At 36.9% G+C, this 72,089-nt stretch overlaps 1 long non-coding RNA gene across 1 annotated transcript; it reads right to left on the bottom strand.

The window, feature by feature from the left end:
* Nucleotides 1–6,738: 6,738 nt before the first annotated feature.
* LOC145801356 (uncharacterized) lies at nt 6,739–37,254 on the bottom strand. The gene is made up of 2 exons (XR_014342710.1): nt 36,886–37,254; nt 6,739–7,136 (listed from the first exon to the last, which is right to left on the bottom strand). It is a non-coding gene; the product is annotated as an uncharacterized LOC145801356 (long non-coding RNA).
* Nucleotides 37,255–72,089: the final 34,835 nt, after the last annotated feature.

Raw genomic sequence — 72,089 nt, forward strand, 5'->3', positions numbered from 1 at the left:
TTTTTTTTTTTTTCATTGTCCCACTGACAAGTAAATTTCCCTCAGAAAATGAGCAAAATGTAAGGTGATGAAAAATTCCATGATATATGCATTGTACCGATATTTGTAATTGTATTTTATTACTTCTTTCCTCTTAATTTGTTGGTTAAGAAAATCTTACTTATTAAAAAGACATACAAATATTATATTTAAATTTAAATTTTAAAATATTTTTTCTATCATTACTCTTTTATTTGAATTTTAAAATGGCTTTACAATAATTTATAGAGGGCAATTTTGGAAATCTAATAGAATTTAGTATCTCAAAATAGAAAATGGATCAACTTTTTAGGATAGACTAAACTGGAAAGGTAGACAAACAAAATGGGACGGAGGAAGTATAGTTTATTGTAATATTAGTTATAATTTGATTACGATTTATTGTAGTGTTAGTTTGATTACACTATATTATAATTACAAATTTATAGTTGTAATTATAAATTTGAAACACACCTATTGAGCGTGCACACTTTCTAATGTGAAAAATAATATATAAGTTCACTTTTAGACTCACAATCTAGACCCAAGATGTGTAAGGGAGATGACCAATTGATAATTAGAAAACATTAGAAAAAGTTGACTTAGATATTATAATAGACTTTCACATTATTGAATTTGAAAAGTATGTCTAATTTTTAGGATAAAACAACACTACTCTTCTAATATGTATGTAGGGATGTAATCGGTCAGCTACGGTAGGTATTTAGGTGAAAATTTTCACTGAACTGATAATATCGGTTTTATTATTTTGAATATTGATACAAACTGCTTCTCCCGTCAAATTGCACTAATTAAAACAATTTGGTTCAGTGCGTTTTATTCAGTCAAAGATTTTTCAAGTTTGAGTAACTTTTAAAAGTTATAGTATAGTCACTAACTTATATAAAAATATTGAATTAGTCATTTGTCCATCACTTTAAATATATTCAATCCATTCATTTAGTAAATGCTTTTTAATTCCTAGATTAACAAAAAAAAAAAAAAAAAAATAATAATAATAATAATAATAATAATAATAATAAAAAATACGAAGACTTCAAGAATAGTGAATTTTTTTTATACTTATTAATATCATTATATTATTAGATTATATATTATAAATATAATATATGTTGAATTGGTAGATTTCAGTTAGTTTGGTTCACAAAGTGTTTGAATTGGCACCAAACTAAAAATTGAAAAAATTCAAACTTAAAAGCTTTACAAACCAATTCTTGTTAAAAAAACAAATCAAATATGAATTTGTTTTTTTTTACATCCCTATATATATCTATCTTCTAAATTTGAATTTTGCAATTGACCAAATATGTCTCATATTTTTTATTTCTTCAAGATATATCTATAATAGTTTTTTAAAACAAACAATTATATTGTGAGGTGAATACGACTTGAACCCATGATCTTAAATAAAAGAAATAACATATTTATCACTTTAACAATACACAGCATATATATTTTTAAATTAAAATTAATTTTTATTATTATTATTTTTATAAATTTAACAATACACACACTTATTATTATATAAACTAGCAGTGGCACACGTGATGCGTATGCAATTCAAATAACTAATAATAAAAACAAATAATAAAGAATTTAATATCATAATATGTATCTTACTTAAGTAATAAGTGTGTTTTTAATGAAACCCAAAATTTTGGATTCAAAACCAACTTACGTTGTGTATAATAATTTTTTTGTTTTAGCATATATAAAATTGTTACGTGACATGAGGAGAAGAAAATTTTACTAAACTAATTTAGGCATTCACTTGATAATAGTATAGATGGATAGATAAAAAAAGAATTAATCTAGGGACCCAAATTAACTCACCTAAAAAATTTTAAATGAATAATTGTGTGGTAGAGATTAGTTTATGTAGTATCATGTCTATGTGAATTAATACGTAGAATAAATTTAAATTATAAAAAGATTATTCTGAATAATTTTTAGATTGAGAAATGTGATAATATTACAGTACAGAGAGAGAGAGACAACTGAGGGCGCACGCCGCCTCATCGGATCCCGTATACGGCCTACTACTTTTTACTGTATGAAATGTGGGTAGGTGAGAGAAAGTATTAGAAGAAGTTGATGAGGGGGCCATGTGAATATGTGATTGTAATAGTCATAGTTTTTGTCATAGTGGGTGGTGCTTTTTTTGACACACCTTTCACGTATACATGTGTTTGTTTAGGGTTTTTTTTGAGTCAGTTTATGACTTTTAATTTTTAAAAAGTTATTTTAAATTGTTTAGTTAAATTTATTTTAAATAATTTTTTATTCTAATAATTTATTTTAAGTAAAAAAATTGATTCTGAAAAGTTGCTCACTCCTTACTTCTGATTATGAGTTTCTGCTGTGAACATGTTAATTTACGATTATACTCTTAAATTTTTTTATTTTTTATTTTTTTAAAAATAGAAAAAGACCCAAATGGACTATATAATAATAATATTATTTTTTATGAGAAATGTAAACAAGTGGTGAATAATAAAAAATAAAAATTAATTGAAAAAACTACTTCACAGCTTATTTAACAAATACTACTCAACAACTTAAATCTATAATCCAACAGCTATACCAAACAGATTAACAGCTTCTGATTAAAGTCATAATCTATAATCTATTAAGCTATAATCTATAATCTGTTTTAACAGTTACACCAGACGGGGCCATAGATATGTAGAATCCATGGATCCGTTTGTACTCAGTAGTATCACCACCATCGCATTGTGTGGTTTAACCATTAAATTACTTAGTGGTGTTTTGAAAAGTTAGTAAAAAATTAAATTTTTAGTTTTTTTAATTTTTTGGTGGCTTTTTTGATTAAAAAAATTAATTTTTTATAACTTTTTTGAGTAAAAAGGTAAAAAAGTAAAAAAATTAACTTTTTATCAAGTTCTCAAATTATTTATTATTTAAGATCTTTGTTTTTTAAGACGTATTGAGTGGTTAAGAGTCACCATCAAACGCTTTCACTCAGATTTGATTTTTCATCGTTTCTCAACGTAACTCTCTTACACGTTGCTTCAAATAATATCTTAGCTTGGGATTGGGGGGATTCACAGAGCCTGCACGGCTCTTTTTTTTGGAAACCAGATAAATAAATAAATATCTTTAAAGTTTTTAAAAAATTTCTTCTTATTATTATTTTTAGATGTAAGAAATCTTAGGTCTCGTTTGGAGAGTAACTATTTAGTCAAAAAATCACTATAAGTTGTCACATCACTCTTTTTATTTTTTTGTACATTTTTTCATAAAAAATTTAAAAGTTATTAAAATAATTTATTCTTAAATGAGGTCTTAATTTATGATAAACATAAAAATTGTTTTGAGAAGTAACTTAACTTTTTGATTATTATAAAATATATATATATAAAATAAAGATATAATTTGATTTAAATAAATTAATAAATTGACTTATAATTGATAAATTTGTTTCTAAAATGGCCATAATTTTTTTTTTTTTTGATATTTAATTTAAAATTTCACAGAATCTTAAAACAGCTACTGCGTTTAGAGTAGCCTAGCATAGGAGGCTGATTGATTGATCAGGTCTGAGGTTGAAAATAATAAATACATGATTGGCTAATTAATGAAGTTGGGGCTCTAGTCATACTGAGGGTGGTGGGTGTGGGTCCCTTCTTTTATTCTCTATCTTTGTCTCATAGAAATTTTTCATTTCCCCTGGGGGCCACATTCTAGTGTTGATTTTTTTATTTTTTTTTATTTAAGGGAAGCTATAGCTTTACTATTTTTATTTTTATTTTTATTTTTATTTTTTTATACTCATTCCGTCTCAAAATAATAATTTTTTTGGTAATAAAATTATTACACTTTAAAAAAAATAATTTTTCAAAATTATCATTTGATAGTGCATTTTTTGAGGAATATCAATGTTATAATTGTATTTTTTATGTTGTTAATGAATTTAAAAGAACAAAATAAAAAAATTTATATTATTTTTATACTTGATTTTTGAAAAATGACTAATATTTTAAGACAATAAAAAATAAAATAAAATACTAATATTTTGAGACTTAAAGAATAATTTACACTCCCTCGCTCGATTTCAACTCACCACCATGGATAGTTACGTTCTCCTAACCCCACAATTTCAACTCATCACCATGGATAGTTACCTTCTCCTAACCCTACAATTACTGATTGCCTGCTACCACACACTTTTTCCATCATCCTTCACCTCCAGCAGTCTCATTTCCCACTCACTCCATCCTTTCATTTCCCTAGTGCCATTGTGACCCCCTAGTTTATCCTCCATATCATAGCAACCTCTCTAACTTTTTTGATCGTTGTAAAATCAATATGCTTTTAAAACATAAAATGAGTATAATTAGAAAGTATGGATATTGTAGGGGAGATTTATCAATAAATCCCAAAATTTGAACTTATGCACCAATTGGTCCCATTTTTATTCTATTAAACCATTTAGTCCCATTTAATTGTGAAGGACATAATTACCCTCATCTAACCGTAAGACACACGCAGGGGCTGGCATGGGCTTTTTCTCCTATCACACAGATACACACATACATTGTGAGGGGCACACACACAGATACACACACACAGATACACACATACATTGTGAGGGGCAGACACACACACACACACAGATACACACATACATTGTGAGGGCAGACACACACACACACAGATACACACAGGGACGCCGTTGCTGACCGATCTAATCTTCCTGAGCCGTCGGTTCGTGCGTCGCCCGCCGAGCCTCCGCGGCAGTCGGAGAATGATGCGCGAGCCGGAGTTGAGGGTAAGAGAGGCGGCGGTGGAGCAGATCGAAGAGAGGCAGAGCGATTGGGCGTACTGGAAGACACAGAAGACACCATTAACGCACACACCCAGCAGCAGCCTCAGCATCTCAGCATCTTTATACTCACACAAGCAGATCAAATACATCGGATCGTTGATTCCACCGCCTCGATCCTTCGAGAATGGAAACCGAGGGTACGAATTGATGACCGCTTGATCGAGCCCTCTTATGGAGACCCATTCTGCAACACATCTCTCTCATGGTGACCCACCGCCTCACTCATCTCTCTCATGGAGACCCATTCTGCAACACACACACTAATACACACACACGCAAATCTCTGAGGGTGTGCCACACCGGAATGAAAGTGGGACCAAATCAGTGAACCAAAAATGACAGTTTGTAAATCAATGAAAGGGCACTCTCGTCCACAGAGTAAAACAAAAAACAAAAAAAAAAAAACAAAAAGGATCAAATCAATACACCAGCAGGACTATTTGGTATAATAGAATAAAAGTGGGACTATTTGGTATAACAGTTTGTAAAATAGGATTTATTGGTAAATTTCCCATATTGTATTCACATAGATTATTGGATTATTTTGCCTATTTTAACCATTATTCCTAAATTACTTTGAAACAATTTGATTGAGATACATTTAATGTGAATTGAAATTCAGATTCTAAGTTAAAAGAAAGCATGATGAAATGAGATGGGAAAGAGTACTTGGGGAATCGAATCCTCCACTAATTATGCAACCAACTTTTTAATTTTAGGTTTCACAAAATAATTATTTGAAAAAACAACTCCACAACTATAAGTTTGAGATCGTTAACAGGGAGGAACATTACGGTAACTAAGGTGTTTGGCTTAGTGATTATGTAACATCCTTTGTGATGTGAGATCAAATTCAACTCTTATAGAGAGAAGTTTGATACTCTTTGTGGTGGTGGTTTGTTTTTCCCCATTATGGGGGCTTTTATGATTAGTGATAGTCGTGTTGGGCTTGGGCTATAGTTAGTTTATTAGTTGTTTGGTTTTGTTGTCTTTCTAATTATTATGAACTAATAGTCTTGATGATGTAAGTATTTATTATATTTCTAATTACTCGTCTAACCAAAGCATAGTTCGTCTCATGTTTTCAATACACAAGCATAGAAGCCTACTGCAAAACATACATTTTGAATCACAGAAATCGAATGCAAAAAATAGATGAAATATTAATACCAAGTATTAATAACCAAACCGTTTTACAAATTGTTTCAAAATACTTTACAGTCATTAAATCCTCATATATAATACGATTGCTTGACTAAGATTTCATTGAAATCTTTGAGTAGGGCGGCACCTAGTTGTTCATGGAGAAAAGACAAGCAGCAAATGTAGAGAGAACCACCATAGAAGAGTTTGTAGAAATCACGTCTCCTAAGCCCTAACCTCTTTTTTTCAACAAAATTTAAAACCATAATCGTCATCCAAGCCTCCTTTTATACTGATGCATCCAAACATGTCATTTTAAGTTTGAGACGCACTTGTCAACTTTCCACTGCACTTGCGAAAAGTAGTTGATTGACGAAAATAAGCAAAAAATAGTAAACATTTTGACTTTAGGATTTTTTGGTTTATTATTTTGGGAAATTTTTTTTTTTTTTAAAAATTACTACTTTTTAAATTCGTCTACACAAGACAGATTGAAAAATGAAAAATTTTAAATTTCATTCTCCTAAAAAGTCATTAAAAAAAAAAAAAAAAAACTATATATAACTTATTTGAAAGTTTCTAAACAAAAAGAACCTGTTCCCATACAAAACCTCAGTGCTAATGGAGGTGCAGTATTAACAATCCTATGCTAATATATAGAATTATTAATTCCCTCACTATTAAACCTTCCAATCAAACATTGCCTATTTGAATAAATAACATAATCCAGAGCATTAATATACATAATATCAGTTACATCAATCTCAAATATGCAAACATTTGTGTTTCTTTCATATTTTAGGTAAATACAGTAAAAGCCTAGTTACTTTGATTCCACTTCTAAATTCATTTATTTAATTATTTTTTTTCCCATATGATTCTGACACAAGGTTTGGTTTAATTTTTGTTTGATTTTCTCTGCCAAACTTCATAATAGGAGCTTGCAACATATGTAAAGTTTTATATCCCATTGCCTTCGAAGGACTTGAGAACAAACATTAACAGTGCACAAAAGAGTGAAAACATGTGCTTCAATCGATTTGGAATTGAGGGCCGGGAGGACACGGGTTGTTTCTTCTCCATACTAACTTTCTTGCATTTTCATCTGTAAAAAACCAGTAAAAAAGAAGAACCGTTTTAAAACCCATGACAATTGCTTGAACATCGTAAACATGAAAAATGAAACATGGACCAAGTCACATTTTTTCGCATACAGAATAAAATCAACCCAATGCCAGTTTGCAAGGGTTAGAATGGGAATTCACTTGTCTCCTACTGTTCAAATCCTCATAAAATTAAAAATAGAACCAAAATTAAAGGAAACAGATTCTAATGTGAATTTGATAACTTCTCTGGATACTATAACACACTTGTCTCCTACTGTTCAAATCCCCATAAAATTAAAAATAGAACCAAAATTAAAGGAAACAGATTCTAATGTGAATTTGATAACTTCTCTGGATACTATAACAACAGGTCAGCACAGAGTTCCACACACACACACACACAAAAAGAGCATGATTAGAAGTGGTTAATAACTGCACTAATTTAGGGTACATAATAGAGTGATTGTGGCATATTCAAGCTAAAATTAGTTGCAGTGCCAGAAATAATAGATTAGAAACCTCAATTGACGAAAACCAGTTGGATAGTGCAGATGGCAAGAATCAAGGCCAGTGGAGGAGAAATTTGCTTTGGAAAGCACGAGACCATCTGTGAGGGAATTGATTTCCATCTTCTTCTTGCCCCATCTCACCAGTATAAACTAGCACACAGAGTCAACATGTTTTTGTTTTTTTGTGTTTTTGTTTTGGTCAGAAACTATACAAAAGTAGGGAAGAAAAAGCAGAACAAAACAAAACAAACAATAAAGCCGAAGCAAAACTATCCTGGGTCTGATCACTGAATTTATCCGAAGCTTTTGCCAAAGAAGCTTCCACAAGCCACCTATCACAACTCTCAATTTATCAAAGCACAACAATCATTAATTTAACTTCTAAGCAAATATTTAACCAAGCGATACCCACCTATCACAGTTATAATAAGAGAAAAACATTTTGGCTGAGCATGGCATTAAATTTAAATTGCCTTAGCCAAAAATCATCATAACATAACAGGTTTTGAATCCTCTCTCTGTGTAAGCTCATTAGCCAATCAGGTTAGGTCATATCTGGTAACAAATCTCTTCTATATGACAATCCACACCACTTCGTATTAATAAGGCAACGAGTCAATGACCCAACAGAAAACTGTTTTACCATAGAATCACATATCTTCAATCGCTGATGCAATACAGTTAGTTCGTGTCTAGCTAGAGCAAAACTATGGTTGAAAGCGGCTACAAAACTCAGTTAGCTGAAACATACTATGCAAGATCATGAATAGCCAGCCCCTCACTCAGAGCATATATGCTTTATGATAAACATTAAGCACCACGCCAAATCAAGCTAATAGGTTTTTTAAAATTTTTTCATGAAGAAACACAAGAATCATCTTGAATTTCAATAGCTTGCATGGAGTTATTTATTTCCCCATAAAGAACAAAATTAAGATTCAAAATTATGCTGTAGAAGTCATACAACCGTCGCCTATACTACATGGATTCCACTTAAATGCATGAAGTACCTATGTTGGACACTCGAGACATTCACCTAGTAAGCATATTTAGTAATTTGAGTTTACTATAACATTATGCATAAAACTCCCACATTATGGCATGAAATGCTCTAACACATTGTGAACACCATCTTATCCTAGGAGAAAAAAAGAAAAGAAAAAAAAAGAACACATATTCAGCATCCTGAACATAGGAATTAGATGAATTGAACATTTAGACACATACCTCCATCCAACACACATACCTGCTCCAGGCCAAGATCATTTAACTTGCAACGGTATTCACCAAGGCACTTGACGTGGACTATTTTCATACCCATTTGTTTCCCTCACATTTTGGACATTGGGAATCTGCATACTCCAAATTGAGTGAAGCCTTAGGCAGTTAGTTCCCCTAGCTATCACTGTTTGCAGCAGCTTCTGATTTTAAGACCTATATCATAGAAGCCTTGCCTAAAGTTGGCTTATTTTGAATGACACTCTCATATGTTTCAGTTCTTTTGCTCATTCCCTTCAGTCCCTAAAATTAAGGCATTCCAACGAATACTTTTTACGCATTCCTGAGTTTATGTTTGATCCACCGGCACTGAATACATAGATAGCTTTAGATGATAACCATATACCAAGTGTAACAGAGAAAGTAGTAACAATAATAACAAATTTGCTCTGGCAAAATCATTATGCCGAGTGCAAACACAGACAATGATCAAATATAAACTTAAAGTAGAATGTTTACAATACGAGCAATTAAAGTAGACTGGTATGTTTATATGCAGCAGAAGTCAAAAAGATCGCAAAGAGGTTGGGCCCAAGTAGTTTGTAAACCCTACCAAAGGTCCAAATTAGGTCAACTCTCTACAACCAGGAGCCTATCTAGCACTGAGTGTATATACTCCCCAACCCACCCTTGCTGGCTCAAAAAAATGGGAAGAAGTCAACTCAAAAATAAGATTCCAGCTCAACCGGACAGAATTCTTGCACCTCACTAGGAGGTCAAGAGTTCAAGACTTGCCATAGACAAGGCTCCCACTCCCCCAGGCCATGGCTATGTTACATGACTCTTCTATTTCTCCAATCGTACCTGACAAGGGTAAGGGTGTGAGATGCATCCAACACCCGTAACAAATTTAGATATTTGAATTTTCTAATTTTATACAATATTTGAAAAGTAATATATATATATATATATATATAGACAGAGAGAGAGACTATAATGAAAGTTAATATCTTGGTAGTTTGGTGAGGGAGAAACTTACTTGCATAATAATTTGGAAACCGAGAATGATATGAAAAATAAGAAGAGATTCTTGACTAAATTTTTGGAGTTCTGATATTTTAAATTAAAAAACATCCATTTATTTTCAATTTGGTTAAGATAAGGGGGCCAACATGCTAATTTAGACAAACATTTCAAAACAGTAAACAAACTATACAAGGATTGCCAAAGGAATTCAAAAAATTTAGGATCATGCCCCCTCCCTAACCCCATTTTCCTTCGCCATTGAATGAGAGATATAAACTCCCTTTTTTTTTAAGGATCCCATATAATTTGAAGTACATTTCTAAATAATTTACACCACCTTATCTAAGCATACTTTTATTAACAGACCTATCTAAGCATATTATACAATATGCAACATAAGTGTTTAATGTGTCTCCATATCCATACCTAACCTTTGGATGCATATCCCAATATATTAAGATTTAGGTTTAGGAAGATTTGACACTTTGACACACATCAAAGAAGAGCATGAAAAGAAGAGCAATAATGATATTGCTAAACTCACTTTCATTACTTCCACGAGTTTTCCACTTCCAGCTATCCCATGGTCTGTTTGAATTTGTAGTGAAAACCACAAAATAGTTTTAGCAATAGCATTTCTCTCCACTTATCTTTGTGATATAGTTATTAAAGGTGAGTTTGCAAGGTTTGCATTTGCATCAATTCAATATTCACACGTTTGCACTTAGAAAGCTAGTCAATTCACACCACACTAGAGAAAGGTCCCTACAGAGTTGTGTTGAATTTATCTTTTTAGATATCGCATACATGTTCACATTTTCCCAAAGTGAATTTAATGTACTTTCCTGGTGTGGATGAGAAAATTTTGAAACACTGCACCTACATAATTATGAGCTAAATGTTACCACTATGTGCTAATTGCAAAATAACTGTTGGAAAGCCTAAAATCCAAATGAATAAAGACCAACAACAAGGGACCCAATTTTTTTGTTTGTGGAATTTAAAAAATAGTAGTCTTGCTAGGATGATTGATGTTCGTTCTTTATTTTGGCATCATGCCAAAAGAGATTTTGAAACTTTTGAATACTTTATTTTGGCATTGCCTTTGAATAATTGTTTGGAAGAAAAAGAAAGAAAAGTGAAAGATGGGGTTAATCAATGAAAGAAACCCCATAACAATCATCTTCATAATTTGTGTTATAAATTAAAGGTAATTTCGTCAATAATATCATCATCCTCATCATCTTGAAGTTGGGACTGATTTTCTAATAATATTGTTGTTTGAACTGAAACTCAGATTTGTTAGTTGATACTGATCATTGTCTAGCATAGCTTAACGTGGTGAGAAAGATAAGGTGCCGGTGAGTGAAAAAGAAGATATGCAAAGATCATATTAAGTTCTCACTATGTTATGTTATGACAAAGATAAGTTGTAATCCAAATTTTCTAACTAGAGAATTTGTTGCAGGAAAATGACATCTAAACCAAAACTACATCCAAAGCTTCCTATACACAACTCAATCTAGCACAAGGAATTTCTTCCCACTATCCTGTGTCTCATCCAAATCTTACAAAATCTCCTTCCTAAATCACTTCCCCTACTCGAATTCTACCCAAAACACCAATTATACCTCCTCTTCAAGCACTAATTAGATGTCCTCTTCAAACACCAAAATTCAACCTCATATTCAAGCACTCTGATGCATCCTCCTTTCGGAAGTCCCCTAGCATACTCCTCTCAAACTTTTGCTTAGGTCACCTTCTCCAACTCTAGCTTCACCTACACCAAATCAAGAAAAAGTTTCTATTTCAAAAACTTCCTTTTTTAAAACCTGATTTCCAAATTATTTTGCCAATAAAAATACCTCTAACTATGCACAAAGTAATTAAAATGATTGCTATGGGTCTCCCTCAATCATTCAAGCAAGACTACCACTTCTTTGATTCTACAAACAAAACATTTGGCTCTATTCTCTGACAAAGTATGCCTAGTTAGAAAGAAAAAGTAGATTTCCCAAGTGTTTGGACAAAGGAATTCTCCAAGTTCTTCATTTAGAGCATGTTTTGCTGGAAATTTGTGTTAATGCATATAATAAGATAGTGGCATGTATATAATATGATAGTGGTTTTGGTGGTAGATAGTGGCATGTATAGAATATGATAGTGGTGTTGGTGGTAGATAGTGGCATGTATAGAATATGATAGTGGTGCTGGTGGTAGATAGTGGCATGTATATAATATGATAGTGGTAGATAGTGGTAATATATAATATGTAAGTGGCATATAATGGGTTATAATGATATTTGTAATATCTCCTATATAAGGAGTGTCATTTGGTCTTGTAAAATAAGAAGTTTTGAATATAACAGAAATATATTCCTTCTTCCTCATATTTTCGGAGTTATTCTTCCTCATATTTTCTAAGTTGGTATCAGAGCAACAAAAAACACAGCAGCCCTAAAACCGCCATAGCCATGTCGGAAGTCACGTCCGAAACCACTTCAACCCCTACCGCTGCCATTCCGGTGAAAACGTCCAACTCTCACTCTGTCCAAATCACCACCATCCGCCTAAATGGTGATAATTTTCTCCGCTGGTCACAATCTGTCCGGATGTATATCCGTGGACAAGGAAAGATCGGTTACATCACTGGTGACAAGAAGGCTCCTGCTGTTAATGATCCGCTGTTCGACAGTTGGGACGCTGAAAACTCCATGGTTATGACATGGTTGGTCAATTCCATGGAGGAGGATATAAGCTCTAATTACATGTGCTATCCTACTGCACAAGAATTGTGGGATAATGTTAGTCAGATGTATTCTGACCTAGGAAATCAATCTCAAGTTTTCGAATTAACTTTGAAGTTAGGAGAGATTCGTCAAGGAGATGATTCCGTCACCAAATATTTCAATTCGTTGAAAAGGTTGTGGCAGGATCTTGACATCTTCAACACATACGAATGGAAATCGGTTGACGACTGCAACCACCACAAGAAAACTGTGGAAGACAGCCGTATTTACAAGTTTCTTGCCGGCCTCAACATTGAGTTCGATGAAGTGCGAGGAAGAATTATTGGCAGACCTCCTCTCCCATCCATTGGCGAAGTATTTGCCGAAGTCAGAAGGGAAGAGAGCCGAAAGAGCGTCATGCTTAAGAAAAAAGGTACTGGTGAATCAATTGAAATTTCTGCTTTAATTAGCGATGCTGCGGCCAACAAAGCTGCAAATTACCAGCGCAGGTTTGATGATAAGCCACGGGTCTGGTGTGATTTTTGCAACAAGCCTCGCCTTACACGCGAAACGTGTTGGAAGATCCATGGCAAACCTGTCAACTGGAAAAGCAGCAAACAAGGAGAGAAGAATCGTGGCTTTCCTACCGCTAATGAAGCCGATTCAGGTCCCTTCAACAAAGAGCAGATTGATCAACTCTTAAAGCTGATAAAATCCAGCTCCTCATCCGATACTCCTAGTGTTTTGTTGGCACAAACAGGTAGAAATCCTAAAGCCTTCTCTTGCTTAAACTTCTCTCCGTGGATCATAGATTCCGGTGCCTCCGATCACATGACTAGTTTTTCCCATTTATTTAGTACCTATTTCCCTTGTTCTGGTCATGACAAAATCAGAATAGCCGATGGTAGTTTTTCACCTATTGCAGGAAAAGGATTTATTAAACTAACTGAGAAAATTAATCTCAATGCTGTTCTTCACGTCCCCAACTTAGCCTGTAACCTTTTGTCTGTCAGTAAACTATCTAAGGATTCTAATTGTCGTGTTACATTTTTTGAATCCCATTGTGAATTTCAGGACCAGAACTCGGGGATGATGATTGGGCGTGCTAAGATGCTTGAAGGTCTTTACTACTTTGATGAAGTACCTGTTAGTAATAAAAAAGCTCAGAGCTTTAATAGTACTAGTTCAATCTCTGTTCAAGAAAAAATAATGCTATGGCACTATAGGCTAGGACATCCTAGTTTTCTTTATCTGAAACATTTATTTCCAGAATTATTTAAAGGGATTGATTGTTCTTCTTTTCATTGTGAAAGTTGCATTTTTGCAAAATTTCATCGCTCTACTTATTTGCCAAAACCTTACCAGGCTTCCAAACCTTTTTATTTGATTCATAGTGATGTTTGGGGCCCTTCTAAAATCACTACTCTCTCTGGTAAAAGATGGTTTGTTACATTTATTGATGACCATACCCGCTTATGTTGGATTTATTTGATGAATAAAAAATCTGACGTGAAAAATTTATTCACAAATTTTTACAATATGATTGAAAATCAATTTCAAACCAAAATTGGTATTTTACATTCTGATAATGGAACAGAATATTTCAATGAGCAGTTGGATGAGTTTTTGGAAAAAAAAGGGGATTTTTCATCAATCTACATGTCGGGATACCCCTCAACAAAATGGCATTGCAGAACGAAAAAATAAACATCTACTTGAAGTAGCACGTGCTATAATGTTTTACATGCATGTTCCTAAATATTTATGGGGTGAAACAATTTTAACAGCCTCTTATTTGATAAACAGGATGCCTACAAAGGTGTTAACATACAAAACACCTTTCGATTGTCTCAAAACTTTTTTTCCTGACACGAGGTTGTTTTCTGATTTACCCGCCAAAGTTTTTGGATGTACTGCCTATGTTCATGTTCCCAGTCAATTTCGTTCAAAACTTGACCCCCGTGCTATAAAATGTGTTTTTTTGGGTTATTCCTCAAACAAAAAGGGGTATAAGTGTTTCGATCCTCAAACCAAGAAATTTCATGTGAGTATGGAAGTGTCATTTGTGGAAACAAAACCCTATTTCCCCAACACTTCTCTTCAGGGGGAGACAAGTGGAGTAGAAGACCGTTTTTGGGATATTTCTATCCCGCTCCCCAATGTCATTTATCCTACACAAAAACCACATCTGTCTGATAATGATCACTTAGAAGAACCAAGTTCTATGGTGCCTAGTCAAGAAGATTCTTGTTTAGGGGGAGAAGTACTACAAAATGATCTAAATCCTGAGCTTCAGGTTTATACTAGGAAGCGATTTCATCTGAGGAATAATGACCCGAATGTCCATCCTAATGACCCGAATGTCCACCCGAGTTCTGGCATTGAAATTTTAGGTAATCCTATTCCTTCTATTTCCGACCTTGATGTTCCTATAGCAATTAGGAAAGGTGTCCGAAATTGCATTAAACATCCTATTGCAAATTACCTCTCCTATCAAAGACTGTCTAAAAACCATAGAGCTTTCACATCTAGGATTTCACACTTGTTTGTTCTAAGGAATATACAGGAAGCATTGGATGATCCGAATTGGAAATTAACAGTCATGGAGGAGATGAATGCTTTAAGGAGAAGTGGTACTTGGGAGATAGTTGATCTACCCAAAGACAAGAAAACAGTTGGGTGTAAATGGGTGTTTACGATAAAATGTAACGCAGATGGAAGCGTTGAGAGATACAAGGCGAGACTGGTGGCTAAAGGCTTCACTCAAACTTATGGGATCGACTATCAGGAGACGTTTGCTCCTGTTGCTAAAATAAATTCCATCAAAGTACTGTTATCTCTTGCAGTAAATTCAGATTGGCCTCTACATCAACTTGACATTAAAAATGCATTTCTCAATGGTGATCTTGAAGAGGAGGTATTCATGAGCCTACCGCCGGGATTTGAGCAGAGACTTGGAAGCGACAGAGTATGCAGATTGAACAAGTCATTATACGGACTCAAACAATCACCAAGAGCGTGGTTTGAACGCTTTGGGAAGGCAGTTATCAGTTGTGGCTTCTCGCAGAGTCAAGCAGATCACACAATATTTTATAAACATTCAAAAAACAGTAAAATTGCAATTTTGATTGTTTATGTTGATGACATCATTTTAACTGGTAATGATGAAGCAGAGTTAGCAGCCCTCAAAGAGAAACTCGCAAAAGAATTTCACATTAAGGATCTGCGAGCCCTCAAGTATTTCCTCGGAATGGAATTTGCAAGATCCAAGGAAGGTATATTCGTTAATCAGAGAAAATATGTTCTTATCCTCCTTGGAGAAACAGGTATGCTTGGTTGTAAGATGGTGGAGACTCCGATCGAGCCTAACTTGAAGTTACAAGCTGCTAAGGCTGAAGAAGTCAAAGAGAGGGAACAATATAAGCGACTTGTCGGGAAATTGATTTACTTGTCTCATACGCGGCCTGATATTGCCTTTGCAGTCAGCATGGTAAGTCAGTTCATGCACTCACCAGGGGCAGAGCACTTTGAGGCCGTTTATAAGATCTTAAGATATTTGAAAGGAACTCCAGGGAGAGGCTTACTGTTCAAGAAACATGGACATCTTCAAGTTGAAGTATACACAGATGCAGACTGGGCAGGAAATGTTACAGACAGGAGATCAACATCCGGATACTGCTCCTTTGTAGGTGGGAACCTAGTTACATGGCGGAGTAAAAAACAGAATATGGTAGCTAGAAGTAGTGCAGAAGCAGAGTTCAGAGCTGTTGCCCATGGAATCTGTGAAGTAATGTGGATTAAAAGAATTCTTGAAGAATTAAAGCTTTCTCACCCAACACCTATGAAGGTCTATTGTGACAACAAAGCAGCTATATCTATAGCTCATAATCCAGTTCTACATGATCGCACAAAACATATAGAAGTGGATAAACATTTCATCAAGGAGAAAATCAATGCTGGCATAATCTGTATGACCTACCTTCCAACAGGTGAACAATTAGCTGATGTGCTAACGAAAGGACTACACAAGAAGCAATTTGATAAGCTGACTAGCAAGCTGGCTATGGAAGATATCTTCAAACCAGCTTGAGGGGGAGTGTTGGAAATTTGTGTTAATGCATATAATAAGATAGTGGCATGTATATAATATGATAGTGGTGTTGGTGGTAGATAGTGGCATGTATAGAATATGATAGTGGTGTTGGTGGTATATAGTGGCATGTATAGAATATGATAGTGGTGTTGGTGGTAGATAGTGGCATGTATATAATATGATAGTGGTAGATAGTGGTAATATATAATATGTAAGTGGCATATAATGGGTTATAATGATGTTTGTAATATCTCCTATATAAGGAGTGCCATTTGATCTTGTAAAATAAGAAGTTTTGAATATAATAGAAATATATTCCTTCTTCCTCATATTTTCAGAGTTCTTCTTCCTCATATTTTCTAAGTTTTTGAATGCATCATATCATCCCAAATGGGATGCTTATGTTGTATCCCCTAACTTGTAGCCTATGTTACATGAACTTAGGTACTGTTGTCCAGTGCAGGTGCATTGGACACATCAAACTCTAAATTTTAGGATATGTAAACGTCTCAATAAAGGATCCAAAAATTAGGTATAACGATAACGAAGAACCTTTAGTATAAGTATTCAGCAAGTTACTCTAAAAGCCTTTAGTATAACTATAACAAGAACCAGAATATCGCAATCCAAAAGAAAGTTATAAGTAGCATGCTCGATTTTTCTATCCATGCGCTCTACCTTTTATTTCATCACTAAAATTAGACCTAACAAGTCATAAAAGCCAGTTACATATATGACTCACATGCAAACCCACTAATACAATTCCTTGATAAGAACATTGTAATTCCCAATTCCCTTTTGACTGTTCTTTGTCTATGAGGAAATTTTTTTCTCTTAGAGACAATGGGCAGCCCCTAATTCAATATCAGATGGGCAATGGCAGGCACACTTTCTTGTGGATTGATAATTGGCGCCCACTTGGCCCCTTGTACAAGCGTTTTGGTGAAAGAATAGTGCACAACATTGGAAGGGCTTTGGATGCTAAAATTTCTGATATTATAGTTGGGAATGCTTGGAAATGGCCAAGGCTAAGAAATAGAGCTATTCAGCAGGTTATGGCTCTTACCCCTATATCTTTAATTCCTGACTCTAATAAATAGGATGAGATTTGCTGGACTCCCTCCAACAATGGGCTCTATTCTGTTAAGTCAGCCTGGAAATCTCTGAGAGCTAAGAAACCTACTGCTTCGTGGCATAATATCATTTGGTTTAAAGGAGCTATCCCAAAAGGTCTTTCATTCTTTGGTTGGTTTCTCTTTAAAGATTATCTACCAGAGACAGATTTCTAAGATGGGGTATGCAACTAGATCCCTCTCGTCTACTGTGTAATGCAGCAAATGAAAGTCAAAACCATTTAGTCTTTGAGTGTGCATATGGTCAGAGCATCTGGAAGCAGCTTTTGAGTATCAACCAGTCCAGCAGAGGTATCTTGTGCTGGAATTATGAGCTTCAATGGTTTAGGATCAATTGCTCTAATCATTCCCTTAAAAGTGTAGCCCATAAACTATCCTTAGCTTGTGCTGTACCAAATCTGGATTGAAAGGAATGGGAGAATGTTTAGACAGGTTAACAATTATTCAGATGTTATTCTTGCCTTGGCTATTAGAGACATTAGATATAGGCTATGTTCTTTCAGGTATGTGAAGAACTCCTTTAGTAATTGGCAGACTTGCTTGGATTGGGACGTTTCTCCTTCCTTCAAGTGCATCACTAAGAACTGGATTGTTGTTTCCCCTGTAATTTTAGGCTGTAGGTTTGTGTTTGGGTTTTGACCCTTGTTCTTTGTACTTGTTTTGTGTTTTGAATAAAATCTTAACTTACCTATAAAAAAATTTAACAAAAAAAACTTCCAACCAGCATCTCCAGTTTGTTAGCAAGCAAATCCGAACAACCTAGTCTAAGAGAAGTTGGGATTGGATATTTTTCATATTCCCCTTTAGACAAAACTTCCCTATTTATATGCTCGTTCTCTTATGATAACCCAAAAGTTTTACAAATTTTCAAAGAACCATTGTCCCTCCTTTAAATTGGCAAAAGCATTTAATAATGTCATAATGATGAAAATATTAAAATGAAACAATAATTTGAGAGAGTGATAGAGGATTGAGAGAGAGAGAAAGAGCCACAGAATTGTTCAGTGAATGTGTATATTACAAAGAGATTTACACTCTCTTTTATAGAGAGGAAAAGTTACATAGGGTGCCAATTAGCACCGAAAGAAGAAAACAATTGGGGAACATTCATTATGACAATTGGGGAACATTCATTATGACTATCACTAATAATAAACTAACATATAGCACACTAACATGATACAATAATAAACTATACAATAATACTATACAATAATAAACTAACATCCCCCCGCAAACTCAAGGAGGGAAAGCATCAACCAAGTTGAGTTTGGAAACAAGATCATGGAAGCGGCCAGGAGGATGAGCTTTAGTGAAGATATCAGCGGGTTGATCGACTGAAGCAATAGGGAGAAGATGAACAGTACCACAGGTAACATGCTGGCGAATGAAATGACAATCAATCTCAATATGTTTGGTGCGATCATGAAAAACATCATTGTGAGCAATCTGAATGGCACTCTGATTGTCACAATAGAGAGGAGTAGGACCAGAAGCAGAAACACCCATATCAGCAAGTAGCCAGCGAAGCCAGAGAAGTTCCTGAGTAGTATCAGCAAGAGCTCGATATTCAGCTTCGGTGCTAGAGCGGGCAGTGAGGGATTGTTTTTTGCTACGCCAAGCAAGAAGAGAATCCCCTAAGAAGAAGCAGAAACCCGTGGTAGAGCGTCGATCCGTAGGATCCCCAGCCCAATCAGCATCGGAAAAGGCACGCAGATCAAGAGAGGAGGAAGCAGAAAAGTGAAGGCCATGGAACAGAGTGCCTTTGAGGTAGAGAAGGATGCGGAGTAAAGCAGTATAGTGGGAAGTGCGGGGAGCCGACATGTACTGACTAACAATGTGAACGGCATAGGCAATGTCAGGACGAGTGACTGTGAGATAGACAAGACTGCCGACGAGCTGGCGATAAAGAGTAGCATCAGAGAGAAGAGTCCCATCGAGAGGAGTGAGACGAATCTGAGGATCAACTGGAGTAGAGGTAGTTTTGCAATCAGTAAGACCAGCACGAGCCAGAAGATCGGATGTATATTTGGCCTGGGACAAATAGGAACCAGTAGAATCATGAGAGACTTCAAGGCCTAAGAAGTAATTAAGAGTACCAAGGTCCTTCATTTCAAACTGTCGGTGGAGAAACTGTTTGAGGTGGAGAATACCAGTTTCATCATTACCAGTGATAATCATATCATCCACATATAAAAGAAGAAGAGTGGTACCATGAGAAGTAGACCGTATAAAAAGAGCAGAATCATAGGAGCTAGAGGTGAACCCGAAGTCATGAATGGCAGAACTGAACGTAGCAAACCAAGCACGAGGCGCCTGCTTGAGGCCATAGAGAGCACGCTGTAGTTTGCAAACCTGATGAGGTTGAAAAGTGGACCCAGGTGGAGGTTGCATGTAGACCTCCTCAAGAAGATGACCATTGAGGAAAACATTTTTGACATCCATCTGAAAGAGCCCCCAGTGGCGAGCAGCAGCAACAGCAAGTAAACTGCGAACAGAGGTAAGCCGAGCAACAGGAGAGAATGTCTCCTCATAATCAATACCATATTCCTGGTTGAAACCCTTGGCAACAAGACGAGCTTTGTAGCGTTCAATAGAGCCATCAGAATGTGTTTTGATTTTGTAAACCCATTTGCAGCCAATTGCAGTCTTGCCAGGAGGAAGATCAACAAGATCCCAAGTATGAGCTTTGTCTAAGGCCTGGAGTTCATCAGTCATAGCTTGCTGCCAAAGAGGATTAGTACAAGCCTCACGATAGGAGGTAGGTTCATAAGTAGAGAAGGCAGCAGATCCAACAATATAATCACGAAGATGGAGAGGAGGTTGAGTTACCCGGCGTGGTCGACCCGTAGGAGGATCGGTGGGAGGAAGAACCGGTGGAGAAGGAGGTGTGGCAATAAGAGGTAGACCGTCAGAGGGAGCAGGCTGGACGGGATCAGGAGTGAGCAAGGGTGTCTCGATGAATGAGGAACCTGTATCAAAATCAGCAGAGAAAAGATCGATGGAAGGATTAGTAAATAGTACAGGAGTGGAAAGTACAGGTAAGTGAAATGAGGAGAGTGAGGAAAACATTTGGTGTTCCCAGAAAACAACATGGCGAGAGATACGAAGACGTTTAGAGAGAGGATCCCAACAACGAAAACCTTTATGTTCAATTCCATACCCAAGAAAGCAACAAAGACGAGAACGAGGTTCAAGTTTGGTGTGTTCGTGAGATTGAAGAAGAACAAAGCAGGCAGAGCCAAAAACCCGGAGATTGGCGTAAGGAGGGGGAGTGCCATGTAGACGTTCAAAGGGAGTTTGATTATGGAGGACAAGGGTACGAGCACAGTTGATAGTGTAAACAGCAGTGAGGGCAGCTTCCCCCCAAAAGTTTTCAGGACAGGAAGAAGAGAGAAGGAGAGCACGAGTAGTGTCAAGGATATGCCTATGTTTCCGTTCAGCGCGGCCATTTTGCTGGGACGTGCCAGCACAAGAACGATGAGGCAGGGTACCATGATGCTGAAGAAAGGAAAGGAAATCCAAATCCCGATATTCCATAGCATTGTCAGAGCGAAAAATTTTGATGGCTTTGGAGAATTGGGTGTGGACCATTTGGCCAAATCTATAATAAATGTGTTTAAGTTTAGACCGATGTTTCATGAGAAAAAGCCAAGTAAACCGGGAAAAATCATCAATAAAAACAACAAAATAGCGGGAGCCCCCTATGGTAGTGGTAGGGGAGGGTCCCCAAATATCCGAATGTATAAAATCAAAAGGTGCAAGGGAAACAGAAGTACTTTTATTAAAGGATAAAGCAGGTTGTTTGGCAAGTTGACAGGGTATACAATCGAAATGATCGGGAATTACATGACCCAACTGTCCACTAGAAACCAAAGACTTTAAGCGATTAACAGAAATATGCCCTAAGCGACAATGCCAAAGATGAAAGGGAGATAATGAGGAAGTCGATGTAGGAGCAGCGATCTGAGGAGAGGGAGGAACATGTAGGTGAATGAGTTCATAGAGACGTCCACGCTTACGGCCGATCCCAATAGTCTGCCCCGTCTGAGGGTCCTGTACCAAACAATCAGTAGCAGAAAATGTGACAGTTAGACCAAGTTCACATAATTGACCAATAGAAATAAGGTTTAAGGTGAGAGCAGGAATATGATAAACTTGAGGTATAGATAAAGAAGAGGTGGAGACAGTACCAACATGACGGACAGACATGATGGAACCATCAGCAGTATGAATGGAGGGAAAAGGAGGAGATGAGGAGGAGGAAGAAAAGATAGTAGAACTGGAGGTCATATGATTACAACAGGCAGAGTCAAAATACCAAGAAGAGTTACCTGGGATTACAGACAAAGCAGTAGGAGGAGTTGTACCAGAGAGAAGTTGTTTGAGCATGGCCTCTACATCCGTCGGAGAAAAGTGAGGGGTAGACAGAGCAGGTGACTCAGAGAACCCCGCAGAGGCAGAAGCATCAGTGTGAGGAGATTGATTCCTGGAAGCAGCAGCAGCAGTGTGATGAGACTGATTCCCGGAAGCAGCAGTAGCAGTGTGATGAGACTGAGGCCCGGAACGATGAAAGCTTCCCCGGGAAGAGCCACCGCGAGAGGAGTGGCTATTGGAGGATGATCGGGAAGGATTGCGAAAACAATCTTGTTGCAGATGACCAGGACCAAGTTTGTTGCAGTAGCGGCAGGATCTGACGGGGCAGTTGACCAGGAGATGTGTTGAAGGAAGGCCCCGATTCTGACAATAGAGGCAAGCAGTGGTCCGCTGGGGAAATGATGGCCGGGACGGAGGAGTGGCAAGAACAGAGTCCACATGATGAGTTTGAAGTGTACCAAGACGAGTCTCCTCTGATAGCAACTCAGAAATTGCTTGTTCAAGAGTGGGCAATGGATGACGATGAAGCAGAGAGGCACGTACGGGCTCAAAAGAGGAAGTAAGAGCCATGCGAAAGTGCACCAATCTTTGCTGGTTGCGATAGAGAGTAAATAAAACAGCATCTTCGTGGTTATGCCAAGTCGGTTCTGAAAGAGCAAGCTGATCCCAAACAGAGTACATTTGAGAAAGGAAATCATTAATGGACTGAGTGGATTCTTGGCGTATGCGATGAAGTTGATTCTGAAGTTGATATTGATGGGCAAGACCAGTAGTCTGGTATCGTTCTTTCAAAAAATCCCAGATGTCTTTGGCAGGAGTATTGACAGAGTCTAGCTGAAAGCGACCAAACTGAAGACTGATGGAGGTAATAGAGGTATTACGAAACCAGGTAATGATTTGGTAATTCTTACTGTCCCATTCCTCAAGTCGGTCTTCATATGTAGCAGTATGAGCAGTAGTTTCAGTAGTGACACTGTCTTTTACTGGTTTAGTCACATCCCCGGTGACAATTCGCCAGAGCTTCTTGCCTTTAAGAAAGGAAGACATGGCTTGGGCCTACAGAACATAGTTTGAACCATTCAGAATAACGGAAATGGGATGGGAGGTATCAAGACGATCCATAATACTAGTTAAGTAGGATTAAAGCAATAGGAAGAGACCTGTAGGAGCAAAATTTGGTAAAACAGAGTGTACCAGTGAGTCCGGAAGGTCGAAAATAGCCAGAAAAGGCTGCTGGACAGAGATGATGTCAGCGATGATGTCAGCGGCGCACGTTGGCAGAGTGCAGGGAGGAGCACGTTAGCAGGAAGGCGGCGGCGCACGGTAGCGAACAGGCGCAGGCGCGGCGCACAATAGCCGTTTTGGCGCACGCGGGTGCAATGTAGTGAAGCGGCGCACGAAAGGCGCACAATAGCAGGCGCGGCGTACGGGAGTGGCAGGGCTGACGTCAGCCGCGGTTGTGTGGGCGCGTGGAGGCGCGTGGCGGAGGTGAGTAGCAACAGATGGCGCGTGCGGGCGCGTGTGAGAGTGGTGGCGGAGCTGGTGACGCGCAGAAGGTAAAGGCGGCGCGTGTGGGCGCGTGGATGGTGGTCTGAGAACGGGCTAGGTGCCGTTGGAATCGTGAGAAAATTCCGAGCGATTTGATGTATGCCACTGTGTACGGGTCTAAACACCAAAATCGAAAATTGCCAGAAATGTAACACTGGGCTCTGATACCATGAAACAATAATTTGAGAGAGTGATAGAGGATTGAGAGAGAGAGAAAGAGCCACAGAATTGTTCAGTGAATGTGTATATTACAAAGAGATTTACACTCTCTTTTATAGAGAGGAAAAGTTACATAGGGTGCCAATTAGCACCGAAAGAAGAAAACAATTGGGGAACATTCATTATGACAATTGGGGAACATTCATTATGACTATCACTAATAATAAACTAACATATAGCACACTAACATGATACAATAATAAACTATACAATAATACTATACAATAATAAACTAACAAGTTCTAGTAACTTAAGTTTGTATTGAGAGCTCATGTAACAGATGCCAGGAGGGCCAGCGGAAAAATTGTGGAAGCTTAGCTTAGAATGAAGCAAGCAAATAATATCAAAAAGTTAAAATAAACTAACACATTAGTAATTTAGTGTCTTTTACGCAATGTTATGATCTTCAGAAATATGCACATTTACTAAATTGTTGTGTTACATATTTTGTTGTGACCTAATTGGGTGATACTTGGAGTTTCTTCCATCCACATGGCTCGGGTTTGAGCCTCATGTGTGCTACTTTTAACATAATAATCTCAGCTACAAAGAGGGTAAAATCACCTTTGGATAGAGTAAGAATATGAAAAATGTAATTATAAATGCCAAACAAAATCAGAACATTATGTAACTATGAATGCTAAAACAAAACCCTAACCTAATTGTGTTTGAGTTGCCAAATGAGGCTTGAAGCCATTTGGTTGTCACTTACAAGGCAATTGAACACAAATAACTATGCTTAGACATAACTTGCCAAATGGACCATTTGGATCAAGGATGGAATCAGGATTTCGTCTTTGGTGATTTCGGAGCATAAATAAAAAATTTCACCAATCATGCATCACTAGAATCAACTTCTAAGCAATTTGCCTTTTTTTTTTTTTCCGGAAAATCCATTTATTGTAGACGGCTTTCCCATATATTATAGATATTATACAAATCAAATAACAATCATTTATTTTAAGAATTTTTTTTTTTACTAAGGGTGTCATGATCGAACAAAGTGGAAAGGACAACATTATTTTTTAATCTATTCATTCTTCATGATGGTCATTATATTTATTCAACTTTTTAACACAAGTGTAAACACGTGAGTTTTCCATTATATAGCTCCACTAATGCAACTAATTGCAGGGGCCACCACATATAATATGAAAAATATCTTGCTTCAAGCACTCTAGATGCAAAAATTCTATAAGGCTGTGTTTAGATCTTGGATTTGGGGAGAAATCTATGAAGGGAAAAGAAAAGCGGAGAGAAAAGTTAATGAAATTGCAGCTAAATTTTTTCCACAAATCCCTTCCATTTTCTTTGCTCTCCACAAATCCAAGATCCAAACCGGTACGCTGCTATGATCCCTCTTGACCTAAACTTAGTTGCCTCATCTCATGCAATAATTCCTAGTTGTTATGCTACACCTATTGACTGAACAGGGTAGCATAACAACTGTTCTGGATACTAAAGGAATTTGATAAAATTAAAAATAGAACCAAAATTAAAGGAAACAGATTCTAATCTGAATTTGATAACTTCTCTGGATACTATAACACCATGTCAGCACAGAGTTCGTCACACAAACACACACACACACACACACACACACAAAAAGCTAATAACTGCGCTAATTTAGGGTACATAATACAGTGATTATGGCATATTCAAGTTAAAATTAGTTGCAGTGCCAGAAATAATGGATTAGAAACCTCAATTGACGAAAACCAGTTGGATAATGCAGATGGCAAGAATCAAGGCCAGTGGAGGTGAAATTTGCTTCGGAAAGCAGGAGACCATCTGTGAGGAATTGATTTCCATCTTCTTTTTGCCCCAACTCACTTTGCCTCTAAGAAAAGTTTCTTTCCCTCCGAGTTCTCTTTTCTTTTACTCCAAGTATTCTTGCCTACCAAGTAACTCTTATCTTTTCTTTTCCCCCAAGTATTCTTCCTCACCAAGTCACTCTTATTTTATCAAGTGTTTGTAATTTTATTATTTTTGTGTGAGTTATCAAGCAAAGAAATAAAAGGTGTACATGATGAAACTTTGGGTTCATCCAATTGTGCAGTATTGGTGAACCATACGATTTAGTTGGACTATTGTATCATGGGAAAAACAAGTCTGCACCGGTGTGAGGTTTTGCCTAATCGCAGAGGGCTTAAATCTCCTTAAAGAGAACGAATTTCCTGCGCCTCAGCCTTTCAATAGTTATTGTAAATTTTATTATTTGTATTTTATGGTATTTTATTTGTAATTTTAATTTTTGCTAAATTTTTTTAATATTTCAATCAATTTTTTTTTTTTAATTTTTCAACACTCCTAACATAAATATACATAAAAAGTAAAATTTTTATGAAATTGTTGGTGATAATTACAAATAAAACACCAGAATATACAAATAATAAAAATTACAATAACTTTTGAAAGGGCTGAGGCGCGGAAAATTCGTTCTCTTTAAAGCCCTCTGCGGTTAGGCAAAGCCTCACACCGGTACAGCAGAAAAAACCTTGACTTGTCCCCCAGGATATAACAGCCCGACTAAGTCGTATGGTTCACCAATACTGCACAATTAGTTAAACCCAAAACTTTATCACATACACCATTTATTTCTTTGTTTGATAATCTCACACAAAAATAACAAAGTCACAAACACTTCTTCTTCTTCAAGATAAGAGGTTAGCTCAATTTATGAGAGAGAAAAACTTGGGGCAAAAGAAAAAGAAAAAAAAAAATAAGAGTGACTTGGTAGGCAAGAATATTGTGAGGGAAAAAAAAGATAAGAGTTACTTGGTGGGCAAGAATACTTGGAAGAAAAGAAAAGAGAATCTTTTATTTTATCTAATAATTTGTGATTTCTTTTTAGGCGAATTCGTTCCGAACAATTCTTGGTGATTTATTCTTTGTGTGGTTGATTTAACCAGAAAGGATCCGTAAGGCTCTTGAAGACTGGTCAAGTGCCTCCTGTATCCTCTCTTTCAGTTTTGCACTTTCAATTCAAGTCTGTAAGTAATTCAATTTTGTTCTTAGTATCAACTAGCACACACAGTCAACATGTTTTTGTTTTTTGTGTTTTTGTTTTGGTCAGAAACTATACAAAAGTAGAGAAGAAAAAGCAAAACAAAAATAAAGCCGAAGCAAAACTATCCTGGGTCTGACCACTGAATTTATCCGAAGCTTTTGCCAAAGAAGCTTCCACAAGCCACCTATCACAATTCTCAATTTATCAAAGCACAACAATCATTAATTTACCTTCTAAACAAATATTTAACCAAGCAATTCTCACCTATCACAGTTATAATAAGAGAAAAACATTTTGGCTGAGAAAAACATTTTGGCTGAGCACGGTGTTAAATTTAATTTGCCTTAGCCAAAAATCACCATAACATAACAGGTTTTGAATCCTCTCTCTGTGTAAGCTCGTTAGCCGATCAGATTAGGTCATATCTGGTAACAAATCTCTTCTATATGACAATTCACACCACTTCGTATTAATAAGGCAATGAGTCAATGACCCAACAGAAAACTGTTTTACCATAGAATCACATTTCTTCAATCGCTGACGCAATACAGTTAGTTCGTGTGTAGCTAGAGCAAAACTATGGTTGAAAGCTGCTACAAAACTCAGTTAGCTGAAACATACTATGCAAGATCATGAATAGCCAGCCCCTCACTCAGAGCATATATCCTTTATGATAACATTAAGCACCCCGTCAGATCAAGCTAATAGGTTTTTTTATATTTTTTCATGAAGAAACACAAGAATCATCTTGAATTACAATAGCTTGCATTGAGTTATTTATTTCCCCATAAAGAACAAAATTAAGATTCAAAATTATGTTGTAGAAGTCATATATCCGTTGCCTATGCTACATGGATTCCTCTTACATGCATGAAGTACCTATGTCGGACACTCAAGGCATTCACCTAGTAAGCATATTTAGTAATTTGAGTTTACTATAAAATTAAGCATAAAACTCCCACATTATGGCATGAAATGCTCTGAATGTGTGCCATGTTCCAGCATCCTGGACATAGGAATTAGATGAATTGAACATTTAGACACATACCCCGAGTCCATGTAATATAGCCTATTATTCATGCTCCAGCCCAATATCATTTAACTTGCAACGATATTCACCAAGGCACTTGACGTGAACTATTTTCATACCCATTTGTTTCCCTCACATTTTGGGCATTGGGAATCTGCATACTCCAAATTGAGTGAAGCCTTGGGCAGTTAATTCCCCTAGCTATCACTGTTTGCAGCAGCTTCTGATTTTAAGACCTATATCATAGAAGCCTTGCCTAAAGTTGGCTTGTTTTGAACGACACTCTCATATGTTTCAGTTCTTTTGTTCATTACCTTCCATCCCTAAGATTAAGGCAATCCAACGAATACTTTTTACGCATTCCTGAGTTTATGTTTGATCCACCGGCACTGAATACATAGATAGCTTTAGATGATAACCATATACCATGTGTAACAGAAAAAGTAGTAACAATAATAACAAATTTGCTCTGGCAAAATCATTATGCCGCGTGCAAACACAGACAATGATCAAATATAAACTTAAAGTAGAATGTTTACAATACGAGCAATTAAAGTAGACTGCTATGGTTATATGCAGCAGAAGTCAAAGAGATCGCAAAGAGGTTGGGCCCAAGTAGTTTGTAAACCCTACCAAAGGTCCAAATTAGGCGAACTCTCTACAACCAGGAGCCTATTTAGCACTGAGGGTATATACTCCCCATCCCACCCTTGCTGGCTCAAAGAAATGGGAAGAAGTCAACTCAAAAAAAAGATTCTAGCTCAACCGGACAGAATTCTTGCACCTCACAAGGAGGTCAAGAGTTCAAGCCTTGCCATAGACAAGGCTCCCACTCCCCCAGGCCATGGCTTTGTTACATAACTCTTCTATTTCTCCAATCGTATCTGTGTCCACTGAACATGACAAGGGTAAGGGTGTGAGATGTGTCCAACACCCGTAACAAATTTAGATATTTGAATTTTCTAATTTTATACAATATTTGAATAAGTAATATATATATATATATATATATAGACTATAATGAAAGTTAATATCTTGTTAGTTTGGTGAGGGAGAAACTTACTTGCATAATAATTTGCAAACCGAGAATGATATGAAAAATAAGAAGAGATTCATGACTAAATTTTTGGAGTTCTGATATTTTATTTTCAATTTGGTTAAGATTTGGGGGCCAACATGCTAATTTAGACAAACATTTCAAAACGGTAAACAAACCATACAAGGATTGCCAAAGGAATTCAAAAAATTTAGGATCATGCCCCCTCCCTAACCCCATTTTCCTTCGCCATTGAATGAGAGATATAAACTCCCTTTTTGTGAAGGATCCCATTTAATTTGAAGTACATTTCTAAATAATTTACACCACCTTATCTAAGCATACTTTTTTTAACAGACCTTATCTAAGCATATTATACAATATGCAACACGAGTGTTTAATGTGTCTCCATATCCATACCTAACCTTTGGATGCATATCCCAATATCTTAATATTTAGGTTTAGGAAGATCTGACACTTTGACACACATCAATATTCGATACTCATCCTGAGTCTATGACCTCCAATGTATCAAAAAGAAAGTCCAATTTAAGGGATGAGAAGTGATTTGATTGTAAGAAGAGCATTAAAAGAAGAGCAATAATGATATTGCTAAACTCACTTTCATTACTTCCACGAGTTTTCCACTTCCAGCTATCCCATGGTCTGATTGAATTTGTTGTGAAAACCACAAAATAGTTTTAGCAATAGCATTTCTCTCCACTTATCTTTGTGATATAGTTATAAAAGGTAAGTTTGCGAGGTTTGCATTTGCATCAATTCAATATTCACACGTTTCACTTAGAAAGCTAGTCAATCCACACCACACTAGAGAAAGGTCCCTACAGAATTGTGTTGCATTTATCTTTTTAGATACCACATACATGTGCACATTTTCCCAAAGTGAATTTAATGTACTTTCCTGGTGTGGATGAGAAAATTTTGAAACACTACACCTATATAATTATGAGCTAAATGTTACCACTATGTGCTAATTGCAAAATAACTGTTGGAAAGCCTAAAATCCAAATGAATAAAGACCGACAATAAGGGACCCAAGTCTTTTGTTTGTGGAATTTGAATTGCTAGGATGATTGATGTTCATTCTTTATTTTGGCATCATGCCAAAAGAGATTTTGAAAACTTTTGAATACTTTATTTTGGCATTGACTTTGAATAATTGTTTGGATGTTATTTGGAAGAAAAAGAAAGAAAAGTGAGAGATGGAATTAATCAATGAAAGTGTTGAAATTGAATGTATAAAGAGAAATAGAGAATTGTATTATTGATGTAATGTTGATTATACTGTCTATTACAAATGGTTCCTTATATAGATGTAGGTGTAGTGGAGTAGGTGGTGGTAGGTGAGGAGTAGGTGAGTGTAGTAGGTGAGTGTGTGGTAGGAGATGGTAAGTGTGTGGTAGGTGATGGTAAATTTTAACAGCCCCCCGCAAACTCAAGGGGGATAGGAACTAACCAACTTGAGTTTGGAGAGAGTAACAAAACAAGAAAATACATAAAAATAAAAGAGGATAGGAGACACTGTATGGTCGTGTCAGACCGTTGGTGAAGACACTGGATGGTGTCATAACGTTGTAGAGGACACTGTATGGGGGTGTCATAACGTGGTAGAGGACACTGTATGGTGGTGTCAGACCGATGTAGAAGACAGTTTATGGGGTCATGTCGGACCGTTGTAGAAGACAGTTTACGGGGTCATGTCGGACCGTTGTAGAAGACAATGTTGTGACAGTTGTGGTGACAGTTTACGGAGTCTTGCTGGACCCTTGTAGAAACTAACCGGAATCAATGTCGGGACAGTTTACAGAGTCTTGTCGGACCCATAAAGGAGCTAACCGAAATTAATGTCGGGACAGTTTACAGAGTCTTGTCGGACCCATAAAGGAGCTAACCGGAATCAATGTCGGGACAGTTTACAGAGTCTTGTCGGACCCTTAAAGAGTCGCACCCTCAAAAGGTGTGCCCAATCTATCAAAAGGCGTGCCATCGAAAGGCGTGCCCAATCCATAAAAAGGCGTGCCATCAAAAGACGTGCCATCAAAAGGCGCGCCAGACACGCGGTGATGCACGTGATCGACAGTGCGCGTGTCGGCCTCGTTGTCATGTTCTATATAAATCAATGCGGAGGCTGAGGCAGAAAACCTGCTAAAATCTTCTGAAAAACGCTTAACCTTGCCTGAGAGAGAAACTCTGTAATACTCTGTAACCAACCCGTCTCTGAAACACTCAGCAACATGGCCTCTTCTTCCCGTCCAGCTACCCAAAACATGGCCTCCTCTTCCCGTGGTCTGCTCACGCTCTTTCCAGAACTGAACGAGCCCACAAGAGAAGTAACTGGTGCGGTGGCCAGTAAACCTCAACCAAACACCTCTGTGTTTGCTCCGTTGAACTTTCCGATGCGGTCGGTGGAGCAAAAAATGGCGGTGCAAACTGATATTGAGGCCAATCAGTATACTCTGAAGTCATGTGTGGAAACCATGAATGCGGTCACAAACTTGTCGCACCGGCTGCAAAGCAGGACAAATGAGGTGCAACAGTTAAACTCCCAGCTGGCTCTGCTCCAACGCATGTATAAGGATGCGCGAGCAGAGATAAGTGTGCTAAAGGCAGAAAACAAGGAGCTGAAGCGGAAGGCCACCGTGATGTTCCGATTTGGAGGTCCACCATATGCTGTAGTGGAGGAGCAGGGAGGAGTGATCGTGCCCAGTGGAGTGGGAAACACGGAGGCAACACCGTCAAGGACCGCCCAGGACGGAGGCAAGAAGAAAAGACCGGCGGAATAGGCGAAGAAGTGAGGTCGGTGGGTGGCCGTCGGCAGAAAAGAAAACAAATCTTTGGGTGTTTTTTTTTTTTTTTTTTTTTTGTGTAAAATTGTGATCGGGGTTGATCCCTGAGATGAATAAAATATGGTTTGGTGTGCAAAGCTATATATATATATATATATATTTTTTTTTTAAAATAAACTGATGTATTATTGATTGATATCTGATTACTCCTATAAGCATAGACCGACTGCCTAGCAGTGGCAAAGACATGGAGTTTGAGAGGAATTTGGCCGGAGGAAGATGAGCGGCGGTGAAATACGGCGGCGGAGTGAGGGCGTGTAGAAAACTTTAGCGGAATTTGGTTGAGGTCCAGCGGACGGCTAAGGTGAGGTTGCCGCCCGCCGGTGAAGCGAAAATATTAGGTTCTAAACCTGCTCTGATACCATGTTGAAATTGAATGTATAAAGAGAAATAGAGAATTGTATTATTGATGTAATGTTGATTATACTGTCTATTACAAATGGTTCCTTATATAGATGTAGGTGTAGTGGAGTAGGTGGTGGTAGGTGAGTGTAGTAGGTGAGTGTGTGGTAGGAGATGGTAAGTGTGTGGTAGGTGATGGTAAATTTTAACATGAAACCCCATAACAATCATCTTCAAAATTTGTGTTATAAATTAAAGGTAATTTCATCAATGATATCATCTTCCTCATCATCTTGAAGTTGAGACTGATTTTCTAATAATATTGTTGTTTGAACTGAAACTCAGATTTGTTAGTTGATATTGATCATTGTCTGGCATAGCTTAACGTGGTGAGAAAGATAAGGTGCTAGTGAGTGAAAAAGAAGATATGACAAAGATTATAGTGTGAGTGAAAAAGAAGATATGCAAAGATCATATTAACCCCTTAACCCCTCCCTCCCTCCCTCCCTTCAAAAAGAAGATATGCTGATGGACATACAAACATATTGCCAAAGATATTTTTTTTAAAAACAAAAGAAAATATTAAACACAAGGTAAAGTATTCCAAATTTTCTAACTAGAGAATTTGTTGCAGGAAAATGACATGTAAACCAAAACCTACATCCAAAGCTTCCTATGCACAACCCAATCTAGCACAAGGAATTTCTTCCCACTATCCTGTGTCTCATCCAAGTCTTACAAAATCTCCTTCCTAAATCACTTCCCCTACTCAAATTCTACCCGAAACACCAATTATACCTCCTCTTCAAGCACCAATTAGGTGTCCTCTTCAAACACCAAAATTCAACCTCATATTCAAGCACCAATGCATCCTCCTTTTGGAAGTCCCCTAGCATACTCCTCTAACCTGAATTCAACCTCTACTTCAAAAACTTCCTTTTTTAAAACCTGATTTCCAAATTATTTTGCCAATAAAAATACCTCTAACCATGCACAACGTAATTAAAATGATTGCTATGGGTCTCCCTCAATCATTCAAGCAAGACTACCACTTCTTTGATTCTACAAACAAAACATTTGGCTCTATTCTCTGACAAAGTATGCCTTGTTAGAAAGAAAAAGTAGATTTCCCAAGTGTTTGGACAAAGGAATTCTCCAAGTTCTTCATTTAGAGCGTGTTTTGAATGCATCATATCGTCCCAAATGGGATGCTTATGTTGTATCCCCTAACTTGTAGCCTATGTCACATGAACTCAGGTACGGTTGTCCAGTGCAAGTGCATCGGACACATCCAACTCTAAATTTTAGGATATGTAAATGTCTCAAAAAGGATCCAAAAATTAGGTATAACTATAACGAAGAACCTTTAGTATAAGTATTCAGCAAGTTACTCTAAAAGCCTTTAGTATAGCTATAACAAGAACCAAAATATCGCAATCCAAAAAAAAGTTGTAAGTAGCATGCTCGATTTTTCTATCCATGAGTTCTACCTTTCATTTCATCACTAAAACTAGACCTAACAAGACATAAAAGCCAGTTACATATATGACTCACACGCAAACCCACTAATACAATTCCTTGATAAGAACATTGTAATTCCCAATTCCCTTTTGACTGTTCTTTGTCTATGAGGAAAATTTTTAATCTTAGAGACATTGGGCAGCCCCAAATTCAATATCAGATAGGCAATGCCAGGCACACTTTCTTGTGGATCAACAATTGGCACCCACTTGGCCCCTTGTATAAGCATTTCGGTGAAAGAATAGTGCACAACATTGGAAGGGCTTTGGATGCTAAAATTTCTGATATTATCGTTGTGAATGCTTGGAAATGGCCAAGGCAAAGAAATAGAGCTATTCAGCAGGTTATGGCTCTTACACCTGTATCTTAAATTCCTGACTCTAATAAATAGGATGAGATTTGCTGGACTCCCTCCAACAATGGGCTCTATTCTGTTAAGTCAGCCTGGGAATCTCTGAGAGCTGAGAAACCTACTGCTTCATGGCATAATATCATTTGGTTTAAAGAAGCTATCCCCAAATGGTCTTTCATTCTTTGGTTTGTTTCTCTTCAAAGATTATCTACCAGAGACAGATTTCTAAGATGGGGTATGCAACTAGATCCCTCTTGTCTACTGTGTAATGCAGCAAATGAAATCATAACCATTTATTCTTTGAGTGTGCATATGGTCAGAGCATCTGGAAGCAGCTTTTGAGTATCAACCAGTCCAGCAGAGGTATCTTGTGCTGGAATTATGAGCTTCAATTGGTTAGGATCAATTGCTCTAATCATTCCCTTAAAAGTGTAGCCCATAAACTATCCTTGGCTTGTGTTGTACCAAATCTGGATTGAAAGGAATGGAAGAATGTTTAGACAGGTTAACAATCATTCAGATGTTATTCTGGCCTTGGCTATTAGAGACATTAGAGCTAGGCTATGTTCTTTGAGGTATGTGAAGAACTCCTTTAGTAATTGGCAGACTTGCTTGGATTGGGATGTTTCTCCTTCCTTCAAGTGCATCACTAATAACCGGATTGTTGTTTTCCGTGTAATTTTAGGCTGTAGGTTTGTGTTTGGGTTTTGACCCTTGTTCTTTGTACTTGTTTTGTGTTTTGAATAAAATCTTAACTTACCTATAAAAAAAATTAAAAAAAAAAACACAAAAACACTTCCAACCAGCATCTCCAGTTTGTTTGCGAGCAAATCCGGACAACCTAGTCTAAGAGAAGTTGGGATTGGATATTTTTCATATTCCCCTTTCGACAAAACTTCCCTATTTATATGCTTGTCCTCTTATGATAACCCAAAAGTTTTACAAGTTTTCAAAGAACCATTGTCCCTCCTTTAAATTGGCAAAAGCATTTAATAATGTCATGATGATGAAAATATTAAAAGTTCTAGTAACTTAAGTTTGTATTGAGAGCTCATGTAACAGATGCCAGGAGGGCCAGCGGAAAAATTGTGGAAGCTTGGCTTAGAATGAAGCAGGCAGATAATATCAAAAAGTTAAAATAAACTAACACATTAGTAATTTATTGTCTTTTAGGCAAGGTTACGATCTTCAGAAATATGCACATTTACTAAATTGTTGTGTTACATATTTTGTTGTGACCTAATTGGGTGATACTTGGAGTTTCTTCCATCCACATGGCTCGGGTTTGAGCCTCATGTGTGCTACTTTTCACATAATAATCTCAGCTACAAAGAGGGTAGAATCACCTTTGGATAGAGTAAGAAACTGAAAAATGTAATTATAAATGCCAAACAAAATCAGAACATTATGAGACTTGAAGCCATTTGGCTGTCACTTACAAGGCAATTGAACACAGATAACTATGCTTAGACATAACTTGCCAAATGGACCATTTGGATCAAGGATGGAATTGGGATTTCGTCTTTGGGGATTTCGGAACATGAATAAAAATTTTCACCAATGATGCATCACTAGCATCAACTTCTAAGCAATTTTCCTCTTTTTTTTTTTTTTTTTTTTTTTTCGGAAAATCCATTTATTGTAGATGGCTTTCCCATATACTATAGATATTATACAAATCAAATATCAATCATTTATTTTAAGATTTTTTTTTTACTAAGGGTGTCATTATGATCGAACAATGTGGAAAGTATAAAATTATATTTTAATCTATTCATTCTTCATGATGGTCATTATATTTATTCAACTTTTTAACACAAGTGTAGACACATGAGTTTTCCATTATATAGCTCCACTAATGCAACTAATTGCAGGGGCCACCACATATAATATGAAAAATATCTTGCTTCAAGCACTCTAGATGCAATAATTCTATAAAGCTGTGTTCGGATCTTGGATTTGAGAATAAATCTATGAAAGGAAAAGAAAAGTGAAGAGAAAAGTTAATGAAATCGCAGCTAAATTTTTTCCACAAATCCCTTCCATTTTCTTTTCTCTCCACAAATCCAAGATCCAAACCAGTACAGTGCTATGATCGTGCTCTTGACCTAAACGTAGTTGCCTCACCTCATGTAATAATTCCTAGTTGTTATGCTACACCTATTGACTGAACAGGGTAAGATACATACTTATTGAACACTACTCAGTTTTTTTTTTTTACCAATGTTTTCTAACATGATTTTTCCTACAATATGTTTGGATCAGAACAAAAAAGAAAAGAAATGATTGTGGTCTCTCATCTAAGTGAGAAGGAATATTGGGTTTTCTCACTCTATTGTTTGGATGAGGAAGAAAGCAAAGTATGTGATATAAAGATATGGGTGGGATTTTTTTTCTTCCTCCTTAATATTTTTTAATTGCAATCATCATCAATAATGAAAAATATAGAACCAACCAGATTGTTCTGAGTAAATCTCAAATGTATAGGAGTTCCCTTTTTCACCATTCCTCATCAATTCTCACCAAACTTACAAACCAAATCTGAGAAGAAAAGAGTAAAATCTTTCTTTTCAATTCTTATTATTTCTCACCAAATCACTCCATCGAAACTGAATAAATCCCAGGACTCCTAAACTAGATAACGTTGAGTTTATATGAATCAATCAAGCAATCCATAGAAACAAATATAGAACACAAAACATAAATTGACAAATTGAAAAGGGTAATAAAAATGTTACCTTTGGGAAGCTTGACAAGGTGAGAGATGGCGAGGACAAGAAAGGGAAAGGGAGGGAAACCAAGAAATCGACGGAATGGGTGGCGTAGGGAAGGATCCCTAGAAAATAAATCCATCTTTTACCCTCCAATAAAAAAGGAATTTCCATCCCCACTCACTCCATTCCCACAATTTCTTGCTCACCATTCTGCCTTTCCCTCTTATTCCTTCTATTTTCTTTCTTTCTTTTTCTTTGATTTTGATTTTGATTTTGATTTTGATTTCCTTGCCCTTTGTCTCTATCTATAATGGAAAGAGATGAAACCAAAATGGAATCAAAAGAAAGGAAACACTCTCTGCGTTTTGTGGAAAGAGATTTCGAACGTTTTTCCTTGTGCGGTGTTTGGTTGGAGTTTTTGAGGTGGGATTTGGAAAAGGAATGAAAAATGTAATCTTATTTATGTTTGGTTATAATAAAAAATATATGGGAAAAGAAAGGGGGTGAGAAATAAATAAAGAAATAGGATACTTTTTAGGATATCAATTCTATTTTATAACCAACACAACCAAACATAGTTGGGATTTGGAATTTTATTAATTCTTTCTCCTTTTCCTTTCATTTTCATTTCCCTTTCCATTTCCCTTCCCAAAACCCCCAACTAAACACAGCGTTAATTTGATGAATAGAAGATGACCCAATAGTTAGATGGGCATGGTTTCTAACTACTTTTCATTGTGTAACTTGAACTGGAATTTTTTTTAGGCGATCATACAGTAATTTTTTATATAGTTGAGATTTAATTTTATAAAAGTTAAAAAGAATCAAAAAAAAAAAAAAATATTGAGTTAAAGGGTAAAATAGTAGTAAGGCCTTGTTTGGCATAGACTATATAATCCATCTTTTTATCTTTTTATCTTTTTATCTTTTTTTCATCACATCACCTCTCTACTTTTCTGCACATCTTTTCGTAAAAAGACAAAAAGTGCACTTTTTTAGGACACCCCAAACCAACCCTAATAGTCGCTTAAAAAAAAACTCAGGCCTCATTTGGGAACAGACTAATTTAGTAACTTTTTGGCTATTTAGCTAAAAAGGTAGGTAAAAAAAACTTGTATGTTTGGGATGACTTTTTGGCTAATTACGAAAAGATGTGCAAAAAGTAGAGAGAAAATAGAATCTTTGACTTTTTGGTATGGGTTGTTGACTTTTTGGCTAATTTAGTAACTTTTTGACTAATTGACTAAAATAGCCTCTTGCCAAACGAGGCCTCAGCCACATGAGAAATCACTTTAAAGAATCTGGACCTTGTACCTTGGTCCCAAGCCAAGTTCTTTGGCAATAACAGGTTGAATATTTTTCTGAAAGGAAAATGAGATATAAATTTATTTTTTCGATTTAATAATGTATAAATAATATGATTTATTGATGATTAGATAAAGTATAAAAGAGAATGTTGCTTTTAATATCTTAATTGATTATTATATTACTTGACTTAAAAATTAAATCTAATTTTTAGTTTTGAACAATAATATATTTTTCTTGGAATTAATTGAGAATATAAGTTTGGACAATTGAGAGACGTTGGAATATGGTAAGTAAGGTCACCTATGGAGTGAGTAAACAATTATCCCACCGTGGAATCAAAAAATGCTCAAACCACTTACTAGTGGAAGACCAACCCATTGCACGTGGTAGTACGGCACTAGAACTTATTCTTCCTTTTGGTATTGCCTTTGGTTATGAGACTACCTCTTGGTGGATGTGAGAGCTAACATTCTTCCAATGGAAGTTCTCCATTCTTTGGATATTAATACACTCAACTTTGGCCTTATTTGTCCTCTCTTAAAAAAAGTCAAAAAATCAAAAAGTCACTATCTTATTTAAATCACATCATTTCTCTACTACATCACTTCAAACTTAATCCATACACACCTCATATTTCATAAAAAGTCAAAAAATACACTTATTTAGAACATCCTAAACAACTCCTAACTCTACAAGTTAGAGTAAAATATAAGCGTCTTTTCTCTTGGTCATGTCATGTCCCCAAGGCTATCATTATGGAGTCTTAGACCTAAGGTGAAATCTATGGGATTACTCTAGCAGCCAATTCAAAGATTTGAAGGTGCCAAAAGATTGATCAATCTATTCTAATTTTCATTTTTATGACGCAATGATTTGAAGGTGCTAAAAGAATGATCAATCTATTCTAATTTTCTTTTTTATGATGCAATGATGCAGTAGCGATTTGATGCTTAGGTCACTAAGATTTTTATCTAAGGCCCCCACACACATAGAAGAGGCCTCACATATTTGTGTATCTTATTAATTCATTACATTTTGTTTGCCTATTTTTTCATTTCAAGATGTTTTGCAAACAAAAGGAAATAAGGTGGTTGCTGTTTCGAATTATTTGAAAAAGGTTAGATTGTTTTCACAATGCTTGCATTATTTATAGGATTTTATTGACAATTAGCAGTTGATCTGTACAATATATGTGCTATTTTTTTATTATAAATATTTGATGATACAATGTGTTATAAAATAATAATTTTAATTTTAATTTAAAATTAAAATTAAGTATGATTTTAATTATTTATTTTGATAATATTGGTGCTATCATTTTATAAAATTATTACTTGAATACTTATATATATTAATTTTAGTTAAATTATTTGTGTATTTTGATAATTTTAATTATATCCTATTATAAAAGTATAATTATCATATAATAATTTTGTATGATATATATTAAATTATAAAATACTAAAATAAATACTCATTTTGATATTAAAAATAATAGTTAAATTCAATCGAATCAAACACAAGCAACTTCTAATATAATGAAAAAAAAAAGGCACATTTCAATAATCCTATGTTTAAAACATAGATGTATAATTTCACAAGAAGCTTAAGAACTTCAAAAAACTTACCTTAAAAGTGAGCCGAAAAACACATTGCAAAGGGAAAAGGACAGCAAGCAACAGTTTATTACCAGAAGAGAATGAATGAGAAAATGTACATGCCATCTTCCATTGCAAACTGAGTAATTATTCAGTAGTCAAATTAATGACATAATGAAAATTCAATTTCTTATTTGTCAAGAACATTACATACACATTGCCTCCGTTTGGGAAGTGGGTTGGCTTTTTAGCTTTTTGGCTTTTTGGCTATTTTAGCCTGGGCTATTTTAGCCTGGTTTGGGAAGGGCTTTTTGGCTTTTTGGCTTTTTTGGTTTTTTTTGTGAGAGAGGATTGTAATGATTATGGGTTGGATTTGATGTTTTGTTTTTTGTGGCTAAAATAGCCTATTTTGTTTTTTGTGGCTATTTTAGCCAAAAAAACCTGGCTTTTTGCTTGCCAAACGGAGGCAATGTCACATAATTTTTTTTTTGTTTTAAACAACCTAATAATTTTTTAAACTCTATTTATACAAAGTCTTTTGAAACAAACAAAAGCTAGTAATTGCCATATCTACTTCTGTTGACTTTGTTAGCCAATAACTCTTGTTATGTTCCTCATAATTTTTGACTTCTTTAACTAAAAATTTATATATTTATTTTTTTTGACAAAATTTCTTTGCGTGTGTTGTATAATACTTGCAGTCGTTCAAAATTTTTTTGGCAAAATCGTTAAGAACATCCTAAAGATCCATTGAGCTTCCACTATTGCAATTTATCAAACTTATATATTCAAATGTTTTTCTTTATCATTTCAAATGTTAGGCATGACAATAACACAATTTATATAATTCTAAAGATGTTTCTAAATGACTGCAAATCTATCTGGCACACGTAAATAAATTTGTAGCAAAAACTAGAGGATAAATTTTTAGTTAAAAAAGTCAAAAATTATGAAACAAAACATTACAAGATTAACAAAATGAATGAAACAAAAGTAACTATAATAAAATTAATAACTTTTGTTTGCTTTCAACATATAGTACCTAGATTTATTTCATCAATAATATTGATCATCACAAAAATTTGAACATTAATTGTTAAGAACATAAACTCAGCATTTCCTTTTCACTTAACAACCCAAATGACTATGACCTAAACCATTTTAGTTTTAAAAATTCCAATTTACAACAATTCCTGCCCAAACAATTCTTAGGCCATTGTGGTTTCATAATCAAATTGTAATGCTATTGGATACAATATCACAAGTTTGAAAATAATTTGCCATGCTCGCTAATTGGCACATTAACTCAGATCAATTGTTCCAAATTTGGAGCAAAATTATTCACTATTGTGTGTGGCATGACCGCAAACGGATCTCACATGATGCATTAGTGTCTCGCACAAGACCCACACCAACGTATGATGTGTAATCCTATTTGTAACAATACCACACACAACATTGAATAATTTTCATTGAACTCAAGAGAATAGTAGGGGTCAATTTGATTATCAATTTCCGAAACTTTCTTAGGATTGTAGAGCAAGTGTAAAATCCATTGGAAGCTAAAATAAATCCCATAATTATATGAGAGCTCATTCAATGGAAAGAGAAATGAAAGTAAACGATGTTTTTTGTTTTTTTGAACTAGAAAGTAAATGATATTGTCACAACCATTTTTGTTACTTCTATGACCTTCTTAAGAAAACAACCAAGCATTGACACTAACATTGCCTCACATTTACGGAAGAGTTTGAAGGTATAAAAAAGAAAAGAAAAAGGTACTGAAAAGCTGTTGTGCTTAAGGGCCAAAAACAAACATCAAATAAATAATCACACAAGAAAACAACAAAATTTACATGGTTCGGCAATGCACGTACGTTCACACCGTGGATTTCACTAATTGAAAAGAAAATTATAACTTGTTTCTATCTTTGTCAGCCTCACCTCTCTTACTCTCTTCAGTTACTCTTTATGTTTGCTTCGTCTTCACTTGTACACTGCTTGCACTTTCCATACGTCCCTATTTATATATAATTTTAGAGGACAAAAGATGTACTTTGAAGTGATAAGTTAACAACTTGTTCTTTTACAATACGAATTGTTAATTTTCCAACTTACTAAGCTTCTAAAATTTGAGCCAACACAAGGCAACTAAGTCGATCAGTCACTACGTTGGATGGAAAATGCTCACCTAAGTGGAGATTTATTGCCTTTTTGTTGGCTAAGATTCTAGAATTCAAAAAAGTGGACAAGTTGTTTTGACTAAAATTCTAGAAGCTAGGCAGAGTAGGTAAATTGCAACAAGTTACACTACAAATAAACAAAGTTGATAAGTTGCCAACTTACTACTTCAAAGTATATTTTTTGTCTTCTAAAATTGTGTATAAATAGGGACGCATAGAGAGTGTAAATAATACGCAAGTGAAGAGCAAACTAATGTAAGCAAAGAGTGATCGAAGAGAGTAAGAAAGATGAGGTTAAGAAAGAGAGAAATAAGTTGTTATGTTCTCTTCAATTAGTGACATCCGTTGTTGTGGACGTAAGCACATTGCCAAACCACGTAGTTTTCTTGTGTGATTATTTGTTTGGTGTTTATTTCCGACTCCAAATCACAACAAAACAATTAAAGAAAGTCACTTCCCTTATATGCATTAAAAAGGTACACATTGTACACTATATTAGAAAAAGTCAAATTGGCTTACCCATGATCTTTTGATGATTTCATGTTTGCTCACATGACTTCTTCAAAAGTAACATTTAATAATAAATAAGAAAATTATAGTATATATTCCTGAGACATTGCTCCAACAGTTTTACAAGCCATACATTTGTGTCAAGTTGTCACTATGTACAGGGAACACCTTTGAAATATGTGGCTCATCAAATGAAAAAAATACTAATCATACATATAATTAAGGGCAAACACGAATGGGATGCTAGTCCCATTCTCATATGTTGATTTATAACAATTTTAGTAGTTTAATAATAAAATAATAATAATTGTTAATATATCTAATGATGTCATTTATCACACCAATCCTATTATGATTAGAATTATTATTCCTATTATGTTCCTCAATACTGATACAGACCCCCATACATTTGTGTCAGGTTGTCACTATGTACAAGGAACTCCGTTGAAATATGTGGCTCATGAAATGAAAAAAATACTAATCATACATATAATTAAGGGCAAACAAGAGTGGGATGCTAGTCCCATTCTCATATGTTGGTTTATAACAATTTTAGTAGTTTAATAATAAAATAATAATAATTGTTAATGTATCTAATGATGTCATTTATCACATTAGTCCTATTATGATTAGAATTATTATTCCTATTATGCTCCTCAATACTGACACAGACCCCAACTATCCCCCATCCCCACTATCTCCACATACACACGTGGGGGTTAATGATTGGAGAGAAGAAAAAAAAAAATTTAACCAATGATCGCCCACTAAAGGTCCTAGGGTCTCCCCCAGTGGGGTACGGTCATTAGCCAAAATTTTTTTTTTTCTCTCTCCAATCACTAACCTCCACGTGTGTGTAGGAGTAATAGGAGTGGGGACAGTTGGGATATAATGCTTGGGACCACCACAGGAGGAGACCCCCAGTGAGCGGTCATTAGCCAAATTTTTTTTTTTCTCTCCAATCACTAATCCCCAATTTTTTTTTTCTCCAATCACTAACTCCCACGTGTGTGTGGGGGTGAGGGGTAGTGAGGGTCTATATCATTCTACTACCCTACACACACGTGAGGGTTAGTGATTGGAGAAGAAAAAAAAAAAAAGAAGAAGATTATCCTTTCTTATTTAAGACTTCATTTACACTATATAAAGGATTATTGTACTTATATTTCATTATGATTAATAAGACAAAGATCCTTTGAAAAAATGTTTATATAATTGTATGGAGAGAAAGACAAGAGAAGAGAAGACAGAGAATACTCTCCCTATATTATTAATCATAATAATGAAATAAAAGTACAAAGAGAAGTCCTAAATTACAAAAAGAATAAAATAGAAATAATAATCTTAATTATAATATGGATTGAAATTATAAATGACATCATCATATACATTAATAATAATAATAATTTTCTATCAAACCACTTATTATTACGGTGGGCAAACCACTCAAAAAACCAAGAAATTGAACCAACTTGTTTTGCTCCTTGAAGCGACATGGTTCAATTTTAGGTCTAAAACTTATCAACTTGACTAGGTAGGTTTCATTCTCAAGTTTGTCATATTATATATTGTAATTGTCCTATAATTATTTTTATTTTTTCTTTCTTTAATTGTTATTCTTGTTTTTATAGTGGAATTCAAATTATGACAATTTCATTCTATAAACTATTTTAGTTTATTGTATGATATGTATAAAAATTTTAAATTAATGTGAACTTTTAGTATTAATTTGAATATATTGAAGTTGAATTATTCGTTTCCAAAGGATGGTCAATTCAATTTGGAGTCCAAAACTCCATTTCCAAAGGATTAATTCGGTACCAAAGGATGTCATCTAAAATTTATTTCTTGTCACCTAAAACATCATCTACTTATGTGGCGAGATGTATAGAGTAAAATATTGACACAAAATTCAACACACTTTACTCTCTCTTCTATTTGAAAGTATAGGGCCCACACTAAAAGTTGGTTTGGAAAGCGAGTTGACTTTTTAATTTTTTAATTTTTTAGCTATTTTTGTGAGGAAAAAGTGTAATAATTATGGATTGAATGTAATGTTTTATTTTTTGTAACTAAAATAACCTATTGTCTTTTGTGATTAAAATAGCCAAAAAACCCAATCTAACTCTTCCCAAACGGATCCTAACATTCAAATCTTATGTGAGAGAATAATTTAGTATGTAAAATTTTATATATCTTGACATTGTTGGGATACATAAGCAGAAATAAAACCCGCCACATGATTTCTCAAGGAAAAAGATATTGACACCTCCTAATTTACAGACTAAAGCACTCCCTACTAATATTGGGAATAGTTTAATATCTGAACTAAGAGATATTCCTAATGATGTTGTTTCCTTAAAGAAGATATCACGGCTGCTTTTTTAAAATAAAAAATTTAAAAAATTAAAACATTTTTTAATAAAACAAAAAATTATTTGATAATTCAAAATCACTACGTTATTTTTATCCCGATTAATTATAATCGATTAAATCAACTAAAATAAAACCCAAGATCCCACTTTTTCATCTTCTCAAAGAACTAGATGTGATAAAATGAAATATCGAGTCTTAATTTTACTGATTTGACAATCATAATTGATCAAAATAAAAAAAATAACATGATAATCCGATATAACAAAAACAAAGAGAAAAAGAAAAAAAAAAAAAAGACCACTCCTATCCTCTCTTCCTAAACTACAACACATTCACTCACAAAAACCTTATTTGGTTTTCGAACTCAATTTTTTTTTTTTTTCCGTGAACTTTTTTCATATTTTAATCATTTTTTTTACTTTTTAAACGTACCTAATATATGTATACCTGAAAAATAAATAATTTTGAAAAAAATTTACCAAAAACAAAAAAATAATAAAAAAACTACAAATTTTTGAATTTTTTTTGTCTTTAGTAAATTTTTTCCAAATTTATTTATAAATATTTTACATTTCAAGTCAAAAATAAATTTGTTCACATATTTTAATGTTGAGCAATGATAGAGAGCTCTAATATTTGAGTTTTAAAGAGAACTCTATACATGTGACAAGGAGGGAAAAAAAAAAAAACAAATACACAGGCAAGCACATAACATCATCACAAGTGAATCTCACCCATTTAAAGCTTCTCCGGAGCTCCCTTTTTAGAACTCTCAATCATTTTTCTTTAATGTTAAAACAAAAAATGTTTAGAAGCTTTAATGGTAAATCTCAACATGTGACGGTATGAGATTACATGATGTGATATTTTAATCTGTTTTTATTTTGTTTTTTTTTTAATTTTCAATACCACATGTACAGAGCTCTATTTAAAACTCTATACCTAGAGTTCTATTTGAAACAACCATATAATATATGATTAGAATCTTAGGTCTTGTTTGGCAATTACATGTTTTAATCAAAAGCCAAAACTCGTTATAAGTTACCATATTACTCTTTCTACTTTTCTACACATTTTTTGATAAAAAATAAAAAAAATTACTAAAATAACTTGTTCTCAAACTGAGACCTTACATTTAGGCTTTGTTTGGTATGTATTATTTTAACACATTATCTTATTTGGATTATAATTATCTTATTTAAATCATATCATTTCCCTACCACATTACTTCAACCACACCTCACATTTCACATTTTTTTCATAAAAAGATAAAAATATATATTAATTTTACACTTCCCAAATAACCCTTTAAAATGTGTATATACCCAAACAAAATTGTGGATTCTAAAATCTTATGCGAATCAAATATTACCCTCTTTTGGCAATTAGATTTAAAAGTCAAATTTTAAATTTTTTGAGTTTTTAAATGACATACCTCTCTATTTTTAAAAAAAATATTTTTTCAAAAACAAAAAACAAAAAAAAATTAAAAAATTGAATTTTAACCTAATTTTCAAAACAAGACATTATATATTGTTCACGCACTCTTTCATTTTAGTGTTTTTTTAGTTTTTTTTTTTTTTAACTGTAATGTATTTTTTTTTAATATTTAGAAAATTTTACATTTTGGATTCTCCTCGGCTAGACGGAAAAATAAAATAATCTAAATTTTTTTGAAAAATAGTCAAAAAAAAAAATGACCCCCCCAAAAAAGCCAAAAATAATTGATTTTTTTGACTTAATTTAGTACTTTTTTATAAAAAAAAAAATTAGATTCGTCTATATTAAACAAATTTGATATATAAAAATTTTGACATAATTTCAAAAAATCGGAATCCATGTGTAAATTAAGAGGTTTGCTCTATCAAAAACAAAATTTGAACCAAATCCTTGTTAAATTACTCAAGAATCTCAAGACCCACTAGATTTCTCTTAAAAGATTGAACAGATCTGATATTTTGTGACAGTTGAACAAACCATAAACAACATAAACATGAAACAGCAAAAGTCATAAAACTACTTCAGATCTATGCAAGCAAATCATTAACAAAAACAAATCACAAACACAGATCAATCTATTATACATAACAAGAAAAGAAGAAGAAGAAGAAGAAGATGATGATGATGATGATGTTACCTTAGCAAAAGATTGAAAGATCTAAAAACAGCAGGACAAGGTAGGGAAGGGGAGGATCTGCAGAAAATCATCGGTATGGGGGTCTTGGGAAGGATTTACGCTTTAAATCCTCCCCAAGCTCTCCACACCCACAACTTCCTGCAAATCGATCTCCCTTTACCTCTTGCTCCTCTCACATCTTTGTAGATTATAGCAAAAATTGCAACAAAAAACAAAAATACAAATGGAAAGTTGGGGAGAAAGGAGGAAGCACTTGAAGCCATTGGAATAAGAGGACTGGGAAAGAACAAAATATATGAAAATCCTTCTTCCCCAAACCTCCCTATCCTATAGATTCATGTAGCTAAACCTCCCTTCTCCAACCCTCCCTTCTCTGTTTTTTTAGTCTTTGGCATATTGTTCTTCCGATACTCTACCAAGACTTTGTGGTAGTGAACAATACATAAAGCTAAGAGGCAAGTGGTTTCCTCAACATAAAACATTAAAAAAAGAGAAATGCTACAATGTGAATCTTTAAAAATGTATATATCAACCCAACAATGATAGAGGGTCTTAATTTTTGTGGCTCAAATGGTTCGAATTTGTCAAAATCACATCGTTTTGAGTACAAAACAACATCAAAATTACCAAAACGACGTCATTTTGACAAATTTGAGCCATTTAAATCACAGAAATTAAGGCCCTCAAACATTTTCCATATCAATAAAAAGGGAAGGGGGAAATTTTATTTCAGTACAACTTACAAAAAAATATTTATATATTAATGATAAACTTTTTAATATTATAAAACTAATTTTACAAACTTTTTTTTTATGTATCTGAAATTATTTTTTTCACTCTCCCTTAGCTTGTTATTTTCTCATAAAAAATTAAAATTTTTGTAGTGAAAATTATAAATTTTTATGATAGAAATTATTATTTTTGTGGTAAAAATTATGAGTGGCGAAATTATGATATTTATGTCTAAAGTAAAAATTATATTTTTTTGTGTTGACCAAAAAGTTATATATTTTGCTATAAAAATTATATTTTTATACAAAATACATACCATATATTTGTATTGGGACAACTGGACCAGATTTTTTTTTTGTAAGATTGTTTGATCAGCACTTGTATGCTTACAACTTCTTCTACCAGTCATGGCTTCAAGATCATGTGCAAACTTATTAGATTTGGCCTCTGGGACCTACTGGTTGTCCCTCATACTCCTAGATACTTCTTGATAATTTTAAATGTCAATTGAATCAGCAAATATTAGATACTTCTTGATAATTTTAAATGTCAATTGAATCAGCAAATATTGAATTAGGATGTGATATATGTGTGATGATGATGAATTTGAATATAATTGGATAATGAATTCATTCTCAGTGATGATAGAGATGTCTATTGATCTCATCTGTTGAATATACTATAGATCTGATCTATTGAATATATTACAGATCAAATCTGTTTTAGCAGATAAAAAAATTAAATTTGTAACGCCTCCAAAATAATACATAAAAAAATCCAACATTCATTATATACATAGACAAGAGAATAAACCGTATTTCCATTCATCAGAGTATTCTTATAAAAAGTAACACATATTGACAACAAAAGTAAATACCCTGTAAGCTTACAACTTTCCAAATCAACACTTGGTTACAACAAAAGAAGAGTTCTAACTCTCTACACAAATAAGTCATTGGCTTGAATTTACATGCATCACTAAAATATTGAAACAACCAAAAGAGTATTCAACTCTCAAAACCATCCAAGCTAAGGCCTTGGGGGCGACATAACACCTGAACCTGAAAATGATGTCTCATATAGGGTGAGCCAACGCTTAGTAGAGATATGCTAAACATAATATGAACAATGACTAAAACATTGATGTTTGATAAATATTTAACTCATGTAAACAAACAAACATCTTTTTCCATTTCATTATCCAAACCAATTCATAGATATGGTTTCCTGTTCAGTCAAACAGTTCATAATGAGCCTACAACTCATATTAACAATACTTCAACGATTCAATTTTAAATGGGACTACAACTCATATTAACAATACTTCAATTCATCTACGTTATGCAAACGCAATTAGGATTTCGGGACTTTCACCCTAGACACTCCGGCCAACTTAGTTATCACTGGAGTCCATCCCCTATCTCCTCCCAAATTCGGTTTAGGATTCCATCCCCTATCTCCTCCCAAACCGTCGAGTACAACCCCTATCTCCTCCCAAATCGTATACATATACAATGTATTTAAACACTTATCATACACAATGAACAAGCCAAGCACATATTCAATGTGTTATCCCATCCGTCATATTCATTTACATATTCAATTGATTAGTTTTAATTCACCTAATCATCATGCAGTGTCTACAACAATCAAGACTATCCTCCACCGATAGCCCAAAACAATTATTTCTAAACAGATAATGAATTATCAAACAGATAGATTATCCACAATTTCAAAGGTGAGTGATTAATCAATCTAACTCCACCATTAAATCTCATAATTACCCAATTTCATTATTTCCAACTCAATTTCATATTTTCATAACTTTCCTAAATTAATTATATAAATTAATTCATCGCAATAAAATAGGGTTTTTCCCTCCATTTTCTCAACATTGACCCAAAGGTCTAAATATCATCAATAAACATCAATAATCTTATTTTATGACCCAAAATACACATGTATTGGTCAAAAGAACAAACCCCCTCTTTATACATTTTGAAACTCTAACACCCAAAACTTCTCAACTTCAACATTAAATCAAAATGACCACACGTTTATGTCAAAAATCATAAATATGAGTAGTTATCCCTACCTCAAATTTCGAAACCCAAAGGAGATGATGAACAAACTCGGAAGTGCTCCAAACCCCGAGATTTTCAGATCAAAATGGAGATCTTGCAAAGTTCCACCACTTTAATGAAGGCACAAGGGTTGGATCTCACTAAACCAAGATCAAAATATAGAGAGATAGAGAGTTCTAGAGAGATGAGCTCTCAAATTAGGGTTTTGAAAAGCTAGAGAGAGAGAATGGCCCGAAAAAGTGATTCAAAATGCTAAAATTCGGACTGATGTAATACACAATCCGCTCGAGCGTGGAATGCTCCGCTCGAGCGTCAGACACAGACCCACGCTCGAGCGTGAAAAGCGCCGCTCGAGCGTTGAATGCATACTTCCAGAAGTTCTGTAGACGAAGGTCCCCGCTCGAGCGTGAAAGTGGACGCTCGAGCATCCGACGACCTGCAGGGAAAAATACTGAAGGTTAAAAGTCCCGCTCGAGCGTCAAAAGCCCCGCTCGAGCGTGAAGGTCAAAATCTAGGTATCAACTCTTTGTTTCTGAACACAACCAACATGTTTCAAATCTGCCCAATACAACCCAAAACTCGAATACAAGAGTAACATATGGGAACGAGAATAAGACAGCAACACATCCACGGAACCGAGTCCGGAATACAATAAACAAGGAAGGAAAAATCGGGATTGTTATAGAATTGTTATTTTAACAAATAAAAAAAATAAATAGATAAAAATTGAAAAATTATGACAAGAATTTGAACAGATAAGAGAGAAAAAATTCAACAGATAATAAAATTTGAATAGATAAAGGAGAAACATTGAACAGATAGTTAAAAAATTTAAACAGATTGTCAACAAATTTGAATAAATAGATATAAATTTGAACAAATAGTCAAAAATTTTGAACAGATGGATTTTTTTTAACAGATATTTAAAAAAAATCAAACAAATAAAAAAAAGTTAACAGATAAATTAAGAGGTAAAATTAAAAACAAAATGTCCTTCAAAACAAATAAAAAGATTTTTCACCAAACTATTTCATAAAAAGTGAATCTCTAACCAACAAATAAATATCTACTCAACCTAATGTCTTACACCATCCTTAAGTTAGATTTTTTCAACAATTATCACTTGTGGATTATCTCAATTTACCATGAAAAATATATGGAAAAGAAACATTTGTCAAATAGAGATCATATAAATAGGTAAAGTTAATATAATTTAAATTAGATTTGAGTTTGTGTAGAACTCTATATGTAATTAAAAAAATACAACGTAACTCTTTTAGAAAAAGTTAAGCCTTTATAGTATGCCATCGAAGTATGAAAAAATATTACTCTTAAGGGTAAATTACATTGATACCCCTTGAGATTTTGTCCAATTACTATTCACCCCCTGACGTTTTGGAAATTACATTCCCACCCCTATTGTTAATAGTCTCATTCTACAAACCTCCTTACTTATATCAAAGGTAACAACTCTTAGTAGAAAAACAGATAAAATTACATTAAAAAAAAGTAAAGGGAAATGGGCAAAAAAAAGAAAAAGTAAAATAAAGCAAAAAAAGAAAGAGTGCATGAGTTCAATATCTTCATTCCATCTAAATAATTACAATGACAGGAGGGGTTAGTGTAATTTCTCAAACGTTAGGAGGTGATATGTATTAAACCCAAACCTCAGGGGGTGTAAGTGTAATTTACCCTACTCTTAACATATATATATATATATATATCAGGGGTGAGCAACGGATATACCGATCCACCCAAACCGACTGAACCAAATCGATCTGTCGCATTTTGGACAGATGCGTGATGATGAGCGGACGATTGCGGATTGATTTTTTCCAATTCGCCTAGTTTTGGACGGACGGTGGATTTGAGATTCCTTTGGCCGCAATTGAATCGCCAAACCGCGAGCATCCTTAGTAATTTGTAAAATTTTGTGTTTTCAATTTGTTTAAATATTATATTTATGTTTTCAATTGAAAAAGAGTTTAACTATTATGCTGAATATATTCTATTGAAAAAGAGTTTTCAACTTGAATATATTTTTTGAATTGAAAAAAATAAATGTATTATTTATTTATATTTTTTAGTTTTTAAATCTAACTCTAAAAATAATAAATAAAAAAGATAATATATGCTGGTTGGTTTTTGTTTTCAAAAATAGATATAGATGTAACAATACAAATGCATACAATCTCTACTACTACTCTGTTCATGATTTTGGTGGTTTAAATTATTTTATATTTTAAAAACTACAGATTGTAATACTTTATGTAGATGATGCATGCTGTGATTGTAATATGTGGATGAGGCATGCAGTGATTGTAATATTCTAAAGTTTCAAGCTTTCTGTATTTGGATGAGGCATGCAATGATTGTAATATATATATATATATATATATTTTAAGGAAGTGCAAAAGTTGAATTATGTTGAAAATTTATAAAATTTCAAACCGCCAAATCGATTCGCATCCATCCACCAATTCGTCAATCCACTCAATCCACATCCGCCAGATTGGCAGACGGGTGTGGATTGATTTTCTCTAATCCGTCAATCTGACAGACGAATGGCGGATTGGAAGTTCCGTTGTCGCAACTGTCCTGCGCCCACCCCTATATAGTTGTTTCTGCTGAATTTTATTTTCAAAATTAAAATTAATAAAACATACTTAAAATCAACTGTCACAAATCAATTGAAAAATGAAGAATTTTTTTAAGGTCCCTAATATTAAAATTTTATAAGATAAATGACATATAATATTTTCATAGGAGGTGGGGGTTCTTCAAAATTTCTATCGAGAAATTTTGTCCGACACAGAAAAATTTCATCAAGAGATTTTAGTTGATAAAAAAGAATATATTAAATTTCTCCTACTACTCAAAGTTAAAAAAAGAATGTTTCACTAATTTTCTCTTAAAAATGATATGTCAAAAAAACTTGAATATAAAAGCATAGTTAATAATTTTAAATCTCAAAATTAAGAAAAAAAAATTAAACAAAAAATTTATAATTTATAAAAAAAAAATCTTATTTAGATTTTTCGTCCTAGGTCTCAAAAAAAGAGGAGCGGCCTCTGCCGTGGTGTCTCCATGTTGAGCTTACTTTTTTTTTTTTTTAAAAATTAAATTAAATAATGCACCAATTGATGATTAAGGATGGGAATGCAATACGACACAATACCACAATATCATACATGAAATTAAGAAATTAGGATTGATTATTTTCTAATATGAATATGTATATAATACGATTTGACAATACGAATATTAAATTGATTGAATTAGTGTCAAATCTGTATAATACGAAATTGACATAAATAACTTGTATAATGAAAAATTAGTTATACATTTTAATATTATTTTTACTAAAAAATATCATGACATTTTTTAATCTCTTACATAATTATATTCAATTTATTAAAAATATATAAAATACGACTTTAAGTTTAATATAAATTTATTATTTTGCTTTTAATTGAACCTAATATTTTTTTTATCTATTATTTGAATTAATCTAGTAAAAAATATAATAATAAAATATAATTTTATAAATTAAGAAAATAAAATTAAGTTGAAACAATATGTTTGGTTTGAGTTTTTTGGATGAAATTTTTTAAAAATTGAGTTTTTTGGTTTTCGTATTTTATTTTTTTGTTTTTAGTGAATATTTTTAAATTTTTAAATATTTTTTTACTTTTTTAGATGCACCTTACTTAGATGTATTTAAAAAGTAAAAAAATTGTTAAAAAATATTTTAAAAAGTTAATAAATGCATGAAAATACAAAAATGTACTGAATTCTCATTTTTTTTAATATATTTTTGGTATTTAGTGATTTTTTAAAAGGTTTTTTTCATAAATTTTTTACTTTTTAGGTATATTTATGTTAGGTATGTCTAAAAAGTAAAAAAAAAATGCTTAAAATATTTTTAAAAAAAAATCAGTGAAAACAAAAATATACGAAAAATAAGAAAGTAGAATTTTCTGAGCAGTGTTTTTAGAAAAGTGTAACCAAGCAAAGTGAAGAAATTTAAATAGTGTAACCAAGAAAAGTGTTTTTAGAGATTAGTTTCATTAAATTTAATTTGTGAAGAAACTTTTAAATTTTTTTCATATATTTAATAGTTTTAGTTAATAGTGAAATTTTTTGACATGATGCGTTAACGCGACCCGAATTGGACACGGACCGAAAATGACACGATACGATAACACGAAATAATAAAAAGGTGTTAATGTTAAAATAATTTTAACATGAACATGAGATGACACGATATGACCCGACCAACCATGACGCCTATCTCTATTGATGACTCAACCCATAATGAATAAAATAAAATAAAATCAAAAGGAAATTGCATATATGTGATACAACCAAATAGAAATTGTACGGGGAGCAAATATTTGTCGCTGCCTATACTCCTTTCGTCCAAGCTCCGTGTCTATCTGATTAACCTGAAAGCACAACGGCGGTGTGTTGTCGAAAACCCCTTCCGACGGTCAAGTTAGCACACACTCAGAGAGAGAAAGAGAGAGAGAAAAAAACAATGAATGTAAGTCTATCTCACCAAATGATGTTCTATGCCCAGCATGGGGGACGCAGTCACGCTTATATACTTTCTGCGCTCAACTCTGCACCCATTAGTCTCTTGACACGTGGAGCTGCTCTCCCATTTGTCAGCACAAATTCAGCGAACATAACCTAACCAAACTGCTAGACAACATTAGTGGGAATTAGGCAGCCCGGCGGTATCTCCTCGGCCTTCCACGACCGTGTTGCGTAACGAGTCCGAGTGCTCCACTCGCCGAGCTCCTTCACAGCCGATCTCGGTAGCATTTCGGCAGAACCGAGTTCAAGACAGGTCGAGCCGGCGAACAAAAGGCCTTTCCTGCCGAGCTACACGTGCGAACCATGGAACCCGGGTTGGCAGGCGGTCATCTCGGCCAAGTAAGCTCGGTCCAAACACGGGACCTCGACCTTGGGCCTGGGCCTCGACTGAACAAGACTAGCTCCAAGGAAGTCCCAGTTAGCTTGGCCTAAACAGGGGGCCTGAGCCTCGACCATGCAAAACCCACTCCGGTCAGGCCCAACTTAGCTCGGCCCAAACATGTTCGGCCCTATCGTGTCCGGCTTCTACCACGGCCTAAAGCCAGATTATAAATCTCCCTCTCAGAGCAGAAGTGCCCCTCCTGTCTTTCCTCCATTATAGACGAACCAAAGCAGAAGTGCCCCTCATCTCTATCAAACACCCTCCTGGCCCTGGACTGACTTCGCGCTCGAAGATTCGACTGTCGTCCTCACTTTGGTAAGTCCTTCGAATCACTTCGTTGCTCTTTCGTTTGATATTTCACATTCTAGGGTACAAAAGCCATAGGTTTTAGGATATATCCCCCCAAAAACCTCATCTGCCTCTGCTCTCTTTGCTGTTCTTCAACTCCAGTGATGAACACACGAAGATCTGGAGTGGATCGGGCTCTAGGTCTTCTTTTGATCCCAAGATACACCTAAACCGAGCAAATTGCGTGTTTTGCAAAACTCTTGTAGGAACCGAGGAAGGCAGAATACTTGACCGCTCGATCGGGCTAACATCTAGTCCGCTTGAGCGGCCGAGCTTCTGGATTTACTTTCATGACCGAGGTGGTTTGACACTCTATCTGACCGAGCTAAAGTCAAGCTCGTTTTGCGCGACCACGCTCCCGCTTACACTTAAACTTCCTTTTACTGCAGAGTCCAAGGGGACCGCGCACCAATACTGAGGCTCTCTAAGGCCGAGCAACCTTCAACCGAGAAATTTGCCAAACCAACACAGCCGTGCTAAATTCAACTGGCTACACATGGGGCGCTACCGCTTCCTGGTTGACACGCCGGTCGCACTAGCCGCATTCTGGGAAGAATACAGTGTCCCCGCCGACGTACACCTAGAGCTCGGTGTCGAGGACACAACCCCATGGGGCAGACTAGACCAGTGCCCTTTCACCGTGCTTTCCATTATCGAAGGCGGCCTACGCTTCTCGGTCAACCCTTTAATGTGCGAGTTCTTGAGGCGCACTGGGCTAGCACCAACCCAAGTTTCAACCAACACTTATAGGATAATTAACGGGATAGCCGAGCTGAACAACCGGCTGGGCCTGAGCCAAGGACTAGCCGAGATACTTCGCCAGTACACCCTAGGCCATACCGGCGATGGTCTCAACTACTATTTAAAAATCAGACTGGGCAAGGAGAAAATAGTGACCGGCACCCCGGACAAAGACATGCATGACAATGACTTTTTCTGAGTGTCTGGTAATTATGAAACAGCCGACGTACCGAGCTGGTATATCAGCAAGAACTTCGGTTCAACATGTAAGCCGTGCTAACTGCTCGGTCAAATTACTTTCTTTCTATATTCTGTACTTAATATCTTTTCTTCTTCGTATCTTTGCAGCAATCGAAGCTTTGCAAGCCAACTACCATTGTCCTAACGAAGCAGCCATCAGAGCCGTGCTTCAGTACCTTAACCGGGACTGCCACGACTTTTTCAGTTACGTGCCGACCTACAGATACTCCGCTCCCCGCTGGAGTAGAGTGACCGACTTCCTCCGAGCGCCCTCCCCACCTCCTGACCCAACACTACCGGACGTGCCCTTTTTCCAGTTGACCAAAGTAGAGGAGATGGCGAAACGAAGCCGCATCAAAAATCTCATCACCGCTACATCCACTAAGCTACTGAGCATCCCTTCCTGTGTAGCTACTGCTGGTCAAACAAGCAAGACTGTGGTTGAATTGGCATCACCTGCAGCTGTGCAGGCAAGCAAGGAAAGTCGCCGAGCTGGAAAAAAGCCCGCACCGCCGATCCTTCAGCCGAGATCGTTGCGGAGCTGAACACCGAGCAACCAGCGGTCACAACCGAGCCAACACCCCCCTGGAAGCCTCAACTGAAGCACCGGGGAAAAGAGATCCCGGCCAGTGCTTCGGTCAAAGGGAATAAAGAGCATCTCTTCGCTTTCGACCTAACCAAAGCCCTTCTTCTGCCGAACGACGTGACCGGCAGTGACCATGTGCCCGAGGCCCAGCTCGTGAAGTCCTCGGTCAAGTCTATGACCCGGGTAAGAATTTTGTATGCTTTATCCAAATATTTCCAAGTGTTTGCTCAGTTTCCTTTCTTTAGTCAAACACTCTTCTTGCAGGCCATCCAGAAACAACATCTGGTGATGGAACCGATCCATAGACTCCGACAGAAAGCGACCGACGCCGCCAGTCAGGTTGAGCATTTGCAGACCGAGTTGGGACGGTCAAAGGCCTCTTTGGAGATCGCAAACACCGATAACTCCAAATTACTCGGCCAACTGGGAGCCGCCGAGAAAGAAAGGGACCCTTTCCGAGCCGAGTTGGAAGCGTTGAAGCAATCGAGGAAGGACGGACTTGACAAGGCAAACAACGAAGGTTTCAATGAGGCCGAGGAAAACTACACCAAGCAAATGGAGGCCACCAAGGACATCTTCTTCAAGTCCGGGTGGAAAGTTGCTTGCGAATAGCTCGGCCAAGGATCTGGGACTGACATGTTTGCCTCTTCCCCCGTTGCCTTTCTGCTGACATACATGGTGCCATATGCCAACGACGTCTTCAGCGCATTGTAGGCTGAGGCCGAGGAAGAAGAAGGCGCGGAGGAGGCCGAGGAAACTGTCGAGGGAGATAACCGCCCAAAGCAGGCCGGCCAAGTTGAGACTGGCGTCAAAGAAACCACAACCACGATTGACCTAGAGGCAACTGCAACCGGGGATAACTTCGCCGACCTGTCCCCCTTAGTTTAGTTTTTTTTTTTTTTTTTAACAATGTAACCGGGCTGCCTACCCCACCTTATATAATTCGATTTTACATCATGAAAAGTTTTGATTTCGTCAACTGTTGTACTGCATGTTGCACTGTGTTTCATTATCTCGGCAAAAACCTTTAACAAAATGTCAACTATTTTAGCCGGAGTAAAGCATCTCAGCTAAACCTTTTGAGTTGTGCAAATTATCAACACCATTAGCCGGGACAAAACATCTCGGCAAAAGCCCTGAGGTAATCATCAACTCATCTAGCCGAGGTAAACCATCTCGGTTGAGACCATAGTTGCGTAAACCAACAACTCATTCAACCGGGGTAAAGCTTCTCGGTTGAAACCATCGAGTTGAGTAAATCATCAACTCATTCGACCGGAATAAAACATCTCAGTTGAGACCATAGAGTTGAGCAAATCATCAACTCATTTAACCAGAGTAAAATATCTCGGTTGAAATCACAGAGTTAAGTAATTTTTACAACTCATTCAACTGGAATGAAACATCTCGGTTGAGACCATAGAGTTGAGCAAATCATCAACTCATTTAACCAGAGTAAAACGTCTTGGTTGAAATCACAGAGTTGAGTAATTTTTTTAACTCATTCAACCGGAATAAAACATCACGGTTGAAATCACAGAGTTGAGTAAATCATCAACTCATTTAACCGAAGTAAAACATCTCGATTGAAATCACAGAGTTGGGTAATTTTTTCAACTCATTCAACCGGAATAAAATATGTCGGTTGAGACCATAGAGTTGAGTAAATTATCAACTCGTTTAACCGGAGTAAAGCATCTCGGTTTAAATCTCAAAGTAAGCATCGAAAGTAACATAATGCTTCAGCAAAGATAAGTCACTTCTATTATATTTGACAAAAAGCGTGTTACATTCAGAAGTATAGGGAGAGGAAGTCCTTCCAAAAAAAATTACATAAGAATGTAAAATGTTAAAAATAGTACAGTTTGAGGTTGGCCGCATTCCATGGCCAGGGTATGCCTTTTCCTTTAAAATCTTTCAAGTGGTATGCTCCCTTGCCCGCCAGACCGGTTATCTTGTAAGGCCCTTCCCAGTTTGCCCCTAGCTTGCCTTCCTCCAGCACCAGTGTGTTGCCTATCACCTTTTTTAAAACCCAATCCCAACTTTGAACGATCTGGGGTGCACCGTTTTGTTGTGTTTTATGGAGAGCTCTTGTTGGTATGCGACCACATGGATTAGAGCCTTGTCTCAGCGCTCTTCCACTAGGTCCAATTCCAAGGCGATGGCTTCAGAGTTCAGCTCAGTCTCAAGACTTTCACTGCGGAGGGTGGGCAAGCCAACTTCCAATGGGATGACCGCCTCCATGCCATATGCCATGGCAAAAGGAGTTTCCCCGGTAGATCGCCTCGGGGTCGTCCGATATGCCCAAAGGACACTTGGGAGTTCCTCGGCCCATTTTCCTTTGGCTTTCTCAAGTTTTTTCTTCAACCCATCAAGAGTGGTCTTATTTGATGCTTCGGCTTGGCCATTAGACTGCGGGTATGCCAGGATGGAGTTGTAGAATTCAATCTTCAATTCTTCACAAAATCCTCTGAATAAGCGCCCGTCAAATTGGGTGCCATTATCAGAAATCAGAATCTTGGGGATGCCAAACCGCGTTACCACATTCTGCCAGACAAACCGTTTGACGTCTTTCTCCTTGATAATTGCTAAGTATTCCGTAGCCGCGATGAAGAACTTTCGGTTGTCTGGTGCCGTTGGGAGTGGTCCCATTATGTCCAGCCCCCACATCGCGAAAGGCCAAGGGCTTGTGAGGAGAAGAAGTTCTTTGACCAGCTGGTGAATTTGATGGGCGAACTTCTGACACTTCTCACATTTGCAAACATATTTCTGAGTGTCCGCTTGCATGCACGGCCACCAGTTAGCTTGGCCTAAACAGGGGGCCTGAGCCTCGACCGAGCAAAACCCACTCCGATCAGGCCCAACTTAGCTCGCCCCAAACATGTTCGGCCCTATCATGTCCGGCTTTTACCACGGCCCAAAGCCATATTATAAATCTCCCTCTCAGAAATTATAAAATTATAAAAGAGTTTATCACTTTAATTATTAGATTTGAGTTTGTGTAGAACTCTATATGTAATTAAGAAAATACAATGTGACTCTCTTAGAAAAAATTATCTACGCATGAAAAAATATTACTCTTAATATATAGATATAGTAGTCTCTGCTGAATTTTATTTTCAAAATTAAAATTAATAAAATATACTTAAAATCAACTGTCACAAATCAATTGAAAAAAGAATTTTTTTTTAAGGTCTCTGATATTAAAATTTTATAAGATAAATGACATATAATATTTTCATAGTAGATGGGGGTCCCTCAAAATTTCCACCGAAAAATTGTCCCGACACAGAGAAATTTCATCGAGTGATTTTAGTTGATAAAAAAGTATATATTGAATTTCTCCTACTACCCAAAGTTAAAAAAGAATGTTTCACTAATTTTTTTTCTTAAAATGATATGTTAAAAAAAACTTGAATATAAAAGCATAGTTAATAATTTTACATCTCAAAATTAAGAAAAAAAAATTAAATAAAAAATTTATAATTTATATAAATAAAAAAATCTTATTCACTATGGTTGGTTATTATTTTTTAAAAACACTTTTCAAAAAAATTTATTTTTTTATTGATTTAGTTAAAATTTTTTGATCAGCATTTATTAATTTTTTTCAATCTGTATGTCTTTCTACATGTTTGTATTTATTGATTTGATCAAAATTTCTTGATCAGTATTTAAAATCCCCTCATACAAATAATTATAGATACAATCCGTGTATAGTTACTGCAGTACCCTTTTCAACTTCTCCCATACACTATGATTAGTGATAAGATTGTTTAATTATTTTTATAAAAAATCTTAAAAAACATAATTTATGTATTAAAAAAAACCTAAAATAAATATAAATATTTATAATTATCCCGTGCATAGCACGGGTGATAGGCTAGTACATAAGAAGTTAGGATTGATTATTTTCTGACATGAACATGTATATAACACGATTTGATAATACGAATATTAAATAGATCCAGTTAGTGTCAAATCAGTAATTGACACGGATAACCTGTATAATGAAAAATTAGTTACACATTTTAATATTATTTCCACTAAAGAATATCATGACATTTTTTATTTTCTTACGTAATTATATTCAATTTATTAAAAAATATGTAAAATATGATTTTAAATTTAATATAAATTTATTATTTTGCTTTTAATTGAACTTAATATATTTTTTTTGTCTATAATTTGACTTAATCTAAGTAAAAAATATAATAATAAAATATAATTTTATAAATTAAGAAAATAAAATTAAGTTGAATAAATAGGGTAACCAAGAAAAGTATTTTTAGAGATTAGTTTCATTAAATTTAATTTATGAAGAAATTTTCAAATTCTTTTCATATATTTAATAGTTTTAGTTAATAGTAAAAATTTTGACATGACTTGTTAACGCGACACAAATTGGACACAGATCGAAAACGACACAATACGATAACATGAAATAATAAAAAAGTGTTAATATTAAAATAATTCTAACACGAATATGAGATGACACGATACGACTCGACCCACCATGACGCCCTTCCCTATTGATGACTCAAACCCATAACGAATAAAATAAAGTAAAATAAAAAGGAAATTGCATATATTTGATACAACCACATAGAAATTATAAAATTATAAAAAAGTTTATCACTTTAATTATTAAAGTTGATAAATTTTACTACTAATTTGTATTGTTTTGGAAGGTACCACTGGATTGCAATTTTCCCATAAAAAAAATAAGCATATAACATCAGTGTAAAAAATGGATAATGTTAGGGACACCAAATTTTCTACAAAATAAATGACCAAATGTCTCACATGGGTGTGGGATCCGCAATTTTGTAGACCCATGTGAGACATTTGATCATTTATTTGGTAGAAAATTTGAGACTCTAGCATTTTCCGTAAAAAATTATTATGAAAAATGATAGAGGTTTCAAATTTTTTACCAAATTTTCTACCATGGTGTCGTTTGGGAAGTGGATTGACTTTTTGAATTTTTGACTTTTTTGACTATTTTAGCCTGGGGCTAAAAAGTCTGGTTTGGGAAGGACTTTTGATTTTTTTGGCTTTTTTGACTTTTTTGTAAGAGAAAAAATGTAATAATTATGAATTGAATGTGATATTTTGTCTTATTAAAATAAAAAACTTATTTTATTTTTTATGATTATTTTAACAAAAAAAAACCCTAAAAACCTCTTCCCAAACATGAGCATATGTAAGTTCCACGCCCATTAGAGGCATTTGATAAAAGTTTTCGGCTCTCTAAAAATTGCTGAATTATTATGAGGTTCTACAAAAGTAGATACACCACATCATTTTATCAATTCACATTTTAAAATACTATCATAAAAGTAATAAATTCTATATCATAAACAAATAACCATCAAACTAAACCATTATATGAATTTACGTTAGGACCAAATACATCATTTTATCAATTCACATGTCTTATATTATCTTTTAAAATACTATCATAAAAGTAACAAATTCTATTTCATAAACAAATAACTATCAAATTAAGCCATTATATGAATTTACAGTAGGACCAAATAACTTTTGTTTTTGTTTATAGGGCAAACTGCATTTTCTTCCATTAAATATTGGAGAGATAATAGCTAGTTCTATAATTTTAACATAATTATATCAATCCCCTTATAGTAAGGTTAAAATGATCAAAACTAATTTTGTTAGTGTAAAATATATATATCAATATATAAAAGATGAAAATATAAAAATAAAATAAAAAAATCTTCTATGCAATTAACCAAGTATTGATGTAAAGATTGAGAGTAATATAATTATGTCAAAATCATATAATTTATTGTATTTTCTCTAAAATTTAAGGGAGATTAATATAATTTACCTTTATTTGTATGGTGGTGTTCCACATGTCTACTCATAGGGGGAAATTTTTTTTTATAAAAAATAAAAATAAAAATTGCACTACTGTATAAATTATCAAAAGGTACATTACAAGCAATGTTACATAGTATCTTACTAACAATCATACTATAAGCATTTATTTTTAAATATCATTTGAGTCAATGTTTTGAAAATCGAATCGGTGAGCGAACCGAAAAAGTGACCGGACGGTCGGGTCACTGGTTCAACTGTGGATGAATCGGAATTGAACCGTGATATCATAATTATATTAAAATTTATAAATATAAATATAGATATTACACTTATAAAAATAATAAATAATAAATAATTACAAAAAAAAATTTACAAATTTATTTTACATTTTTTATACATTGATTTTTAATAAAAATTGATGATACTGTTTGTCCCAGTTAATGGGTCGAACTGGTCCAAGCTCCTTAAGCCCAGGTCCAAATGATCAAGCCCACCAGATAACCTGCAAACAAGTTCAACGGAGAACGAGGTAGTCTCCCAGTGAACCCTCCGACGAGTTAGGAAGAGAAATAGAGTGTAGAGGGAGAGATTAGAGATAGAAAAGCTTAACCTTCTTCTTGTCTTCAACGTTTGCTTATATCCTTTGGTAATCATTTCGCTGTCCCTTCCGACCTGACCTCCTCGCCGAAAGTCTATGCTGTAGCTTATCTTGTTCAGGGTAAGGGGGTCCTGTTCCGACGGAGAGGTGTTGTTGTAATAAATGTTGTGATAGGCTGCATTAATGGTGATGTGCAGTGGCAATAACTTTGCAGATCTTTGTCTACTGATGTGGCTCGTCCTTCACTTGCCATGTGTCTGAATGTTAGTGGCTCTTTATGCCATGTTGGATTCCAGCTGTCCTGGACCTCACCAGCTGGGTTATGTATTGGGCTCCAAGTGATGGGCTTGGGTTGTTCATAGTGATTCATGGCCTTTATGGGCTTATACATGTCAGTAGTCCCCTATTTCCGAGTGCAGCTTTAGTCCAACGAAGGGAATACAAATGAAGAAGATGAGGGTGTTAGGGGTGACCGAGAGGGTGAGCCGACCGAGAGGTGGTCCGACCGTGCAGGGTGACCGAGTGGAAGGGCCAACCACGAGGAGGGCCGACCGCAAAGGTTGGCCGAGTGGAAGGGTTGATCACGAGGAGGGCCGACCGCGAAGGGGGGCCGACCGTGGAGGTTGGCCGAGTGGGAGGGTCGACCACGAGGAGGGCCGACCACGAAGGGTGACCGAGTGGGAGGGTTGACCACGAGGAGGGTCGACCGCGAAGGGTGAGGTGGAGCGGCGTGGGGCTCGAGAGGCGGCGTGTCACGTGGTGATTTGAAGTGAAAAAGACAAGGTAAGGGGAGGAGACAGTGGATCATGGTCGTACACGTGGCAACATCCCGCGGAGAGGGAGAGATTAGACATTAGATCAGAAGTGAAACGATAGGTCATTATGGGTGTTGAAAAGACAGTTTTGGCAGATGATTTGAAAAGTTTTCAAGCTGGCGAAAATTAATTGGGATCCTTGGAATACGGGCAAACCGTGGGCTTTTGGCATTATTCAATTCACTTACTTGTTTATGAAAAATCAAAATATTCCAAGTGTGAATTCCTTTGTTGCTCGTGATACACCTCTGCAATACTTTTTCAACTTCCTTGCACCTGTATCTGAAGCGATTCGCAGGCATACCATAGAAATGGCCCAAGAAGAAACTGCGAATGTCAGGGTGGATCCACTTGGTGATGATGATGCAGTGGAGTTAGCACAGCAATATAAGATGGAGAGGGTGGGGGAGTCGGTGGTACGATTCCTTGGTTCCACTATGATAGCAGCTCCAAAGCCAATCAGCCAAGCAGAACCAGATCACTGGCATACAAAGGTAGATAGATCAACGGTTACTGCAGCGGATTTGGAGGCCATTCGCGAAAAATACCAGGTGCCTGCTGAAATAGAGTTGTTGTTGCCGATGTCGACAGAGAGGCCATCCGACGCCAGGCCAGGGGAGTTTGCCCTTTATGAGGAAGCATTGAAGGGAGGACTGAGGCTGCCCCTGCCGCAAGTGGTGGTAGATGTCCTGAATCGTTTGGAGGTAGCGCCGGGCCAACTAATGCCCAATGCGTGGAAGATCTTACTGGCCTGTGCAAGTGCGTAGCCGAAGGCGAACGAAGGGGTGGCCATGACAGGAGACGAATTCTTCGCATGTTACAAGGCCTCAGGGCAGCAAGACACTTGGGTCACTCTGCAGGTAGCGGCAGGGAAAGGGCTGGTGACGGGGCTGCCGTCGTCGATCAAGGGGTGGAGACCACGGTGGTTCTCTGTATCTGCCAGTGGAGGGGTTGGAGTGCGCACCATTTGGAAAGTGCCCACCAAGTTTGTGGAGCCAAAGCTGGGAGCAGCAGCAAAGGAGAGGGTGAAGAGGGTAAAGGAATGGAGAGAGAAGGAAGGGGCCATGTGGGACGAGCTCGTTCAGCCGTCGGCTTTGTTTGAGGTAGGGTTGGGTCCACAGCCGAGTGGTGGGGACCTCGACCGAACGGAGTTGGAGGCAAGGAGGAAGGCTCAAGAGGCAGAGGATCAGACCATCCTTGCAAAAGCCCAAAAATTCAAAGAGTCTCAGGTAGACCGATCGCCAAAGCCGGTTGCAAGAGAGAGGATCCGACTGCGACCCAAACCCTTGGGGGAAAAAATCTTAGATGAATTTGTGCCACGACCGCCTCCAATAGATCCTTTGAAGGAGAGGTCGTTGAAGGAGATGGAGGTGTTGGGTGTAATGAAGAAGAAGAGGAGAGTGAGGAGGAGTGAAGAAGAGCCTGCCCAGAAAAGAAAGAGGGAAGTGAGGGCAGAAGAGACCAGTATGGCGAAGGAGGCAGAGGGGGGGGGGAAATGAAGGAGACCCTAGGAAGAGTAATTGCCCCAGAAGTGGTGGACATTGCCTCAGAGGGCATGGAAGTCGTTCCAGTAGTGGCGGCGATCGCCGCAGGGGTCGCGAGGGTCGCCCCTGAAGTGCAAGTAGAAGGTGGAGCAACTAGCCCTGAGCTAAGGAGGGGAGAACAGCCCTAGAGGGGTCCTGCACTCCAAGGAGGGGGAGTCAGTCTGACTACTGCGATCTACCACGCTCGTGCAGTGGTTGGGCGGCTGGAGGGAGAAGAAGGCCCAGCCAGGGCAGGGGTAGAGCGCCTTGTGGGGATAGTAGAAGAGGCAGCCTTGCGTTCAGCAGCCAGATTCAATGAGGCTGAACTGTTGAGGGGATTATGCTCCGCTCAAATGGAGGTAACCACCTTAGTAGGGGCTCTGCTGAGGAAGGCAGGTGCTGCAAAACTCAAGGTAGATGAGGCCAAGACTCAGCTTGCAAAGTTGAAGGAGAAGAGTGCAAGTTAGGAGAGTGCCCACGCTGATCTGCAAGCAGTCAAGGTGGAGCTGGAGAACACACGCCGCCAGGTTGTGTCGCTCGAGTTCCAACTGGATGAGCAAAGTTTAGCTTTTCAAACCGAGGAATTAACAAATCCAGGGCCTGATGATACATCATCATCTTTTCTTCTTTGACTTTCCAATCTCCTTTCGCTTGAGATACAACAAGGTTCGAGTCCCCGATGACGTCCAACCATTTTGCCCCTAGTTCCAGGGCTGCTTCTAGACCGGTAATGCATGCCTCATACTTTGCTTCGTTGTTCGAGACTTTGAGTCGGAGCTTGAAGGCTAGAAGGATACGGGAATTGTCAGGTGCTATCAGCAACACTCCTATTCCATACCCATACTGGTTGGACGCTCCGTCGAAATACATCGTCCAAAACTCGTCGTCGATATGCAAAATAGCCTCATCTGGGAATAAGTACTCAACTGCTTCACCCCTTCCACTGGATGATCGGTTAAGAATTCTGCTACTGCTCTTCCCTTGATCGACTTGCGCGTCACATATTTTAGATCGAATTCGGAAAGCAACAACAACCAACGAGCTAGCCTACCCGTAAGTGCCGGTTTCTCGAAGAGATACTTGATGGGATCTAATCTCGAAACCAACATTACAGAGTGAGCTAACAGGTAGTGTCGCAACTTCCTGGTAGCCCATACCAAGGCCAAGCAAGCCTTCTCCAATAGTGTGTAGCGAGTTTCATACTCTAACATCTTCTTGCTCAGATAATAGATGGCCCTTTCCACTTTGTCCTCTGATTCTTGCGCGAGCATGCAACCCATTGTGGTCTCAGTTACCGAAAGGTACAATATCAACGGTCTTTCCGGTTCTGGTGGTGACAACACAGGTGGGTTCTGTAAATATTCCTTGATTTTTTCAAAAGCAGCTTGGCATTGGCCGTTCCACTGAAATTTCTTTCCTTTCTTCAGGAGACCAAAAAGTGGTTCACAAGTCAAGGTTAATTTTGAGATAGACCGTCTTATGAATTGCACTTTACCCAGAAAGCCTCGTACCTCCTTTTCAGTCCTTGGTGGTGTCATTTCTAGGATGGCCTTGATTTTGGAAGGGTCGACTTCGATACCTTTCTGTGTAATGAGAAACCCCAGCATTTTCCCTATTGTAACACCGAACGTACACTTCTGAGGATTCAGCCGCAACTGGAATTCTCTAATCCTTTGAAAGAATTTTTGCAAGACGGTGTAGTGGCCCTCTCTTTCCTTGGACCTGACAATCATGTCGTCCACGTACACCTCAACCTCTTTGTGGATCATGTCATGTAATATTGTGGTCGCGGCCCGTTGATATGTAGCTCCAGCGTTCTTCAGCCCAAACGGCATCACTCTGTAGCAGTAGGTCCCCCACGGGGTGGTGAAAGCAGTCTTTTCTCGGTCTTCAGGTGCCATCACTATCTGGTTGTAGCCTGCGAAGCCATCCATAAACGAAAGCAAAGCATGCCCCGCTGTGAAGTCCACTAACTCATCAATGTGCGGCAAGGGAAAGTCGTCCTTCGGACTAGCTCTGTTCAAATCCCTAAAATCCACGCATACCCGGATCCTACCATCCTTCTTTGGCACTGGGACAATGTTGGCCAACCAAGTCGGGTATTCAGATACCTGCAGGAAACCTACATCAATTTGCTTGGTGACTTCTTCCTTAATCTTGAGGGCCCAATCCGGGCGGATTCTTCTGAGTTTTTGTTTAACAGGTCGGGCCTCGGGGTCAAGAGGGATCTGGTGCTGTATAATCTCAGGATCGATTCCAGGCATGTCTTCGTAGGACCACGCGAAAACATCTTTGAAATCTTTTAATAAAGCGACTAAGCGCTCGCGTTCCTCCGAAGACAACGTGGACCCGATCTGGACCAGCCGCGGGTCCTCCTCAGTACTGACATTCACGGTAGTGATTTCATCCATTAAGGGTTTAACAAATCTTTCCTGCTCTTGTTCAATTAAGCGTTGCAAAACCGGAGGAATTTCTTCCTCGTTGTTTTCATCAAAATTTTGAAAGTCTGAATTAACGCAATAAATCAAGGGCATAGAAAAGTACTCAGAAACCACAGCTACTTGATTCTCATTAAGCACATCCAAATCGTCCGATTCTTCGGTTACAACAGACTCAAAAGAGAAAGAAAAAGACGACCTGGACAAGACTGTGGCATCCGGGTTATCATCCCCAGGATTACCAGACTTAGACTCAGTTGAGCTGGAACCTGATTCCGATTCACAAGAGTCGGTGGAATCAGATTCCGGCTCACTACCTGACCCGGTGCTGCTGGACAAAAATCCCTCTTCATACTGCCAAATGAGAGAGGGTGCGATAGATGCATCCAAAATGTTTGCTGGTAGGCCCGCAGCCATTCCATTCCCGATCATGCATACCGAGAAGTTATCCCCCAGGCACTTCTGTTCGATCGGAGGATCTGAAATTAGACACGTTAGTGCTACCCCCATTTCACTTTCGACGTCCTCAGACTCTAGTTTCTTGCTCTGCTCAAACTCAGCTAGTGGGTTTGTCTGCTCTCCGACAACGTCATCCCCGGGTAACTGCAGGTCAAAGAAGATCTCAAACCCCGGTACGCGCTTCCTCTCCGCGTTCAGCCACGGCTCTGGGAAGCCACAGAACAAAAAGTCCTCCCCCTCCCGGACGAAGCGTCCGTTTAGGATACCCTGAATGGGCCGGTGCATTAAGTCAAAAGGCTTCCCCGCCTTCTTCGCTCTGGCTCTCCCAGCCATCTCCTTACCCTTTCTTATCCAATCCTCTTTGGTGGGCAGATAACCCAAACCAAAGGTATGTGGGTTATGTAGCACCTCGGCCGATGCTGCGACGCCCTTCCGGCCGCTCTTTCCCAATCCCATCCCGGGAATATGTTGAAGCTTGCTCATGAGGTATACCGATTGAGCACTGACATACACCCCCTCATTAACAGCTAAGATGTTCTGCACGACCCAGGCCTTAGCTAGGGTAAAACCGGATAAGAACACATCCCTCCATACCATGCTCAATTTCCAAAACTGGCGTAGATACTTCTGGCGGTGGATGGATCGATGAATTCCCAAAAACAATGGCTACTCCCTTTCCATGGGGGTATTTCACCATTTGATGCAAGGTAGAAGAAATTGCCTTCACTTGAAGCAGCCACGGCCGCCCCAAGAGCAGATTGAAAGTGGCGGGAACCTCTAGGATGTGAAAGTCAATCTCATGCTGCCTCAGCCCAACCTTGGTCGAAATTTTCGCTGTCCCCATGACTTCTCTGCTTGTATTATCGTATGCCCGAATCACCTGGGCAGTTGGCACAAAGTCCGCGGTCTTTAAGCCGATTGCATAGGCAGTCCTCGCTGGACATACGTTGATGGCGGACCATGTGTCGACAAGCACCACGGGTATCCATTTATTTCTGCACTCCACAGAGATATAGAGTGGCTTGTTGTGGTTCGCACCCTCAGGTGACAGTTCTTTGTCAGAAAAGGTCAACATCGGGGTAGCTCCTCCCGAAAAAACTAAGCCTACCAGCTGTTCGGGCGTGGTGTCTATAGAGAGCTTGGCCTTGTCCATGGCCAATAAGACAGCTTGTCGATGCACTCGCGATGCCATAAGCAGTCCCCAGATGGAGATGTCTGCTTGTATCTTCTTTAACTACTTCAGTACAGCCTCTTCTTCGACTTGTTTCTCTTTCTGTCTCTCAACTTCCTTATCCTTCCCAGATGCCTCCGGCTGGTCTAGGTGCGGGGGCTTGAAATACCGTTCGCTTCTCGTCATATGATCGACCTCACCGATATACCAGGTATCATCTGGCTGATTACTCCCCCAATCCTCATCCATGTGGGTAAGACATAAATCATCGTCTTCTCACCACGTTCCGTCGACAGCCAACAGACACCTGTCTAACTCCGGTTCAATTGCACGCGCAGTACTCTCCGTCCACATACTCTCAGCATTCTCTATCTTCGTGCACACAGCACTCTCAGTCCCCTCAGGGCCCTTAGCTTTCCTAATTCTCTCGGCATCCTCAAACCTTTCTTGTTCTAGCTGCGTCAGTACAGCTGGCTGTTCAACAATTCCCACATTCATAATGCCCAAGTCTCGAGCGGAATTCTTAGCACCGGCGCTATCCGGCGATTCATTCTGATTTTCGACCCTTCCAACCACCACTGATATATTTGCCCCTGCCGGGCCCTGTTCTAACTGAGCTTCGTCAACAACATCTGGCAAGTCATCAAGCCACCCAGCAGCCTCTGCCGATTCCTCATAATCGAACCAGTTGACTGCCGCGTCTCCTGGATCTTGGTCGTTGAAAAACTGGAGGTTGGCCAAGTCCTCTTCCACAACTGTCAAACCATCTGTCCCCTGCTCAAATCCATCTTCTCGGATCACACACAGCTCTGCCCTCTCTGGCAATTCAATATTAGGCTCAAATTGGCCTGCTGGCAGAATGTAATTACTCGGATCGTAGGCTTCCCCAGCGACACTCCTAGACTGCTCAAACCCTGATTGAACAATTCCATCCTCTTCTGAAATCTCCTCTGTTCTATCTTTGCCAGTCACCACCATTGGCTCGGGTTGGGTTTTGGAGATGTCCAACATGCACAAAGAGTCAGTGCAGTCAGGAAGGAGCACCTCCGGCTTAGGCAGGTGGGAAGGAGTGATATATATGCTGGGATCGTAAGACACGACCCCATTCTGGATGTAGTTGATTCTTTTGGGATGTGGAGCTTGGTTGTGCGGTGGAAGAGGGTTTGTTGTGACATTGGGTTTTTCGGGAGGTACAATCACCTGCTTGTCAATGAGGTCTTGAATCTCATGACGCAATCTGAAACATTGGCGTCGTGACCATGTTGTTGGTGATATGTGCAGTATTTTGCTGGGTTATGAGAATGAAGGAGTGGATTTGGCAATGGCCTCGGCTCCAGGGGCTTTAAGTGCCCTTTCTTGATTAATACCCCTAGAGCCTTGGACAGGGGCATATACAGTGGGGTAAAGGTTCTTTGGCCTCTGGGTTGGAATCGAGTGGTTTGTGTGTTGCTTCCGGACGCGCCGGAGAAAGGTGTAGCTGCCATGGGTCTTGGAGGGGGAGGGAGAATGGTGGTAACCATGCTCACCTCCGAAGCTCTTGCAGTTGCAGCGCCATTTAGGCCTGTATTGTTGTTGCGGTTAAAGGTCCTTCTGGGTTGCTCTCTATCTTGGTCAATCAGACCTTGTTTCATTGCATCTTCGATTTGTACCCCCATTTCATGTAGATCTGAAAAAGTGGGGAAGGGGAGCACAATCATTTTTTATATCAGTTTTGGTTGGAGATTGCGCACAATCATCCTGATTTGGTCTTTGTCGATAGGTCTCAGGGTCATCATCGAAGCCTTCGCCCTCTACCGAGTTACGAAATCCGAGAAGCTCTCCTTAGGCTCCTGCCTTGTTGTTTCGAGATCTCGGGTCATAATCTCGATTTGGGTATTGTAAGAGTATTGCACGATAAAGGCCTCGGTCATTTCGTCCTAACTCCGCTTGACATCATCCTCTAACCTCGCATACCAAGTAGCGGCCACACCCGACAGGGTCCGGTCGAATAGTGAAAGCTTTTGTGGTCTGGTGAGGCCCATTAGCCGTAGTATATCTGAAAATAGTCGGAGATGCACCATGGGGTCCCCAGGTCCGTTAAAGCGATCAATTTGTGGCATTTTGAACCTATCCGGCAGCGTCACAGCCACGTCGATATATCCGTCTTTGATATCCGGGATAGCTTTTACCCCTTGTGATTTCTTGAACAACTTCTCAAGCTTGCTCAATTTCAGTGCTGTATGGTCTACCTCGAACTCGAAGGGAGAGTCCGGTTGATTGAAAGGCGTAGATGCCTTAGATAGCTGGGGCAGAATTGGGGACGGAGCTAGCCCCGTTGGTATGTCCGTATCTGCTTGGACATTTGGTGCCTCCTCGGGTGCCAAGATTCCTGGTGGGGGAGGAACTGGGTGTGAAGCAGATGCTCTGGTTTGTTGTTGCAATTTGGCAATTAACTCTGCCTACTGGGCCATGATCTCGGCCTGTTATTTGGCAAATTCGTCCCGGCGAATAGCATCTTGCTGCATGGCTCTCATGGTGTCCTGCATCTGACGCATCATTTCCTCAACTCCT

Source organism: Camellia sinensis, chromosome 10, assembly GCF_055761805.1.
Source record: "Camellia sinensis isolate YWXY chromosome 10, ASM5576180v1, whole genome shotgun sequence".
NCBI lineage: Eukaryota > Viridiplantae > Streptophyta > Magnoliopsida > Ericales > Theaceae > Camellia > Camellia sinensis.